This window comes from Culicoides brevitarsis, chromosome 1 (genome assembly GCF_036172545.1).
Source record: "Culicoides brevitarsis isolate CSIRO-B50_1 chromosome 1, AGI_CSIRO_Cbre_v1, whole genome shotgun sequence".
NCBI classification, from domain to species: domain Eukaryota; kingdom Metazoa; phylum Arthropoda; class Insecta; order Diptera; family Ceratopogonidae; genus Culicoides; species Culicoides brevitarsis.
Genome location: NC_087085.1, coordinates 42,453,987 through 42,526,075, shown reverse-complemented (window position 1 = coordinate 42,526,075; position 72,089 = coordinate 42,453,987). Strand labels below are relative to the sequence as shown.

General features: G+C 23.9%; 6 protein-coding genes across 6 annotated transcripts in view; 3 read left to right on the top strand and 3 right to left on the bottom strand.

The window, feature by feature from the left end:
• Positions 1-20,705: 20,705 nt before the first annotated feature.
• On the bottom strand, positions 20,706-22,807 carry LOC134836099 (protein artichoke-like). The gene has a single exon (XM_063851302.1). The coding sequence runs from the start codon at positions 22,795-22,797 to the stop codon at positions 20,755-20,757; it is 2,043 nt and encodes a 680-aa protein (XP_063707372.1). The 5' UTR covers positions 22,798-22,807; the 3' UTR covers positions 20,706-20,754.
• Positions 22,808-43,848: 21,041 nt separating this feature from the next.
• Positions 43,849-45,216, top strand: LOC134835392 (venom acid phosphatase Acph-1). The gene is made up of 2 exons (XM_063850272.1): positions 43,849-44,009; positions 44,070-45,216. Exons 1-2 carry the CDS (start codon positions 43,949-43,951, stop codon positions 45,188-45,190), a joined length of 1,182 nt encoding a protein of 393 aa, XP_063706342.1. The 5' UTR covers positions 43,849-43,948; the 3' UTR covers positions 45,191-45,216.
• Positions 45,203-46,722, bottom strand: LOC134835381 (juvenile hormone esterase-like). The gene has a single exon (XM_063850261.1). The coding sequence runs from the start codon at positions 46,568-46,570 to the stop codon at positions 45,263-45,265; it is 1,308 nt and encodes a 435-aa protein (XP_063706331.1). The 5' UTR covers positions 46,571-46,722; the 3' UTR covers positions 45,203-45,262.
• A 406-nt stretch (positions 46,723-47,128) lies between these two features.
• LOC134837867 (juvenile hormone esterase-like) lies at positions 47,129-48,917 on the bottom strand. Its single transcript, XM_063853258.1, has 2 exons — positions 48,743-48,917; positions 47,129-48,651 (listed from the first exon to the last, which is right to left on the bottom strand). Exons 1-2 carry the CDS (start codon positions 48,915-48,917, stop codon positions 47,129-47,131), a joined length of 1,698 nt encoding a protein of 565 aa, XP_063709328.1.
• Positions 48,918-49,116: 199 nt separating this feature from the next.
• On the top strand, positions 49,117-50,946 carry LOC134837045 (juvenile hormone esterase-like). The gene has a single exon (XM_063852357.1). The coding sequence runs from the start codon at positions 49,222-49,224 to the stop codon at positions 50,896-50,898; it is 1,677 nt and encodes a 558-aa protein (XP_063708427.1). The 5' UTR covers positions 49,117-49,221; the 3' UTR covers positions 50,899-50,946.
• Positions 50,947-71,227: 20,281 nt separating this feature from the next.
• LOC134838294 (pickpocket protein 28) overlaps positions 71,228-72,089 on the top strand; it is a 4,813-nt gene continuing 3,951 nt past the window's right edge. Inside the window, exons 1-2 of the mRNA XM_063853794.1 lie at positions 71,228-71,307; positions 71,639-71,972. Coding sequence (XP_063709864.1) covers positions 71,285-71,307; positions 71,639-71,972 — 357 coding nt within the window. The 5' untranslated portion in view covers positions 71,228-71,284. The remainder of the gene's footprint in view (positions 71,308-71,638; positions 71,973-72,089) is intronic.

The window sequence follows — 72,089 nt, the reverse complement described above, 5'->3', positions numbered from 1 at the left end:
AATTTATATATTCAATACTTGCTAATGTGCGTCTTTGTAAAAGTCTTACACAAAGTTGTTCATTTTTATTGCCGTTAGTTATTGCCCATCTTGCTTACATTTATTTATTTATTGACCACTTTTATGAGATTTCGAGTAACTTACGTCTCGAATATTTGTTCAAATTGTATCAACTTTCGATTTGCGAGAAAAATTCTTCAAAAATTCGAAACCAAAAAACGCAAACCACACGCATGTTCATTACATGATTTATCGTCGTAATAAAAAAATTTCAGAATTAATAAAGTATTCATCGTAATTACGGTTTCGCATAATAATGATACACACAAAATGATGCGAATAAATAAAAAAAAATGAAAATATTTCTGCTTGAAGCGCGAGATTTGCAGATTTATGTGATATGATAAGTATTTTTGTCATTACACTTACGACCGAATGGAGCATGTGAGGCATTTTTATTTATAAATGAGTAAAATGATGTAATGAAAACCGCAATTTAATAAAGATAAAAAGCGTGAAGAATTTTTTGATGAATGAATATTATCAAGTGGGTGGCAGCTTTTCGTTCCATTGTTTTGTGCATTCATGGAAATTTGTAATGTGAGTTCGTGGAGAAGATCGTTTTTCATGCAGCATTATTTTTTTCTCCGAAAACAATTTCGAATAAATATAATTGAAACACGTGTTTGTGATGTAATAATTTTCTTTGAATCGTAAAAATAAATTTTATTTTTATTTTTCGGATGAAATTATATTATTTTTAACTTTTGATAAAATTTATTTTTCAATTATAATAAAAAAATAATTTTAAAAATCAAAAATTATTTAAGATTTTTAATTTAATTCAAAATAAATTTTTATTTAATTAAATAAATTAAAAAAAAATAATAAAAAATTTTGAAAAAATTAAAAAATTTTAAAAATTTGCAACTTTTTTAAAATTTAATTTAAAAATTAATTTTAATTTTTTAAATTTATTATTAAAATTTAATTTTTTTTAATTTGAATTAGCATAATAATAATTTTTAATTTTGAACTAAAATATTTGGACTTTTTTAATTCGAAAATTTATTTAATAATATTTTTTTAAAAAATTTTTATAATAAAAAAAAAAAATATAAATAATTAATTTTAATTTAAATAAATTTTTTAAAAATTAAAAAAATAAAAAAAAAAAAAATAAATAAATTTAAATAAAAAAAATTAAAATTAAATAAAAAAAATTAAAATTAAAAAAAAAATTTAAAAAAAATTAAAAATAAAAATAAAAAAAAAATTAAAAAAAAAATTAAAAAAATAAAAAATAAATAAAAAAATAATTAAATTTAAATTATTTTTTAAAATAATTAAAATAAAAAATTTAATTAAATAAAATTTATAAAAAAATTTAAAAAAAATATTAAAATTATTAAAATTTTTTTTATTTAATTTTAATTTTATTTTTTATTTTATTTTATTTATTTATTTTTTGTTAAAAATAATCAAGAAAATAATAATTAAAATTTTGCTTCTTTTAAGAATTTTTTCAACAAAAATTTCTCCTCATCCCACTAAAATTATTACAAACGTATCAAACATAAAAATATTTTACGATTCGCTCCATTTCTTAAAACATCCATTAAATTATCTAGACAAAAATTTTACCTCCCAACCAACGTCGACGACGCGCCATGTGCAAATGTATTAAATTTGTAATCAGCTTTGCTTCAGAAGCAAACTTTTTAAGAAAAAAAATGCATGTTGGTTCCGACAATGAGGCTTTTGCGGCGTAGACAAGCCGCCTCCATCACACAGCAAAAATTAAATAAGGAACCTCAAGATAAAATTAAAACACTCATTCTTCAAAGTTTTTATGTCATTTTTATAACTTTTATGACTTTTCCTTGTAATTTCTCTCTTGTCTATTTATGAAAAATAAGTTTTATGATTTTTTGCGTGAGCGATTATCTTGTTGTACGAACGAAAAAAAAAATTAGATATTATCTCGTATTTTTGGGGTGATTTTTCAATGGAAGGTCATTCCTTTGAAGGTATTTAACGCACGAAAAAAAAAAGTTTTTAACTTTGACGTGCGTCTATCATCATTATCATCTTTTTTGAATAATAATAAGTGTAATGAACGCCCCCCACGCCCCCATTCACACTAATTATTATTACGCAACACGAAGCAATCTGGAATTTTCCTCAGACAAAAGTAAACAGTTGCGTGTTTTTGTTTAGTTTTCCCGTTTCCTTAGCACTGCTCCTTCTCTCTTTCGTCATCATCATTATTTTAATAAAATAACAAAATATGAATTAAGATTCTTATTTCAGATTAAAAAGTTGTTTAATTTTCATTAAAGATGCTCAACGTGCTCAATTCTGGCGTGAAATGAAGAAAAATGTTACGCAAACACACTTTATCTCCAAAGCAAAATGACCAAAGTTTGATTTAATCGACACCGAACAAAGCACAGAACAAACGAAAAAAAAAATTTTTTTACAAAAAAAAAACATCTGGTTTTATCTTCAACTATTTTGTGTTTAATGTCTGTCACAAGCTTTCATTGACGACGACGACGACGAAAAAAAGGGTTGTTTATTTCTTTAAACTTTACACCTTTTTACCCTTTTTTAGGGAATTACCAGCAAAACAACAACAACAACAACAAATGTGTCATGGCCCCGGGTAATTTCCTCAAACAGCTCAAAAATATTTTGTTTATTCTTTTTGTAAAGTGAAAAACTCATATCTTTGTCTCTCCATGGAGATGAGTTTTGACACTTGCAATTTTTTTTTCTCTAAAAGTGAGTAAAGTGTTTGCCGTAAAAACGTAACAAAACGACAAAATTGTGTAATAAAACGGGTGATAAAATTATGAGTGCGACACAATAGAATTTTTATTGTGCACGTAAACGGTAAATAGGCACATAATTTTAAATTTGAATTTTTCTTTGAGTAACGACAAGGCGTCTCCATTTGATTTTTTTTTTTCATTTCACTCTGAAGATTTTATTTTTTTTTATAAAATATTTTTATTAAATTAAAAATTAATTGAAAGTCAAAAATTTGAAAAATATTATTCTTTAAAAAATATATTTTTTATAAATTTTAAAGTTTTAAAATTATAAATCTTCAATAAAAAAATAATTCAAAGGTTTAAAAATATAATTTAAATTTAATTTTATTTTTTGTAAAAATTTTAATAATTTTAATATTTTTATTATAATTTTAGGAGTTTAATTAAATTTTTATTCAAATAAAATTTTACAAATTTTTTCAATGATTTCTAAAATTTTTAATTAATTAATAGTAAAATTTTAGATCTTTCAATAAATTAATTTAGAGTTAAAAATAAAATTTTTAAATAAGTTCTTAAGTTGTTATTTTTATTTTTTTTAAATTAATTTAAAAATATTTGCCAATATAAAAAATAGAAATATATCAAAAATTAAAAAAAAAAAATTAAAATAAATTAAATTTAACATTTTCTGACATACTTTTAATTTTTTGTTAATTTAAATAATTATTTAATTAAATTTTATTAAAAAAATAATTTAAAAAATATTTAAATTAAATTAAATTTACTAATTTTACTATTGGGTTACATTTTTTAGATCCTCTGAATTTTTGGTATTTTTTTTTCAATTAAAAAAATTATTTTTATTTATTATTTTATTTTTTTATTAATTAATTTAATTATTTTTTTTTTTTTTTTTATATTCTGAATTTTTATTTTTTTTTTTAATATTATAAAAATATTTTTATTTATTTTTTAAAATCATTTTAAATTATATTTTTTTTATTTTAACATAAAATTTTGTACTTTAAATTTTTAATAAAAAAAATTAAAAAATTGTATTAAAAAAAAAATCAACTCAATATATTAAAAAAATAATTTAAAATGATTTAAAAAAATAAATAAAAATATTTTTATAATATTAAAAAAATTACAAATAATCAAAAAATTTCTCCTTGAAAACATGAAAAAAAATAATGTTAAACTTTTCTCCTTTTAATTATATCACTTGATGGATTAAAAACATCTTAAACCTGAAATATTCGTTGATGTAGGTCAAACTCTCCTCTGATGAATAATTGATGCAATCAAACTTCGAACATTCAATTTGCCCGAGCAAAAACCAAATTTCCGCTTTTTCCCCTCAACCAAAGACCATCGGAAATTTATTGACGATCCCTTATCTTTGACCTCTGTTTTAAATTACATCAAGAAAAAAAAATGTGTATGAGCGATAAAAATATTTCATGATTTATTACAACTTGTCTCAGTTGCCGTCATAAAATGCCTTCCTCAGGACGATCTAATCTGCTCAAGCGAGAAATAGTGTGAGAATATGCAGAAAAATAAAAATTATCCGGGGCAAGGGGCATGTAAAATAATTTGACTAACCATTTGCGACACAACCTTTTGTATTATTTTATACGGAAAAGGCAAAAACAATTTACTTGTAAAGTAGCGAAATATATCACACGAGATTTTTTTTTCGTTTTTTTTTTCTATTATAAAGCCTACAATGTTATCATATAAAAATCATGTTTTGAGTCAAAAATTGCGTGTATAAGACTTGAACTTGCTCTCGCAACACAATAACAATAAAAAAATATGAAGTCTCTTTTTTCTGTGAGTAAATAAAAATGTAGATCAAATCTTACTTACGTTCCTTTTTGTGGTTTAGTCATCATCTAACGACAGACGAAGCATAGGAAAGACACGATTTTTCGAGGATTTTTTATGAGACGAGACAGTTTTGAGGCGAAAATGCTCATCCCAGCTCTTTTTTCATAAGCCAGAGTCAAGCACAACAACTTTAGCAATACACAATGGTGCTTCTCTTTTCACTTATAAAATATGACATTTTTTTCCTCGTGCCCATCTCAGGAAGTTGCGGTAAAATTTAAAAAAAAAATAAATAAAAAATAATTTTTTTTTTTTTTTTTATTTTCATAACTTTTTTAAAATATTATAAAATTTATTTATTACCAAATTAATTTTTAATTATTAATTTTTAATTATTTATTTATTAAAATTTTTATTTAATTAAATTTTTTTTTAGTTAAATAAAATAAAATTAAAATTTATTATTTTTTAATAAATTTTTTTTATTTTTATTATTTTTATTTTTAAGATATATTTTTATTATTTTAATTCACAAGTAATTAATTTAATTAATTTGATTCAAATTTTTAAAAATTAATTATAATTTAAAAAAAATATTTAAAAAATATATTTTTTTAAAAATACATTTTCAAAAAGTTTTCAACTTCTTGAAAAATTTTTATATTTAAAAAAAATAAAATAAAATAAAACTTGAAAAAAGTATAATTTGAGAAAAACGAAAATAATAAAGTATTATTTATTCTTATCATTAAAAAAAATAACAAAAATTTATTTAATATTTTTTAATAGTAAAAATAAAATACAATTTATTTTTAATTAATTTAAAATAAAATTTATTTAAAAAATTACTTTTTTTATTTTAATAAAAATTTGATAGAAAAAAAATTAAAATTGATAAAAATAATTAATTTTTAATTTCCCGCAACTTCCAGAGTATAATCACGCACACACACACGACATATTATTAATAAAATCTTATGAAAAGAGGCAAAGAAGCATCTGGATGAATGGCATATCTCGGATTTTTTTTTTTTTTTTTTTGAAAAAATAAAAAAAAAACACGCGACTCACACGACGACAAAAAAACGATTCACAGAGAAGGAGAGTGTTATGCCTCAGGGGAAATTAAGATTTTGTCATTCTTATCATATATCCGCCAGCAGAGTCAAAAAATTTCGCAGTGAGTCAATTTCGGATGATGATGGCGTTCAGCCACACAGAGAAGCGCAATCAGATTTACAGTCACACGAAAAAGAAGGAAGACGGGGAAAAATATGAAGTGAACGTGTTGTGAGTGAATATCGCACAAAAGAATATCAAATGAATATTTTTCATATTTTTTCCGCTTTTTCTCGCTCAAATCTCTTCCTCTCTTGTGCTGATGGCAGTCTATATTGAAAAAAGCGAAAAAAAAAATCATAAACACTCGAATATTTTTGTGTTTTCATGTTATGATGATTAGATATTTCGCGATATTACTTCCGACGAAAAAAAATAAAGGTGAAATTGTCAATTTGTATTCACTGGCGAACATTTTATTTTATTTCATGTTGTTTGTGAAAAAGTGAAATTTGATCCTTTTTGACAAATAATAACAGTGCAGCGTAAATAATGATAACAAAAATTTTACATCGAATCAATCTCTTTTTCATGGAATCAATTTAAATTGGGAGTAGAGATAAAAATATTTTATTTTTGATCTCTCTTGTTTTATTTTATTTATTTATTTATTTTTTAAAAAGGATTTTTTTTAATTTTTATTTTTTAGATTTATTAAATTAATTTTTTATTATTTTATTTTTTTTATTAAGAATTTTTTCGATCAATTATTTTAAAAATAATAAAAACATTTATCTTAAAATATTTAATTTTATCTTAAAATATTTAACCTGATTTCAAAAAGTACAAAAATTTAATTAATATTTTAATTCTTTAAAATTAATAATTTTTATTTTTTTTTTAATCCATAAAATATATTTTTTTTTAATTTTCATAAATTTTTTATTTTTTTTTTCGATTAATATTTTGAAAGTTAAAATAAATTATAAAAATTAAATTTTATAAAAATAATTTCTCAAGCTGTAATTTAATTTTAAATAATTATATTGACCTAATAATACTTAAAATAAATAATAAAAAAATTAAATAATTAAATTTAATTTTGAAAATTAATAGTTTTTAATTTTTTTTTTTGAGAATTTTTTAATTAAATTTAAATAAAAAATATTAAATTTAATGAATAAATTTTTATAAAGTTTTATAAAAATAATTAAAATTTTATTTTCAAACTAAATTTTATTAATTTTTAAAAATATTTATAATTTTTTTTTTCAAAAATCATATTAAACGAAAAATAATCAAAAATACAAAATAAATAAATATTTTTGAAATTTTCAAATAAATTTAAAATAATCTCTTTATATAGAATTTTATCTCGTTCCCTATCAACGATATTCAATCAAAATTTGATAGGGAGATGGAAACTTAATACAAATAATTATCTGTTGTCCCTTCTGATGGAATCGATATTAATTGCTTTCCTATTCGAACTAATTAGAAATGTGATACAGTGCAAATTGGAAATTGTTTAATTTATTTTAAATATGCAACATTATTAGCTGTTTATGATTCAATTGACACGGAATATTTAATGGAAAATTCGTTGCTATAGAATGCGAGTGCGTCATTGGCAACAAAAACATTTCTCGAAAATTAATTTTAAAGAGAAATTTGACTCTGTGATGAAAAAAATTTTAATTTTACACATCTTGTAATTGTGATTTTAAAAAAATATTTAAAAAAAAAAGTTAAATTTTTCGTAAGGACGAAAAAATATTTAAATTAAATAAAAATAAAATAAAATTATAAATAAAAATAAAAAAAATTAATTTCATATTAATGTTATTTATTTAAATATTTTTTTTTAATTTTTTTTTTATTTTTTTAAGATAAATTAATTTAAATAAAAATTTAATAAAATAATTTAATTAAAATTAAATTTAAAAAAAATAATTAAAATTAAATAAATTTTTAAATAAAATTAAATTAATTTAAATTAATATTTAATAAACTTAAAATTTAAATTATTTTTTTTATTAATTAAAATAATTATTAAATTAATAAAAAAATTGTAAAATTAACAATTTTTAAAATCACAGAGCAAAAATTTCTGTTCATTGAAACAGAAAAAGTCTCCGCCATTATATTTTCACTTCATTAACACGTGTATATTTGCCAGGATTTCCTACCGACTTTCTCTATGTTTCTATTTTTTTTGTGTTTTTCAGCTCTCCTCACGGAATGTTAAATAATTATGACACACACACACAGCAAACTGCCTACCTGAAGTTGTTTTATTTTACATCCTCTCTTGTTTCGCCTTCAACTCAGGAACTCCGTGTGTGTATCTCTCCTTCCCTGCCGACACCTAATGTGCGACCAACAAAGCATACAAACAACATTCATTATCATAACAATACCAGCGCGTAGGCAAGAAATTATATTTACAGCGAATGCGAATGAAGTGAAAGGCGGAAAATGTCTTCGAGGCACGTTGAAACGCACACACGACTGCCCATGAAACGCATATAAAGTTTGTTTTTATTGTAATTGTGATAATGGGATTCAACTATCACATCGTCTCACTTTTTCGCTCTTTTTTATCTCCGCTGTTCGCAAATTGTTAAGAAAAAGGTTTTAATCAAGATAAGACCTGTCTTTGTCTATTTTTTGCATAAATCCGCGAATGAACATGAAAAATCCTCGAAAAATGGCGAAATTTGAGCTTTTTTCATGTTCATTCGTGAAAAAAAGGCAAAAAATAGCGAAAACCCTGGATAACTATTACCCTTATTGTAATTCTTTCTTTTCATCTCATCATCGTCGTCGCTCGTCGTCGCCCGTATGATTATTATTTAAGCTAAAAAGTGGGCTAAAAGATCATTTGGTTACTTATCTTATCTGCAACACTTTAAATAACATTATTCCGATAAACTTTTTAATTTCCCCCGAGATGAGGAAAAGTGAATTAAAAGTTATTTTTATTGTTATTATTTGCAATTGTTTGTTTTTTTTTTTGTTCACATATTTTTTATTCCCGGTTGCTCGGTTTATGTATTAAATAAAATTTTTCCTCTCCGGGCGCCATACAATGTTTTGTGTTACTAAAAAAAAGGAAAGCTGAGTGATGATTAGCCAATAACCACAGTCTATCGGAAAAATCAAGTTATTATCCCTGTGTGAGTGTCCTGGCATTTCGCCCAAAGCGACAAATAACAATAAAAAAAATTTTAACGGATGTGTGTGAATGATGGAAAGTTAATCAAAAAATATCGTATAAAATTGTTTTAAATTTATTCAATTAATTTTTTTTATTTATTTATATTATTTTTATTTGTTTGTTTAAAAAATTATAATTAAATAAATTTATTATCATTTATTTTTCTTTTTTAAAAAAAATAAATTAAAAAATTTATTTAATTTATTTTTATTTTTTTTAATTTTTTTTTTTTGTTTGAAAAAATTAATTATTTAATTTTAATTTTTATTTATTTTTTTTTTAATTAATAAAATTTTTATTTAATTTTATTTTTTTATTTATTTTAATTAATTGAACAAGTTTATAAAATTTTATTTTTATTTTTAATAAATTTATTTTTATTTAATTTTTTTTATTTTTATTTTATTTTTTTTATTTTTTATTTTTTATTTTAATTAAATTGAATAAATTTAAAATTTATTTTTTTTTTTAATTTTTTTTATTTATTTAAATAATTTATTTAATATTTTTAACTGTTTATTTAATTTTTTTATATAAATTTTATTTTAATTTATTTTTTAATTTAATTAAATTTTTAAATAAATTTAATTTAATTTTTTTTTAATTTAATTTATTTATTTTTATTTTTAATTAATTTATTTTTTTTATTTTTTTTGATTTCGTGAAATAAATTTTGCCGTAAGCAAAAATATGCATTTATCACAAAATCAAAAATGAAAAAAAAATCGTAAAATTTATTAAAGAGTCGTGCGTCACAGATTGTGCAAAACTAATCAAAGAATCTTTAGTGAAGTTGTTTCGGTTATATATTTTATTTTTTTGGCTGCATAAAATAAAGAAGTTGTAAAAAAAGAGATGGAAATGCGTGAAGAATGAAAGATATGAACGACGTGATAAAAAGATTTATTTTGAAAGTTTGGCAAAAACTTTTTTTTTTCTTGTTTCCAGCTGCCAGTTGCGTATTTTTTTATGTTTAATAAATGAAGACAAGGGGTGTCTTAATAAAAATATTTCACATCCAAATGGCTTCAAAAAAGCACATCAGACACGTTCATAAAAAAAATAACATTCATCTTGCCATTAAAAAAATTCGAACACACACACGAGAAGAACATGCTTTGACACGGCATTTTGTCACACGGAAGATACGAAGAACACGAGGAAATTGGGAAAATCTGTTGCTCATTGATAAGCCATTATCATTACTCTTATCACATGTACGCGTTTCGTATGGAAGAAGAAGAGACACGTAATGTCCTCCCATCTTGTAAAATGTTAGTTTAGTGAAAAGATATAAAAATGTTTTTCGATAATAAAAAATTATTAAGCGCTTTTTTTGTTTTTTATAAAATAATATTGAGAATTTTTTTAAATTAAAAAAAAATAACAAAATAAAATTTAATAATAAAAATAATTTTAAATATTATTTTTAAATATAAAAATTTTATAACAATTCAAATTGATAAAAATTTTATTAAATTAATAATTACAAATTTATTTGCAAAATAATTTAATTAATTTAAATTTTAATAAATTAATTCTATTAAAATTTGAAATTATTATTATTATTTATTATTTATTTATTATTATTATTTTTTTTTTTTTTTTTTGTAAAAATTAAAAATAATTTTAAAAATATTTTAAATATTTTGAAATTTTCAAAATTTTTTATTAAAAAAAAATTCAAACAATATTTGTAAAATGAATTAATAAAAATATTGAAAAATAATAAAAAAAAAAAAATAAAAAAAAAGTTAATCAAAAATAAATTTAAATAATTAAATTTTTTAAATAAATAGTTTTAAAATTTAAATCCTTAAATTTTTGTTAAAATTTAAACGAAAATTGAAATAAAATAAAAAAAAAATAATTAAATTATTTTTTAAGTAAATATTAATTATAAACTTAATAAAATTAAATTAAAATTAAAAAAATAAAAATTTTCAATAAAAAATCGATTTAAAAAAAATTAAATTCACAAAAAGACAATTTATCAACCATTTTATCGCATTAACTAAAAATCATCGAAAATGTCAAATAAAATCTGAGAGGTGAACGAGAAATATATCATCTCAACGACTCTTCCTCCCTAAAAAAAACGAAAAAAAAATCAGAAAAGAACAAAAAATAAATCAATTTTAATGGTGTGAAAATATTATTACTCGTTCTTTCGTTTTCACACTTTTGCCTCTTTTATTTTTGCACCACTTTCTCCTAAATACCGCATGTTGTTATCGTTGTGCGGACAACCATGTGTTTGCTTCTTTGACATATCACTATCGCACACACAGGTCCTGTCATTTGCCACAAAAAGTTCAGCAAGTCATACGTCGCATCGTACGTGAAATGAGCACGAAAAAATGTAAGTTAATCCAGGATAATCAGTCGATGTCGTCTTCTTCCTCTTTTGTTTGGTTCACACCTGTGACTCCATAATTCACACGGGAAAGCTGATAAAGAGAAAGCAAAAAATGCTGATTTGTTTTCAATGAATATTGGCATTATCTCCCCCTCAGTTTTTTTTTCGGCTTGTCGCTATCAACTAATGTATTCTGTCTCTTACGAGGAACTTAACATGACACAAAACAACAATAAGTGTCAATTTATTAAATGTTTCCCATAAATGTCGTGAACTTGAATGACAATGATATATTTTTGGCAGGGCGAAAAAATTTATTACGTGAAAATTATTTGACTTAATCTTAAGTCCTTTAAGGTTATTTTTTAATTAATTTTTTTACCTAAATTCAAGAAATTTAAAAAAAAATATTTTAAAAAAATTCAAAAAATTAAATAAATTTAAAAAAAAAATAAATAAAATTAAAAAAAAAATTTTAAAAATTAAATAAATTAAAAAATAAAATTAATTAAATTGAAAAAATTTAATTAATTAAATTAAATAATTAATAAAATTAAATTAAATTAAATTAAATTAAATTAAATAAATTAAATTAAAAAATAAATTATTTTATTAAATTAATTTTTTAAATTTTAAATTAAATTTTTAAATTTAAAAAAAAATTTAAATTTTAAATTAAAAATTTAAATTTTAAAAAAATTAAATTATTAAAGAAAAAATTAAAAGATTTTTTTTAATTAATTTTTATTTTAAATTTAATTTTTTTTAACAAAATTTAATTTAAAATCCAAATAAAAATTATTTTTGATTTTTTTTGAATTTTTTTTTTCTTAAATTTAAGCTTAAGTCAAAATATTCTTTTAAATCATAATTTTTTGCACCCCTAATTTTTACACGAAAAAATAACCAGTCGCCTCCATTGAAGCAAGACAGATAAGAAATAAATCCCTTCTGTCATTCGTTTTGTTAACAAAAAAAAAATCGACCTACAATAAACATGGAGACATAAAAACTAGACAACTTGCTCCTATTAAATTTCATCCGCAAGATTTTTCCTCTCTCATTCTTCCCTTATTTTCTTTAATTATCTTTGATGTAGTAAACAATAAATGTTTTGTAATGAGGATATTAAGTCGGTCTGTGTAAAATAACAAAAGTGACTCTCCATTTCTGTGCAGGACATAAAATAATAACTACCCATACTCCGCTCGTATTTATAAGTTAAGTACGAGCTTGATGAAGATAATCTTATTTATTTTGTAATAACATCATCATTATACCGACACTGTTGTTGTTGCTGCTAGCCTGTAGGAGGAGCGCGCGCTGCACACGATATGTAATTAACTTTTGTCTAGTTTGGGATGGACGATGCTTTTCATCTCGGCTTAATATAAATAATCTTTTGTTCTCGGATTCTCTCTGCTCGAATAAATAGAACAGATTTCTTATAAATAACTAAAATAACGTAACAAGGAAAGATAATTAATTTGCTTTTAATTAATATAGAAATCAGAGGGCGCTTTTCTTTAGAAAATAACAAAAATAAAATAAAAATTTCAGAATGAGCGACACAAAAAATAAAAGATTATCACATTTCAAAAGATTTTTCATGTATTTATCGGAAAAATTGATAACCAGATACTGTTTATTGGATTTTTTTGATATTCTTATTTTCATCAAAAGGAGAGAAAAAAAGTAAGGCAGGAATCAATAAATTATTTTCTTTTCCTTTGGTTTCTTCTTTATGTGAGCTCTGTGGATAAAAATGGAATTTGTTACTTCATGAAGAGTTATTTTAAAAAATTTAAAGATTTTGTATTTTTTTTTAAATTAAAATTAAATTCATTAATAAATTTAAAATTTTCGATAATTTATTCTTTTCTAATTTTTATGAATTTAAAAAAAAAATCATGTTTAATAAATATTGAATGTTTAATGTCTAAAACGAAAATTTAAATTTTTTAACAATTTAAAAAAACGCTTAAAAATATACTTAAAATAATTATAAATTTTTTGAATATAGCCAACTTTCAACCTTACATCAAAAATAAATAAATTATTAAATAAAATAGACAAAATAATATAAAAAACAAAAAAATGTTTAATTTTGATCTTAAAATAAAATTTTTAGAATTAACTTAATTAATTAATTAACTTAAAAAATATAATTTAAATAAAAATTTTGTTATAAATATTTGTAAAAATAAGTTAAAGTTAGTTTTTTAGAAAAAAATAATTAAAAAAAAAAATTCAAAAAAATTATTAATTTAAAAAATTAATTATTAATTAATTACTTAATTAATTATTAATTAATTACTTTTTTTCAGGTCAATTTTAAATTAAAAATTTAAATTTTTTTTAATTAATTTTTAATTTATTAATTTTTTTTAATTAATTTTTTATAAAATTTCTTTTACTTGAGATTTTAATACTCAAGCTCTAAAAAGTCAAAAAATTAAATTTTAATTTTTTTTAATGAAAAATTAATATAATTAATAAATTAAAAAAAAATAACTTTTAATACTTTTTATTAAATTTTTTTCAATTAGGTAAATTAATTTTTTAAAATTATTTTTTAGAAGACAAAAAAATTTTCGACCCTCTTAAAAAATATCAAAAATTCTGCTTAATTGCATTAAATTTTTTTTATTATTTTTTGAACAAAAATTTTAATAAAAGTGAAACTCACTCTTTTTCCATCCATAGGTTAATGATAAGAAAATCTCGAGAAAAAAAACTCAAAGGAAAGTACGAACTACATGCACGAACGAGCGCTATAATTACATACTTGTTGCCGCTTCGATTTCATCATTTCTCGTTTTCGTCGGAAACATCTGCGAAATCGTTAGAAACTTACCTTTTGAAATCTGATCAGGCATGCGAATTCCGGGAAGTTAACAAGCAGAAGACATCTTACTCCAAAAAACAAAAAAAAAATCGTGTCTGTTGTTTCCTCCTCGCTGACGACGCACGACGACGACGACTGTCAAATGAAAATCCCTCAATGGATTGTTTCTGCGAACGAAAATTGGATTTGAATAAAATTCTTCCGATATTGATTTGATTTTAAGTCCCTATTTAATTTGATTTCAACTTGCCCCCTACCTACCTGATGCTTTTTTAATGTAATTTGTGTGTTCGTCTGTAAAACTTCCTCACATAATAATATTTGCTCAGTTCGTCTTTTTCCTATTGTGATTTACTAAAATCACTCGGAATGCCGGAAAAGGGATAAACTTTTGTTTGGGCACCCACAAAAAAAGGGGAAGAGAGAATCCTGAAGAAGGTTAAATGACACAAATGTGCCTTTTTGTGGACTTTTTGTTGCTCATGTGTTGTTCGTGTTCACAAAATGGAAAAGTAAAATGGATATTTACTCACTTTGTTGACCCAAAGACCTCTCACGTTGCTCCAAAGTCAATATTTTGTACCTGAAAATATAATGAAGAAAGTAAACGTTTAATAATTAATTTTAATTGCAGCGAAATTTCACATCAAAAGAAAGTAATTAGGAAATCCCTTCGGCAAGTCAATATCAAAAGAACGATAAATTACGTCATTTTTCCTCTTTCAATATTTTTCTTCAATATTTCTAAGGAAGCAAAAGAAATTTTAAAATCTAACAAGACAGAAGATATTTCAAGCAAGTCAAGGCAAATAAAAGTCACTGCACGGAAAATAGCGAAGGTATTTTGGATGTCAAATAAAATTTGTCGTGTCATGTAAGTGCTTTACTAAAAAAGAGACAAAAATATTTAAAAAAAAAATCTGTTGGAATTTTTTCATGTGTTACTTGAAATAAAATTCCAACAAAATAATTTTTTTATGTGAATTACTACCAAAATTTTCGGGATACATTTTTCAATCAATTTATTATTTTTTTGAGATAAAATGTTGCAAAAATATTTTTTTTAATAGGTAAGAATTTTTTTAGGCTAGACTGACTAAAGTATTACCGCAGAAAATATTTTTGTCGAAGAACTTTAAGATTATTGGATTTTTCTGCTTAAAAAATATTGTTTTTGAATCAAAGCCAAAAACGAAAAATTTTAAAATAATGTGAAAGTGTGTGAAAATATTTGAATAGGAATAATTTCAATGTTATATTTGCAGTTCTATAAATGAGTGCAGATTTCATACTCATTTAAATCAAATTATGATTTTTTCTGAAGTTGTCGATGAACTTTGCAACTAAAAAAAGAATTAAAAATAAAAATTTATAAATTAATAAAATAATTAATTATTAATTAATTAGTTATTTTTTATTAATTAAATCATTTATTAAAATAAGGCAAAAATTTTTGAATTTTTATAAAACTTAATTCTTACGATAAAAGTAAAATTTTAATTTTTGTTAAAAAAAAAATAAAATAAAATAAAATACATAAAGTTCTAAAAATTATATAACAAAAATTAAATATTCGCCAAGTTTGATTTTAATGAAATTTATATTAAAATTTAAGTTAATTTAAAAGAAAAATTAGATTTTTAATTTTTCAAAAAATATGAATTAAATTTTTTTAAAAAAAAATTAACTTCTTAAAAATTCGCTTTATATTCAAAAATTGATTACAAAAATTTAATTTACTAAAAATTTATTCATTCACTAATATTAAAATTTTTAACTTATTTTATTTTATTTTAATTTTAATTTTAATTTTAATTTTAATTTTATTTTTTTTATTTAATTTTTAATTTTTAATTTAATTTTTAATTTTATTTAATTTTTAATTTAATTTAATTTTTTTAATTTAATTTTTAATTTAATTTTTTTTTTTTAATTTTTTTTTAATTTATTTATTAAGTTAATTAATTTATTTTTATTTTTTTTAATTTTATTTATTTATTTTTTTTTTTTTTGAACAAAAATTAAAATTTTAGATTTAACGTAAAAAATTAGTTCCAAAAAAATTCAAATACTTTTGCCTTATTTTGAAACAAAATGTTTAATTAATTTGTATAAAAAAAATTTCGTTGCTAAGTTCGTTAAAATCTTCAATTTTTCTTTGATCAAACAATTGCAACAAAAACCCGGAAAAACAAACATAAAATAAAATCCTCTTGCATAATGCATGATACGCTTATTTATTGTTTTTAAACATACTCCGTTCCCTATAATAACAAAATAATAATCATAATTAATAAAATACATTAAGAGCACTATTTATTCAACTCGTACTTGAGTTATTTGATGACTCCTTCAATTATTATTCATCATGTTTATTTACGGCTCATTTAATCTCTCCCTCTTCGTTTTGTCTTCGTTTCGCTTAAAAGCTCCGTCGATCGACTTGCGTGACACGTGTTTGATGCAAAAACACTAATAAATTGGCTTTGTCTAAACAATCGCACAGATTTGACACATATTTGACGTAAAGTCATTCAACTGAAAGCTATTTTTGTGTAAAACATGCGGCGACATCGACATCAAACTATCTAAGCTTCATTTTGCGGATTTATTGAAAACACGCGCGAACATTTTTCATTTTTTTTTCTCGTCTTATTTTTTTTCTGTGACAAGATGAACCGCACGGAAAAAGAGAGACATTCTCAAGACATATATTTGTCAACTTGATTAAAATAATGGCATTTCGCTAACATGACATTGTCAGAAAAAGCAACACAAAAATAACGTTTCCGCGAAATTTCAAGACAAATATTGGATTGGAAAGACTGATAGCGGTAATTTGCCATGAAACACTGCGCCAATAATCTTGTTTTGTCACATTATTTAGTGTATCGGAGGCAGAGGCAGAAATTTATCTCATTACATAGTTTTTCGTTTGATTTAAGCCCTTTACAAAAGTTTCTCCTTTTCGAACGAGAAAAAACTGAAAAATTTAATATTCATCGGCAATCAGTGGCGTCTATCTCGACGTCTCGATTTGCATGACTTGTAAATATTTTTTTTTCTTCTCAGTTAAACTATGCCAAGAATTGCAAAAGGACGAAAAAAAAGTTTAGTTTCGCAATTGTGTCTGTAATGTTCCAAAATGACAACGGATAACCTTGAACATGAAAATTGTAAACGCGTGCCATCTTTCTCGTTCGTTTTTCGATCTCATCCCATTTTATGGCTTTGAAATCTTGCGAGGAAGAAGAACTTTTCGACAGTTTGTCGACAAATTAAGAGCTCCTTTGTTCATAATAATAATGATAATGTGGAAACAGTCAAAACCATGTTGTTAATTGCAAATGCGTGGAATTGTGAGAAGTTTGTGTTTTCTAATTTAAAAAAAAAATAATAATTTTTGCTAATTTAACAATTTTTTTTTTATATTTTCATTTTTAAATTAATTTTTTTTTTTTTTTTTTTAAATTTGAAATTTTTTTATTATTTTAAATATTTTTATATTTTTAATTTTTTTTATTTTTAAATTAAAATTTTATTTTTTTATATTTTTTTTTTATTTTTTTTAATTTTTTTAATTTATTTATTTATTTTTTTTTATTATTTTTTTTAAATTTTAAATTTTTTTTTTATTTTTTAATTTTTTTTTATTTTTTTTTTTTTAATTTTTTAATTTTTTTTTATTTTTTAATTTTATTTTTAAATTTATTTTTTTATATTTTTAATTTTTTTTTAATAATTTTTTAAATTTTTTAAATATTTTTCTTATTCAATTTTATTTTAATTTTTAGGAACACTTTCAGAAGACTACAATGTAAAAACAGGTATGATATTTTTTTTATTTTTCAATTTAATTTTTTATATATTTTTAAAATATTTTTTTAGTTTAAATATTAATATTTTTCAATAATTTCTAACTTTTTTTTTAATATGTTTAAATTTATTTTAATATTAATGAAAATATGTTTTATATTTTTACTATTTTATTTTATTTATTTTTTTATTTATTTTATTTTTTTTTTTTTTGAGAAAATGATAAAAATCAATTTTTGTTTAAAAATTTCAACTTTTTTTTAAAGCTCATAATTTTTTATAATTTTTATTTTTTTTTAATTTTTTTATATTTTATTTATTTATTTCAGAAAACTTAAAAAAGCAAAAGAAGTGAGAAAAAAATTTTTTTAAACTTTAGGGTAAGTTTTCAATTAACAGAATTCTATAAATTAATCCAAACCAAGCAATTTTAAAAAAAATCAACATCAACTCAAAATTTAACGAAAATTGTCAATTGAGAGACACAAAATTTTCACAAAGCTTAACAGAGTACCGTTTTATTGTAGTAGGCGGCTTTGATAGCTCCCTCAAGGAAATGAGATTTCATTAAGAGTGTTTTCTTTTTGGCATATGCGGCGAACGAAATAACAGAACCCCATAATGATGATTGTTTGTTCGACACTTAATCCGCTTTTAATTGCAGCATTTTTGTACAAAACTAAAATAAATGCGTAACGCGAAAGGGATACAATTACCACAAACGACGACGACGAAAAAAGGTTAAAAGAGCAGCTGCTCCGTTTCACATCTTTCACCTCAACCTTTGTCGTCTCGAACTTTGGCAATAGATAACGCCTGATCGAAATCGGGACCGAAGCAAATAAATCTCAAATTTTCGCGCGCGCACCGAAAGGAAGAGTAACGTTCAGGCATAATATCCATTAATTTTGTTTATATGTGATAAAACAAATTTTCGACAAAACAATAATGGATTGGCAGAACGAGCATCATTGCTGGTTACTGCGGCGATACAATAAATTTCATCATCCCCAATGTTCTGTAGAGAGAAAAAAACATAAAATGTCCATTTGTAATGCCAACAATGCCTTGCACAACGACAAAAGGATACAACGCGACATAGCATTAAACTAACATAAACGTCACATTTGATTAAATCGAGCAAATACCAATTAATTATAAATGTGTGTGCGTTTGGTAATCTTTTTTTAATGCTCACAAGTGGTTGAGATTTGTTCCGGGCGGAAAGCTTCAGAACGCACGCTAATTCAAAAAATCCCAAAGAGAAAGCGAGCGAAACACACAACGCGGCGGTATTATTTGTGTTTTGATATTACGCGCCACATATCATGAACTGCAGTATTTTCCACATCATTATTATCATCACACATTTATCATCAAGTTTCGACCACAAACGCGATGATACATAATCCCACTAACGTTCAGCGCGGCGCACTGCATTGTTTTAAATTTTGAAATAGGCTTTGCAAAATAGACAATGGAATTATTTATTGCGAGCACACACTCAGAGGCTCGAATTCGTCCTGTGAATTAATAAAGATAAATTTAAGTTCTTTGGAGACAAATTTAATTTTTTTACTCTATTTTTTTATTCTTTAAATTTTAACTTAAAGAAATTTTTAATTTTTAAATTTTGAAAAATTATTTTAATTTAAATTAATTTAATTAATTTAAAATTAATTTAAATAATTAAATTCATTAATTTATTAAAATAAAAATTTTAATTTTATTTTATTTTTATTTTTTTTTAATTTAATTTAAATTTAATTATTTGAATTTAAATTCATTAAAAAAATAATTTAAAATTAAAAAAGAAAATTAAAATTTTTAAATTAATTTATTTTTTTTACTTTTAATATTTAATTTTTTTTAAATTTAATTTAATAATTATTTAATTAATTTTTTTGCTTTATTTTATTTATTTCAATTAAAAAAAATAATTTGTTAAAAAATCAAAAAAATTATTTAATAAATAAAAAAATTAATTATATTTTTTTTTATTTTTAAATTTTTTATTATTTTTTTTAAATTTAATTTAAATAATTATTTAATTAAATTTTTGTTTTATTTTTTATTTATTTAAATTTAAAAAAATAATTTATTAAAAAATAAATTAATTAATTTTATTTAATTTAAATTAATTAATAAAAAAGATTAAAAAATCAATTAGCTTTTAAAAGCACAAAATTAAATTAAATAAAATTAATTATTTAATTTATTTTTAGTTTTTTTTTTAATTTTAATTTCTTCTATTCAAAATAATTAAAAATAAATATATTTATTTAAATTAATTTATTTTGTAAAATTATAAAAAATTAAAAAAAAATCTTCCTTTTAAAATTCTTTGAGTATTAAAAATATATTTTTATGATGTTAATTGAAATTTTAAATCCAAAGTCAGATTTTCAAATAAAGTTCTATAAATTTTCCATAAAAATTTATTCAAAAACTAAATTAATTCATTTATCTCTGATTTTTTTTTTTGCAATAAAAGTAGAAAATTTAAATTAAAAAAAAAAATAAATAAAAAAAAAATAATAAATTATTTTAAAATTAAAATCGAATAAATTTTAAATTTAATAGAAAATAATTAAAATATTTAAGAAAAAAAATTATAAATAACTAAAACTTACCCATTTTCATCCCCCAAGGACACTCATTTACCAACAGTAAAGTCAAAATAAATTAATTTCATGCATAAAAGAAAATTCCATATGCGAAAATTTCGCTAAAAAAATTTAATTTTAGAACAGACGTGAAACGCATAAAAGTTCATTTGCAATTTTATTGAATACTTGAGTGAATATATTGATAAGCTTTATTAAAATACAAATCAAATGGAGTGCTCTATCGTGCTATGTAACGTACTTTGCGTATTTGATCGCCCACGAAAATTGCCGCGGAAGTGTCGGCGTCCTCGAACATATTCAACTACTTTGATCATCGCAAACGTCGTTAAAATCATAAAAATCGCACAAATCATAAATTTCGTGGGCATATCGAAGACATGATCTTGTACTGAAGCAGCAACAACTGGCGACAAAGATTCCTTTTGAAGCGCGACAAAACGATTATTTGTCTCTATTTTATCGGAATTTTTACGAACATCGAACTCCAATTCGACAAGTTGTTGTTTGACCTTGTCCAAAGCGAGTTTTTGTCGATCCAGCGTCATATTGTTCATGATTTCAATCATATTTTTTACTTCTTTTTGATCTAAATTCGATCCGTTAGTTAAAGTCGATAATTGATGAGAGATCAAACTTGACTTTGTTTCATAGAAATTTGAGGTTAACTCAACTAAACGATCTTTAGTGGTTTTTAACTCGTCTTTAAGTTTCTCATTTTCTTGCGTTGAAGCATTTAAAGCTCTGACAATGTCAATTAAGTGATTAACTTTCTCACTTAGGGCTTTTGTATCGTCAGATGCGGAGCTGTTATGCACGTGATGAACAGGAACTTGCCAAAAATTCGGATCTTTTTCGTTTTTCATGCAACCGATCCCTTTGACATTTGATCTGTCAGTGACTTTTGCATCTTCAGTGACATCTACTCGAATATTTCGGCGCGAAAATTCACTGATGACCTTCGCAAGCATTGTACAGTTGAATTGATTGTCTTGCATCCCGATCGCCCCAAGCTTGGGAAAAGTCTCAAAAAGCTCCAAGTGATTAATTGAGGTTAAATTATTGCCATCAATGTACAAAGATTGCAATTCCGTGAGAGATGCAAACATGGGCCAATGGATTTCCTTGAGTTGATTGTAAGCGATATCCAAGGTTATGAGCCTCGTTTGATGCGAAAAGGTTCCGTAATCAATATTACTGATGCCCGTCGTCTCGAGATTCAGGTAAGTTAGCTGAGTGAAGTTTGACAATGAAGTGACCTCTAAGCGCCCGATTTTGTTGAAGGACAAATCAAGTTCAACCAAATGCGTTAATTTTGTGACAGGATCGAGACTTGTCAAATTATTTGAACCCAAATACAGGTGAGTGATGGAGAAATTTGAACTTATGTCTAATTCCGTGAGATAATTCGTTGACAAGTTCAGGTACAAGTTCTCCGGAGTCTCGTAAGAATAAGAAAAAGTTTGACACGAAATACTAAATTTTTTTAAAATATTGTACGAAACATCCACAAACTTCAAAATATTCGGCATGTTATCAAATAGCACCAAGTCGAAGACTGCTAATTTATTTCCATTCAAATCAATTTCACGAATCTGCTGATTCCCGAGGAAAATATTGCCGCTCAACTCGTGCAAATCGTTGTTATCCAACTTTATCTTCCGCAAATTCTTGATAACGTTGAAGGTCTTCTCGGCAATTTCCGTAAGTTTGTTCGACGATAACACCAGAGTCTTTAGATTTGCCAGTTCCGTGAACGCCTTCTCGTCAATTTGATCAATTTGATTCGCAGACAAGTCCAGGGAGTCTAATAAAGTTGCTCCATTAAAAGCTCCCTTCTCAAGTTTTGTAATATTATTCCGCGAAACATCCAAGCGCATTAATTTTTTGGCAAATTCGAAGGTAAAACGATGCAAATCTTCGATGCCGGCACTTTGTATCTTCAGTTGCTCCATATTTTTGTACGTTTGAAACATTTGGCGGGGAATTTCGGTCATTTGAGAATTTTTTACCTCGAAATTCGTTAAAAAATCAACACTTTTGCGATATCCATAATGACGATGGTCGTAAATGTCACGAATTTTGAAGTTATAATCGACTTCGGGGTCAGAGTAGTTCAAGCCAGATAAAGTACAAATCGGTCCTTGATAGTTTGAGGTTATTTTGGCTTCATCACAATCGATATCCACGGCGGAAGAAAAGGAAATTTTAATTAAAATTAAAATTATTATGGCAAAAAGGCGATTCATAATGACGAATGTTAAAAATGTAACCGCATTCGACGAAAGAAAAGAAGTAACTGAAACGATTAAATTGCAATCTAAGGGATTTTTGATAAATTTTTTACAAATAGAGAGGGACGGGAGAAGTAAAAATATGAAATTTCGTTAATTTTGTTAATTTGAAGAGCGAAAAAATGTTTCAGTCTATAAATTGCATAGTTCTGCATAATTGTATTGTTTGTTTATCTTTGTCGTAAAAGTAGCTCGAATTACATGAGACACACTTTGTATGTATAAAGAAGAGAAGCGATAAGAATATTCCATAAGAGAGTCGCAGAAAGTGAGTCATTAATTAATTTTTCGAAGAATTTCTTTGATTTAAATTTTTGTTTTGAAAAAAAAAATTGTTATTTTAAATTTTAATATCCTGCGATTTTTATCCAAATAGATCTTTTAATTTATTTCTTTTAAATTAAAAAATAAATTAATTTATTAAATTGTTTTTAATTAGGTATCTTAGCAATTTTTTAAAAATATATTTACCTGTAATTAATTTATTTTATTTTATTTTTTTAATTTCTTTTGTTATATTTTTTGATTAAAATATTTTAGTTTTCATTTCAATTTTTCATCAATTAATTAATTTTAAAAAATTCAAATTAATATGTACATATAATAATTATTATTCATTTTTTTATTATTATAAAATATTTTTTTAATAATTTTAATTAAAATTTTAATTTTTTATTTTAATTTAATTTAATTTATTAATTTTTTTCAATTATTATTTATTTTAAATTTATTTTTTTTTAAATTTGAAAAATAATTTTAAATATTTTAAGATATTTTTTTTTAAATTTTTTGTTATAATTATTTTTAGTGAGCCCTCATAATAAGAGGATTTTGACATAAATTTTTTTTTATCAATTTTTTTCGCTAACATCTTTAAATGGCTCCTGTACATCGAAAACGCAAAATTTAGAAAAAGTCCAAAACAAAAGTTGTTTCTAATGCCAAAACCTTCAATTTGAGACGGAGAACCGTGATCCAGCTTAATTTTGAAAAATCGGTATGTGAGCCCTCATAATAAGAGCATTTTGACTTAATTTTTTTTTCATCAATTTTTTTTGCTAACATCTTTAAATGGCTCCTGTACATCGAAAACGCAAAATTTAGAAAAAGTCCAAAACAAAAGTTGTTTCTAATGCCAAAACCTTCAATTTGAGACGGAGAACCGTGATCTAGCTTAATTTTGAAAAATCGGTATGTGAGCCCTCATAATAAGAGCATTTTGACTTAATTTTTTTTTCATCAATTTTTTTTTTGCTAACATCTTTAAATGGCTCCTGTACATCGAAAACGCAAAATTTAGAAAAAGTCCAAAACAAAAGTTGTTTCTAATGCCAAAACCTTCAATTTGAGACGGAGAACCGTGATCTAGCTTAATTTTGAAAAATCGGTATGTGAGCCCTCATAATAAGAGCATTTTGACTTGAATTTTTTTTTCATCAATTTTTTTTGCTAACATCTTTAAATGGCTCCTGTACATCGAAAACGCAAAATTTAGAAAAAGTCCAAAACAAAAGTTGTTTCTAATGCGAAAACCTTCTAATGCCAGAAGGGCAATGTAGCTCAATTTTCAAAAATAGGTACGTGATTTTTAGTTTTCATTTAATTTTTAATTAATTAAAATAGCTTTTTTTATCCTTCTTTTATTTTTTTAATTTTAGTTAGGGTCAGGGCATTACTTATCGGTAACTTTAGGATTTTTTGATTTTGATCATTAATTTTTTGAACCGATTTTTGTGATGAGTTAAGCATTCACATGTTTATTATTTTCAATTATTAACTTTAGTTTTTTATTCATATTTCGCGAAAAAAAATTGAATTTTCCAAAAATTGTCAGATTCTTGACTTACCGTGAAAAGGATGACTTATCGTGATATGATTCTTGACTTACCGTGATTTTTAAATTACATTAAAAATTGCTTAAAATCTTTGTTTTGCACGTTTTAGTGCATGTTTTTGCAAAATATAAGAAGTAAATTAACACCTCCATAAAGACTTTTTATTATTTATCAGGATTTTCTTAGAAAAAATTAGCCTCAAAAATATGGTTGGTTTTTAAATACTAAATCGAAAAAATCAAAATTTAAGATTTTTTAATTTTTATCGATTTGATGATCTTAGAAGCCTGTAACATTACAGTAAAGCTTATTTAGCATAGCTAAACGTGTGTGCAAAGTACAAGCTCAATATCATTGAAGAAAATAAGTTTTTTTCAAATTTCAATATTTTGTGGTTAATTAGACTCAAATCACAATCTTTTTAAACTAGTTTTTGATTATTCGATAAATTTATGCCATTTTGCATAAAAACTTCTGCCTTAAAACTTCTTCTATTCAACAAAAATTGAAAATCACGAACAAAAATGCTCATCACGGTAAGTCATCCTACCCAGAAATATGAGGATGACTTACCGTGATTTAGTTTGGCTTGAAAAAAATTATGTTTAAACAATAGTTTGATGGGTTTAACCCATTAAGTAACAAAATTTAAGGGCTTTTTTAGCCATCTGATACAAAGATTTGCACAAAAATCATTAAAATTTAGGATTTTTTGATCTTTGAAAATTTTAGGTCAAAATCTGCCTTCTTGAAAATTTTATTAAGAAAATTAAATTTTCTCGACTTTTCAAAATAAAATGTATCAAATTTTTATTATTGTTTAAAGAATTGCAAAACCAATAATTGTATCGTAATAAGAAAGGTTTAAAGTTCAATTTTTGATAAAAACATAATCAGGTTTGCAATAGAAAATTCGAGAAAATTTGAAAAAAAGTTAAAAAATCACGGTAAGTAGTGCATACCGAAAAGTAATGCCCTGACCCTAATTTAATTTTTTTTTTCAAATAGGAAATATCAAACAAAAATTGCTACAAAAACAAGGAAATATTAAACAAAATCTGATGACATCACATTTGTTACTTCATCAACTAACCACATCCTCTGATATGATTGAATATTATTAAATTTTATCAAGTTATCATCATTTACCCTTCAAAGTTTTCAACAAATTGAATTCCGTAACACGAGTTGTCGTCACCGACGAGTCACCATGAGGAAACATTAAACAAAATTTTCTGATAAGCTAATGTTTCGCATCCAACTGCATTCCATCTAAATTAAAGCGCCGGTCGTACATTCATTAGGAATTGTTTGTTAAATGAAGCAGAAATTGTACACTAAACTTAAGCTTTGTATCGTAGTTGTGTGGTTTTCGGTTCGTATCTACCCCCGAAAATAGTTGCACAGTTGTATAATTTTATTAAGAGAGTTTGTTGTTCTACGATGTTGCAAAAACCACAATGCGAGAAGAGCTCGGCAACTCAATGATATTATAAATGAATAGACAATTCATCATCATTTTCTTTATATTTATAAATTTCAATGAGAATAATAAAGTCTCTCTGTGTTTCCCGTCGTTGTAGATTCAACAAGCAAACCATCGGAGCATCCAAAAGAGAGTTTTCCGACAACAAGGCAATGGTAAATGAATAAAAAATTTCCTTGTCACCGTATTTTAAATGTATGAAGCTCTGTGGGTTGAAAAGAGATTGAATTAAAATTAAAATTAAAATTAAAATTAAAATTAAAATTAAAATTAAAATTAAAATTAAAATTAAAATTAAAATTAAAATTAAAATTAAAATTAAAATTAAAATTAAAATTAAAATTAAAATTAAAATTAAAATTAAAATTAAAATTAAAATTAAAATTAAAAATAAAATTAAAATTAAAATTAAAATTAAAATTATTAAAATTATTAAAATTATTAAAATTATTAAAATTATTAAAATTATTAAAATTATTAAAATTATTAAAATTATTAAAATTATTAAAATTATTAAAATTATTAAAATTATTAAAATTATTAAAATTATTAAAATTATTAAAATTATTAAAATTATTAAAATTATTAAAATTATTAAAATTATTAAAATTATTAAAATTATTAAAATTATTAAAATTATTAAAATTATTAAAATTATTAAAATTATTAAAATTATTAAAATTATTAAAATTATTAAAATTATTAAAATTATTAAAATTATTAAAATTATTAAAATTATTAAAATTATTAAAATTATTAAAATTATTAAAATTATTAAAATTATTAAAATTATTAAAATTATTAAAATTATTAAAATTATTAAAATTATTAAAATTATTAAAATTATTAAAATTATTAAAATTATTAAAATTATTAAAATTATTAAAATTATTAAAATTATTAAAATTATTAAAATTATTAAAATTATTAAAATTATTAAAATTATTAAAATTATTAAAATTATTAAAATTATTAAAATTATTAAAATTATTAAAATTATTAAAATTATTAAAATTATTAAAATTATTAAAATTATTAAAATTATTAAAATTATTAAAATTATTAAAATTATTAAAATTATTAAAATTATTAAAATTATTAAAATTATTAAAATTATTAAAATTATTAAAATTATTTTAATTATTAAATTATTAATTAAAATTATTAAATTATTATTATTAAAATTATTTAAATTAAAATTATTAAAATTATTAAAATTATTAAAATTATTAAAATTATTAAAATTAAAAGAGCTAATTTCCCTCTTTTTCTATTCGCAGATTTTGATGCACGGTAAAGAGCATTTCTAATGCACTCTTGTTGTTTGGTCTTGACAAGCAATTTAATGCAACTTTGAATATAATAGGTCTCTGCGACACACACACGACGCAGCAGCAACAACAAGACAAGAAAAGGAGTTGTAGTAAATTTTCGCTTGAACAATCAGGACAAGAGAATAATTGTAGCATGCAAGCAAGCACATACATCAAAAACACATTTAGATGACTAACTTTTATCATTTTTCATCATCATCATCATCATCGTCGTTGTTGCCTTTTCTTGGAGGAGAGTTTGTTTGTTCATTTGGAACAAACAAATGTCATGTACCGGAGAATAAACCGTAAAATGTGCAAGTGCATTCTCATCCGGACCAAAGTCTCTTCGTTCTGCCTGAATTACTCTTGCATTTTATTCATGGAAACGCTACGGCAAAAATTTATTTATTTTCTAATTGAATACTTGGGAGAATTTCCGCATGCATCGCACAGGGAAATGCTTTTAAAATTTTCGGTAAACAAAGAAAATCTCCTCGTTCGAGAAACGATCAAATTTCTTCAAAAGTGCCTTGAAACACATTCTTTATCGATTATAAAACAATTTATCATGATAGCAAATTTATTGGATGAAGTATTGCAAGACATATATATTTATAATAAAGTGCTTAACTTTGTCAGAGACGTTTTTCATAGAGACGGATTTTAATAATAATAATAATACAAATATCGTGAAATATGAAGAATATTGCATGACAAAGAAGATAGAATGGAAAGAAAACTGCTTCGTAATAGGATATCGTGCAAGATGCCTTCTGACGGATGATTTCAAGGCAAAACATGTTGCACATCTCACAAGAATGATTGAAGACGTTGTTTTATTAATATACTTTTTTCCATTTCTCATTTTTTTTCTTTTTCATTTTCTTTGAATGGAAGTTAGCAAAGAAATCAGTCAAGTATGGAAAACAATAAGGAAATTCAAGGAAAAGAGATGAAAGAAGCGACAAAAGATTCAATATGGAATTATTTTTTTAAAAATGTGTAAGTATTAAATATTTAAAATTAAGATATTTCAAAATTTTCCAAAAATTATTTTAAAAAATATTTATTTTTTTTATTAAAATATTTTTTTCATATAAGGTTAATGGGGTACAAAAAAAATTAAAGAAATTTTATTTTATTTTTTTTTTTTTTTTAATTTTTTTTTTTAATTATTATTTATTTTTTTCAGTTTTTCATTTTTTTGAATATGAAAAAATTTTTAGGTACTTTACGAATCGTCAAAAAAGTTTTACAAATTTATTAGTTAATTTTGTTTTTCTTTTCTTTTTTTTTTTTGAAAACGGATTTTTATTAAATTTATTTTAATTTAATTATTTTATTTATTTTATTTTTTTTTTAATTTAATTTAATTGAAATTAATTAAATTATATTTATTAAATTATTTTATAATGTGAATATGAAAAAAATTTTATTTAACAAATTTAAAAGTCTTACAAATTTATTAGTTAATTTTTTTTTCTTTTTTTAGAAAACAAATTTTTATTAAATTTTTTTTCATTTTTTTATTTATTTTTTTTTTTTTTTTAATTAATTTTTTTATTAAATAATTTAATATTATTTTAATTGTACGATTATTTTTTTATTTAATTTATTTATTAATTTTTTTGTTAATTTTTTTATTAATTATTTTTTTTAATTAAACTTAGTATTAATTAAGCTTAATAATAATTAAATTAATTTTCATCAAAAAATTTGTAAAATAATTCTTTGTAGGTATATAATTTTACATTAATTTTTGATAAATCTTCTTATTTTTAAATCTTTTGAATATTCAAGGTCACCGAAACACGATTACTATTCAAGACGTTGTTCTGTCTGTCTCTTAGTCAAGAACTCTCTTCAGTAATTTCATGAGATTATCTACTTGTCTCGTTGAAACACTCTTCAGTTATTCTCCCCTAAAGACACTTTGACACTTCTGAAGTACCTTTTCAAGCCGACAAAAACCCCACTTTAATGAAACCTTTCTTCTTCAAATTTCCTGATGAATTCCATGAAAAGCAAAAAAAAAATTGTCACCTCTTGTTTTTTTTTTATTTTTTGCTCCAACACCTAAATATAATAAAATTAATCCTAAAAGCATTTCATAATATTTTTTTTCTTTATCTTTTTACGTGTCTATCAAAGTTTTGTATAATTGGAACAACAACAAGTACTGTTCCGTAAAGCTATTATTATTTTTCAACTTATTTTTCCTTGCTTAACAATGTTTGTTTAAGTAATGCTTGAATTTATAATCATTAAAAAAATACATTTTGAATCATAAATAAACAACTGGGTTTGAATTTTTCTTTTTGGCTTGCTAACCGATTATCCGACGTTAAACCCTTTTATCCAGTAAACACTTCAGGTACTTTTTTCCCTTTCCAAAGAATTATCGAACTTTTTTTTATTTTTTGTTCGTTACTGAACTTCGTTAAAACCTAAAAGTGGTCAACAACAAAGATGAGGAAAAAAATTGTACGGAAAAACTTTTGTGCGTTATTGTAGAATTTTTTCATGTGCTACATTGTTTTTTAATGTCAAAAAAAAATAAAATAAAATAATTTATTTAAAAAAAAAATTAAAAATAAATAAATTAATTTATTAAAACTATTTTTCAAGAAAAAAAAATTTTAACGCATGTAAATTTATTTTTTTATTATTTTTAATTTTTTATTAATTAATTTTTAATTTTTTTTTCACTTTTTAAAATTTGTATTTTTAATTTTTAAAAATTTTCTTTAGGCTTAAAATATTTTGATTTTTATTCAATTTTAAATTTAAAATAATTTAATAATTAATAATTAAATTTTGCTTGCAATTATTTTATTATTTATTCCATTAAAAATTTTTAATTCCACAAAAAATTATTTTTTTCTTCTATAATTTTTTTTTCACTTTTTAAAATTTTTATTTTCAATATTAATTTTTAAAAAATTTCTTCACTTTATTTTTAATTTTTTTTTTCTTAATTTAATTTAAAATTTTTAATTTAAATAAATTTTATTTTTTTAATTAATTGAATTGAATTTTATTTAATTAAATAAAATTAATAATTTTTTTAAAGATAAAATAAAAAGTTTTATAATAAAAATAACTAAATAAAAAAAAATTAATATTAGTAAAAAAAAATGTTGACAGTTAACAAAAAAAAATATTAATAAATTAAATTGAAAAAAAAAATTAAATAATTTTATTTAAAAAAATTTTTTTCAAAAATATACCAAAATTAAATTTGTTTGCTAATTCAAACATTTTTTTCTTCTTTCAGTGAAAACGACTTGACTTGCCTCGACAATATCCATAATTTAACCAGAAATGTGTGGGTTTTTGATGGTAAAATATAAAAAAAAACTTTTTTTTGTACGTTCATGTTTTTCTTCCTCAGCGACATTTTGGTCCTAAATTATTATTGAGACAAAGCAGCAATGCAGAATTATTTCTGTCAACTGCGAACAATGACCTCATTTTTTATTCTTTAATTTTTTTTTTGTCAAATTTGCAGTTCAAAGGCCTTTGTTAACAGCGTGAAACTCTAAATAAAGGTTACCTGATGAATATTTCCGTGCTGCATGTAAATAACGGTAAATACCAAACAAAATTGAGCAAATATCAGAATTTACGGCAAAACACATTTAAATATCATCATGATCGCTCCTCTGCTCGGCACGGCACAAACGAGTTGATGATTCCATTGAAATTGAAATTAAATTCATTGCAACAGCAGCAGCAGCAACAAAACACGAACACGAGAGCAGCGTCAGCTCGAAACAATACACAAGACATTTGAGAGGCAAAAACCATGTTAACGTTCGTAATTTTTTAGGCCAGTATCTCATCTGGTATGTTATCCGCTCTATTGTGTGTGTGTGTGTGTGTTTGGCTTAGGAAATAAATTTCCCTTATGGAACAATAAATAAAATAATAATATTGTACTTACACATGTGAAATTTTATAAACACACACACACACTCACACACATAAATTTCAGCTCAGCGATATTACTTTTGAATACGGTTGTTGCTACGAGCGCAGTTTATTTTTTCAACGAAATTTTTCTCGCGTGAAGCAAAGTTCGTAAATCGCTTTCTGAGCTCTTTTTCTGTGAATTTTTGAAGGAAATGGATAAAAAAGCGCTTTTAAAGGCAACTGCTGAGACTCGATTTTAATAGAAAATTTTGCTATTACTTGTCGGCTTGCATAAAAAAAATAAGAAAATAGCGGAAATTTTTATAAAATTCAAGAAATGGCTGTCAAAGTTCTTTCGTAGTTGATTACTTTCAGATGATTACATTCAACAATTTTTTTGTAGCTTATAAAAAATGTAAAAAATTTCTTTAATTTTTTTTTTCTGAAGCAAAAGTTTAATTTTATTATTTTTTAATATATTTTTTTAATTTTTGCAATAATTTTTTACATTTTTCTATTTTTTGTTATTTAATTTAAAAAAAATATATTTATTTATTTTTTTTTTAATTTAATTGAATTAATTCTTATTTGAATTTTAAATTTTTAATATTTTTTTTTAATTTATAATTTTAAAATTTTTTTTTTTTTTTGTAAAAATTTTAATAAATTTTATTTATTTTTTTTAATTTAATTTTAATTACATATGAATATAATAATAAAATTAGGGAAATTTTTTTATTAAAAAAATAATTTTTTTTTTTCTTAAATTAAAAATTTTTAAATGAATGACGAATGATTTTCTGAATTTTAACAAAATTAAAATTTTTGCACATAATTATTAAATTCCACGATTTTTTTTATATAATTTTTAAATTTAAAAAATTGAACTTATGCATTTTGATTCATTGAAGATTAAAAAAATAAATTTTATAGATAATTAATTATTTAATTAAATATAAATAAAACAAAAAAAATGAAAATTATTTTAATTTTGTGGTATTGATAAAAAATTTTAAAATATTTTTAAAAAATTATTCAAAAGTAAAAAACTAATTAATTTTAAATAAAATAAAATTAAAATTAAAAAAAATATATTTTTAATTTTATTTTAAAATATTTTGAATTTATAAAAAAAAATATATTTAAAATTAATTTAAAATTTCAAGAAATACTTTAAATAAAAAATCAGAAAATATTTCATTTTATTAAAAAAAAAAAAGAAAAATCAATTCAAATTGATTTCACCCAATTTAATAAAAAGAAACAAAAAAATCACTTATTTAACGATGAAAATTGAATCCACCCCTCAATAGATTTCAATTTACTTGTCATTTGAGATAAAAATAAAAAACAAACAGTCCTCAATGTTTATTCAATGCAACAAAATTCTTCTTTGATGAAAAAAAAATTTAAATCATGTTGACCCAGACGTTCTACTTTTATAAAATGATGATCCAACTGACGCATGCCTTCGAATATCTCAAAAAAAAAAATAAAAATTTAATAAAAATCTCGATACATTTTTCGCAAGTCAGAAAAAGAAAAAGTTGAGCAAACATAATAAAAATTTGCTTTGATGGTCAAATATGTGAAAAAAATATTACTTGTCTCGCCGGGAGTGCATCGTTTCTCAGAATGCGACGCATATTTTGCTCATGCTGTACTTTTTTTTGTTGCTCGAAGCCACAGAAAAACCATTTTGAATTGAAATTCTTGCTCGTGTGTGTGACTTCATATCGATATATATTAAAATACAATAGATATTTATAGAAAATGAATAGAAAAGTCAAGTGTTTGCTATTCTTTCCGCCATCATGCCTTCGCACACACATTTCGAAGCTTGGGGAGCGTCGAGCAGCAAAAAAAAAGCAGTCATCGTTATCGTAAATCCAATAAGTATTAAATAAATTGCAAATAACTTTGCATCTACAATTGACTGGAACGGAAAAAGATCGGCACACAGAAATGAATGAGGAACAGAAAGGAGAGCGAACAAAAAAAAATAAGTAGGAATAAGTAGCATTTTTACATGAATGGAAACTTATTCATGACGTTTTTATTTTTTTTTTTTGTTCGCAAGCTGTTTTGTTCGTGTGTGTTGAGTTGTGCACAGATGCATCAAGAATTTGTATTTTTTTTTTATTTTAAAATTAATAATAAAACAGGAGAAAAAACTGAGAAGTGAAACACATGCAAAAACTTTTGTCTTGAGAAACGTTTTCTTTTTTTTAATAATGTTGAATATTAGAAAAATAATTTTAAAAATCTAAAAAGAGCGCATTTTGAATATAAAAAAATACAATACAAAAAAAATTAAAGGAAATTAAAAATATATTTATTTAAAAATTTAATTTTTTTTAAATCAAATTTATATGATTTTTTGAATTAATAAATTTTAAAAAAAAATTAATTATTTAATTATTTTTATAAAAAGTTAACATTTTAAATTTTTAAATAAAAATTTTGAAAATTAATTTAATAATTATTTTTTTAAAATAAATCAATTTTTAATTTTTAACAATGATATTTTTAAATAAAATATTTAATGAAAATAATTTAATAATATTTTTAAAAAAAAAATTCAATTATTATTTTTTTATGTAAAATTTTTAAAAGTTATTTTTTGTCAAATATTAAATTTTAATTTTTTTAAAAAACAATTTCAATTTTTTTAATTTTAATTAAATATTTTTAACTTTATCTAAAAGTTTAAAAAAATATTTAAAAATTTTTTAAAATTAAATTATAATTTAATTTTCAATTTTAAATTTGTTTTAATTAAATAAAATTTTTATTTTTTGCAAATAATAATTAAATCCATATTTTTTTTATTTTTTTTTTATTAATTTTTAAATAATTTTAAAATTATCAAAGTTAAAAAAAAAATTTTTAAATAATTTTTTATAATTTTAAATTTTTTTGATTTTTTTTTAAATTGCAAATTATTATGTAAATTAATTATAATTTTTATTCAATTATTTTAAATTAATTTTTAAATTTATTTTTTTTAAACATCAAAATTTTAAAAAAAAATTTTTTTATTTATTTTTTAAATTATACTTTCTGTATTTTTTTGCAAATATAATCAAATTTCACGATTTTTTTATTTATTTTTTTTTTGTAATTTTTTTAAATGAATTTTAAAAAAATTAAATTTTAAATTTTGAATCATTGAACATTTATTTTATTTTTATATTATTTATTTTTACAAAAAAAAATAAATTTTATTTTTCTTAACTTTTGCATTTTTTATGAATTTTTACTGTTCAGAAAGACAAACTTACTTTTGATATTTTTTTTTAATTTTCATGCAAAAAATGCTCTTCCAAAACGTGAAACAAAAGCAAAATCATTTAAAAATGCAGAAAAATCCCACTTTTTCTTCTACTTTTACTTCATCCGTATACATAAATATTTAATAAAAATGAAGAAAACGGGAGAAAAACTCACTTAACTAAATCAAAAACAGTCAACAAGAAACTTTTGCTCTATTTAGTGACAGATTTAGTTTAGTTTTGGTACATACCGTATATTTGTTTGTCTTTCATTTCCCTTTAGTCGTTCCATTTTCTCGTTTACTTAAACTCCCATAAAAATGCAGTGTGCACACAAAATACCGAGGCGCAGCAGAAAAACGACGAAAAAAACGTATAACTTGAAGATTTTGTTTGCTAATGCATTTAAGATACGCTCCTTTTACTTTTGTCTTTTCTCTTTTTGCCGACGAGCGACGACGAGGGATGTAAAAAAATCCTTGAAATGTGACTGGAAATGATGATGAAAATTAATTTAGTGTTGCAGAGAGAAGTTTTCCCGTGAGCATTCAATTAAAGCATTACCGCACTTTTTTTTTGCTTGCTGGCCCGTAATTCATGCATTGCCTCAAATTGCCCTACATACAAAACTGCAACTAAATGGCTTGAATATTTATTTTGTCGTTATCATGCTTTCTCTCTATTTTTTGCTCTCGAACGATGAAAAAAATTGCTAACTTTCATACAACACATTTATTTTATGGGGAAATGATATGCACTTCCACACACGCAAACACGATTTTTTTCCCAAATTTAATGATTTCGATGCAACGAAGAGGCAGCGCGCGCCACAAGAGATATAAGTTAAATGAAAATATCACGTTTATAATTTAACAAGATAATATAAAATGTTATTATCATTGTGCCGTTGTCGTATGACCACCAACGTGAACTTGCAATGGGACATAAAACGGTTTAAGGAAAACTTTTTAACACGGCAAAGTTTACGTTTTTTTTTCATCATCCTTCAACGAAACTTCTGGGCCCGAACCCGATATCATCGTGATTGCTCAGATTTTTTGCTTTTTTCGTAAGAAAATCTATTAAAAGGTGAGTTGTGGCACAGATTTAATGGAGTTACTCTTTTTTTACATTTTTTTTTAGAAAAGACGTAAAAAAGTAAGTGAGAAGAGGCTATGAAAAAAAAGTAAAAAAAAAAATATTTTAGAAACTTTACAAATTAGATTAAAATTGAAAAAGGAACAAAATGGAGACGAAAATTTTTCGGTACAGGAATTGCGGCACGTGTATCTGTTAATATTGGCAGCAAAGGAAAAAAAAGGAGGAAAAATATTGGAAGGACGGGAAATTATGGTTAATGATAAGACAAAGCACGGCAACGATAATGAGGTTATGGAAGTTTTTAACCACGTTGAGGCAAGATTTGAGGAAAAAAGAGGCAGAAAATTTATTTAAGATTAAGAAACTCGTGTAAGGTTCAGTTTTTTTTGGGTATGAAAGGTAATTTTAATGGGTTTGTTGGTCAAGTTCAAGTTGGAAAAAAAAATTAAAAAGTATTCGTTAAAATTTAATTTTGTTCATTTTTCGAAATTTTTAAAATTACCTAATTTTAGATTTTTTATAAATTTATTTTAAAATATTTTTTAATTTTTTTTCGTAATTTAAAATTTAAAAAAAAAATTAAATTTAAATTTTTAATTCAAATATTAAACATTAAAATATTCTAAAGATAAAAAATAAATCAAATTAAATTAAAAAGTATTCGTTCAAAAAATTCGTTAATTTTTCAAGTTAACTTTTTTTTTAATTTTTTTTAATTTTTTTTTTCCAAATTTATTTACGAATATTTTTTCGTAATTTGAAATTGAAAAAAAATTATTTTTTATTAAAATCTTAAATATTTAAAAAAATACTAGAAAATATATAAAAAAATAAATATCAAATTAAAATATATAAATCAATATGCAAATATATTTTCTTTTTTTGATTAAATCATAAACTATTTTTTTAATATTTTTTTTTTCATTATTTTAATTTTTTTTATTATTATTTATTTATTAATATTTCTTTAAAATATAAAAAAATTAAAATTTTAAGAAATATAAATTTTCCAGAAATATTTTCATTTAATTAAATATATTAATGTTTATAATTTTTTTTATTTTTTTTTTTTAATTATTTTTTTTAAATTTGAATAATATTAAACTAAAGAAATAATTTTAAAAATTAATTATAATTTAAAATAATTAAATAAAAAAAAATAATTAAAATAATTTTAAAAAAATCATTTTCAAGAAAAAAAATTTGTTTAAATTTTTTTAAGAAAAATTTTTTATATTAACATTTTAATATAAACTTTTGGTTAAAATCATTCATTTTTAAATTTTAATTTACCTAACTTTTTTTTAATACTTTTATTTTTTTATATTTTTCAGATGTTTTTTTGATTTAATAATTTTTTTAAAATTAATAGAAAATCTTAAAATTTTAAATATTGTTTTTTCATAATTTTTTTTTTTGCAAGCAGACAAAAACTTTTTAATTTTAAAAAAATATTATTTTTAAATATTTTTTTTAATATTTTTTTTTTATTTTTTTCAGAATGTAAAAAAATCCTCAAAATGGGCCGACTTACAAAATGTCTCAATGCCAAGGTCAAACATCCCAAAAGAACAATCAATCAAAAATACTTCATGAAAGTCTGTCGCCTTCCTTTCCAAAAAAATATAGCAACAAAACTCCAATTTGTATCAACATTAATTTAGCTAAAAGTAATCAAAAAGGTCTATTTTGTGGTATTTAATTAAATTTGTATGCCGACAACAGTATCTCTCTCTGCATGCTCGTTGACTTTTATAGCGCCATATACGTAACGGAACGCGCGCACAAAACCACAAACACAAAGCGAGACTCCATTCTGATCGCACACGTGATGACAACACAAGTCATGAAACAACAATGAAAACTAACACACACACACACCTTGCAACTCTATCCGAGGCGACGACAGCGCATCGACAATCATAACAGTAATTAAATGGTAACATTTGCTCATAATATGTTTTTCCATTAAGCAGCAACCGTGACCAAAAACGAGTTAGATGACAACTGCGACGATGATGATGAAAATGTGACAAATGCGATTCCGAATTACGACGCTCGTCGAATTTAGTCGAATTATGCTCACATGGCAACAGATTGACATCAATTTTGCTGGTTTATCAAATTTCGCCATAGATAGTCTCAAAGGTCATTTAATCGTCGACGAGGAAGAATAAAAAGGAATCTGTTGAAAATGATTTTTTCCTTTGCTCCTTGGCTTTTGACAAACACGGCAAAATTGAAATTCTGAATTCCCTCGGAGAGTATAAAACAGTAATGATGATAATCATTTTGCAATGCCTCTGGATATAATGTTGAATAGTTGTTTGAGTTATGCTGTCCAACTTGGCTTTTGGTAGCACAAAAGCACACAAAGCAAAAGACATCGACGAAGAAGACGACAGGAAAGTGAATGATTGAACAAATTGATTTTAATATAGCTCCCAATAACAGTATCATTACAGCATTTCATATTATCAGGAGACTATTTTGTCTTAAATGTAAACGATCAATTTTGTTCATAACACATTCAGAGAAAGTGTGAGGAATTCGTGTTTCGGATTTTTTTATTTTTTAAGAAATTTAACGTCAAATTGAAGAAATTGAAATGAAAATTTCAATAATTTATATTAAATTTAAAAAAATATTTTAATTCATTTAATTTTTTTGTTTAAATAAATCTAAATTTTCAAAAATTTATTAATTTTTTCAAGAATTTTAATTTTTAATTAGGTTATTAATTAATTTAATTAATTATTAATTAATTAAATATTATTTAATTACTTTTTTAAAATTTTATTTATTATTTTATTTATTTATTATTCATATATTTTTTTTTAATTAATTAAAAAATTTAAATTCATTCTCAATTTTTTTAAAATTTAATTTTTGAAAAAAAAAATTTTTCTCATTTTATAATATTTTCTTATAAATGTTATAATTAATTTATTTATTTTTTATTTTAAAATTTGAATAATATCGAAAAATTAATAAAAAATATGTTTTCAAGAAAAAAAATCAAGATTCTTTTTTCTTGAAAATAATTTTTTTTTTTTAATTTACTTAATTTTTTAATTTAATGAAAAATCTTTAATTTAATTAAGATTAAGATCTAAGATCTAAAAATTTAAAATATTATTTTTTCTTAAATAATTTCGTTCATTCATTTCCATTTTTTAAGAATTTTAATTATTTACTAATTTATTTATTTTATTTAAAATTTTAATTATTGATTTTCATGAAATTTAGTTTTTAATTAAATATTTAAAATATTTTTTTTTATTTAATTTTTAAAAAGTTTCTTAATTATTTTTTTAAATTAAAATAATACTTTAGGTCATTAAAAGGAAATAAATTAAAATCTAAAAATATTTTTTCTTTTGTAAAAAAAAATAAAATCTCAAATAAAAAAAATTAATAAATTTTCAAAAAAAAAAAAAAATTTTTAGTTAGAAAACCATATGTTAGTTTATTTTTTATTTATTTTATTTTATTTAGAAATAATATTTGGTATTTTTAATATAATTTCTTATAAAAATTCACATAACAAAAAATATTAATTTTTTTATATATTTGTTTCAGTTGCGAAACATCAATTTCCCACAGACACAAATTCATAATATTCTGGAATCATGTATACGAAAGATGAAAATGGAAGCAAGGCAAACTAAAAATAAAACGAAGATAAATTGAAATCAACTCAGAAACAGGAGAAAAGTGGGATATCCTTTACGTTTCTACCCTACCTGTCTTTTCTTGTTATAATATTAATTTTAATTGACTTTCCTTTGTTATACATACTCTTTTACACATGTATCCAGTTTCGTATCTTCTGGGTTAAAGAGAATCCTTTGCACAAAGTACTTTTACCAACTTGCCAAAGGAAATTGTTTTCCGCATTCTTTTTCATGCGTGAAACCCGATTTAAACCTTTCATTTATTATCCATCTATTTAAATGGCGCTAATACCCTAATTGATATGTCACGGCACTCGACACGCTGTCACGTACGCGTTAAATAGTTCTCGTGACCTGCATGTCAGTTGGCGCGTCATTAAAAATAAACATCAACAACATTGTTATTATTAATGTTAAAATATCGCAAAATCCAAAATTAATTTCATATTTTATGGTTCAGCATTTTTCACATTAATTTCTAACGATATTATGATAAGCCATCCCGGTTTTATTTTATTTGAAAACATTTTTGTGAGGAATTAGTTCAATTAATTTTCATGTCAAAACAAATTATAATAATAGAGAAAAAAAGTAATTTTCCAACTTGTTTCTCTCTGAATGGCTTTCATTCAATCTTCGTGCATGAAACGCATTTCATTAAAATATTAAATAAAATAAATTTTTAGTTGAAACTTGTTCAACTTTTTGTGCATTTGTTCATTCAACATTAATTCAACTCTCTCAGTCAAGCATTCAATTTCAATGTTTTAATTTAGTTTGACTCCAACTTTTATTTTTTTGTGCTCTTGTGGTTGATTAAAAAGTTATTTTTATTCGAAAATTTTGGAAAAAAAAACTAGTTGAACAAAAATTTAAAAAAAATTGATGACGAGACAGAAAAATTGGAAAGAGATTAAAATTATTCAAATACGTTCAAGTTATTTTAAGAATATTATTTTTGGGAATTTTCGCTTGCAATTTTTATCGTGAAAACCGTTTTTTGGTTAAATATTTAAATTTGTTGGAAACAACTTTTTATTTATTTTTTATGTTGACAGATTACTGAGAAAATTGTTTTTTCATGGAAACTGTTAAAGAAATATTTTCGCTCTAAAAAATTTCTAAAGAAACATGATGCGAATTATTAAATATTTTTTTTTTGTTAAAAATTTATTTTAAAAAATATTTAAATTAAATATTAATATTACATTTAATTTAATTTTTATAGAAAAATTTTTATTTTTTAAACTTTTTTGTAATTTTTATAATTAAATCAAATTTTTATTAATTTTTATTTAAAAATTTAATTTTGATTAATTTAACTGTATTAAAAAAAATTAATTTTATTTATTTTTTTTTTAATATTTTTATTTATAATTTATTTATTTTTTTTTTTAAGTTAAAAAAATATTTAAATTTAATATTTTTTTATTTTCACAAGAAAAATTTAATAAAAATAAAAATTTTTTCTATAAAAAAAATAATTTAAATAAAATAAATAATTAAAATATTTTTTTCAAAAAAATTTGCAACATTAAAAAATATTTAATAATATACTTAATGTTTACAATTTTACTTGTTTACAATTACACTTTTACAATTTCCATGAAAAAACAATTTTCAATAAATTTATTCTAATTTAAAAATTTAATTTAATTTTAAAATAATTTAAATTTTCAAACTAAAAAAATTTTCATTTAATTTTTTTATTTATTAATTTTATTTTTGAAAGTAAAATTTATCTTAAAAAAATTAAATTTTATATATTAATTAATTTTACTTAAAATTTTAATTTTGTTAAAAAAAATAATTTTAATTCATTTAATTTAATAAAAAAAAAAAATTAATTTTATTTTAAATTTAATTTAATTTATTTTAAATTAAATTATTTTTTTTTAAATTATTTTTGAAAATTAGATCATAAGAAAAATTTAAAAATAAAAATATTTTTACAAAACTCTCTTTTCAAAAAAAAAAAAAAATAATAAAATAAAATAAAAATCTCAAATGTAATAAAAATAAAATATTTTAACAAAAGTTCATTTACTCAGAAAAAAAAACATTTACAAATGTCTATGAAATTTTTCCCACATACAAAGAGGAAAATTTTTCCCCAAAAAATGATCATAGAAAATTCAAATAAAATTAACAAAGTGTATAATTAATAATTTATCAAAAATGTAAATTCGTTGCTCTTGTTCGTGTCTCCTCTCGAGATGATAAACTCCAGAAAAATTTTTCCCATACTCACAGTCATTATCCAACCTACAGTCAAAACGAATGCTCTGAAAGATAAATACAGCAAAAGAAACATTTTGAAACAATGACAATCAGAAAATAATAATGTCGAGCGAACGAACGTACCGAGATGCGAAGATGAGACTGTGAAAAGTGAATATTTTCTATTATTATTTGAGAAAATTAAAATCAGTGTTATTATTAAATTGTTCTTTTGTGAGCGTTTTGCGAGAGAAAGTAAAAATAAATTTTATAGAGACTTAAAAAGTAAACATAAAATGATAATTAAGGATTTACGTGGCTCGAACGAGTGTGTGCTTTTGACAGTAGGTTTGAGGATAAGTCGTAACATAATTGAAAAAGATTAAAAGAAATATCGTTTCGGAGGATTTTAATTACGGAGTTGAGTAAACACGCCTCGATGTCACACGCAAAATGGAGACGTCTTGTCATTTGTTAAATTAAAATCGAAAATTTTTTCCCACAAACGAGGCTCCGAGCGAAAAACACAACTTTTTACACATGTTTATTCATAACGAACGTTTGCTCACATAATTATTGAAATAATTACAACAGTCATTAACAACAATTACGACATGAGAATTTTATGTCGCCTCGCATGCTACGCCGCCATCATAATTGCCATGATTGCCTCTGTGATATTTGTTTTGATTTTGCCTACAGAAAAACGTGATTTGCCGAGTCAACATTAAAATTCATTGTTGTGTGTGTGTATTTAATGGTAAATCAACATTAATTGAAATTATCTTACTTTTTATTTTTTTTTCTTCAGGAGAAAATTCTCGTTTGAAACAAAACATTTTATTTCAGCCTTAAAAATTTTTCTCATTATCTCTCGGAAAAAAATTTTTTTAATGTCTGAATGATTTTCTTTTATCTCCTGTGCCAACCACTCATTAGTGCAGCAAACAGACATCGAGATAAAAACAGCAGCTGGAAGTCAAGTAGCATAAATTTATTTGGCAATCGATAGCTAAGTACATAGGAGCTTCTAAGCTAGCTGCAAGTACATTATCATTTTCGAGTGTAGCGACAGAAAGACATTAAATTTTAAAGTTTATGACAAACTTTGACCCTTTTTTCCTGTTTTTGAGCACACTGCTTACTTTTTGTTTGCACTGCGGAGTGAAAAGTTGTGAGTTTTACATTTTTTTTTTAATTTAATTTATTTTCTTTTTATTTACTTATTTATTTTATTTTATTTTATTTCTTTTTTTTTTTTGTTAAAATTAATTTTAGAAAAATTTCACCTATTAAATTAAATTATATTTTTTAAAATTAATTTTAATTTTTTAATTATTTTTTTTAATTAATTACACCGTTTCAATTAATTATTTTTAATTAAAAATATTCAATTTAAACATTATTTTTTTTTTAAATAATATTTTAAATTTTTAATTGATTTAATTATATTTTAATTTAATTCATTCTCATATCTCATTAATTTTATCTTTAATTAAAATATTTTTTTTTTCCAAATCAATTTTTTAATTTTTTTAATTAATTTTTTATTTAAATTATTAATTAAATAATATTAAAGAATAATTTTTTATTTTATTAAATAAATATTTAATATCATTAATTATATAATTTAATTTTTTTAAAATATATAAATAAAAAATAAGCTAAAAATAACCAATTTTCGATTCACAGAGCACGTATTGAGCAAAATAAACAGAAGTCTCTTGAACATTTTAATGATATTGCCAAAAAGTTTTAGTTTGTCCGTTTCCTTCTTTCTTGCGATTTTTTTTTATTAGAGGGACACTAATGAACGAAAATATTTTTGTCCTGCTTTTGTTCGATGTTTACGATTATTATTTTTTTTCTACTTTTTGCCTGAAATGAAAATGTTTGGCTTTTCTTTCTTTTATTAGTTAGTAATAAAAGTTTGGAAATAATATTTTCTTCTCCCTAATGATTTCTTTTTTTAATTTTTTATAGTTTTCAAGTTGTTTGCAAATTAAAAATTAGTTGAAAACATTTTCTTCTTGACCTAATTAAAAATATTTATTTATTTTTGTCAATAAAACCAACGTTCATTGAACTATGTATTTCAAATCATCCGCCGCCTCGATCACGTATAAAAGATTTGTAGCTCCCGGTACTCGATCATATGTTCGAACGTCACTCAGACAAAAAAGGTAAACATTGAACGTAAAAAAACAAGAATTAAAATAATTATATAATTTTTGCTGTTTAAACATTAATTTTTTTCCTGTTAAATGACGAGAATTGCACGATGAACAGTTATTTTTCAAAAGAAAAGCGCGGAGTGACAATGACTGTACTGATTCTCGGTAGTAAGTATAAAATTTTAAAAATTCCTTTGAACAAGTAAAAATATTTTTCTTATTTTTTAGCGGCGTTGTGTGCTTTTATGTTCGCTTATCTCGTGTTCGGAGACACAAATGACGAGGAAGCGATGCGAACGATTCGTATGGTTGGCGTTGTTTTTCGTCACGGAGCTCGAAATCCAACGGAAAGTTACCCGAATGATCCGTATTTGAATTATAATTGGCCCGGAGGTTTGGGTGCCTTGAACAAAAAGGGCATTAAGCAAATGTATAATCTCGGCAAAAACTTAAATGTTCGTTATTATCGACTTTTTGAGGAAAATGGCTTATATTCGCAGGAAAACATGAAAGTTCAAAGTAGTTCAGCTGAACGTGCCATAATGAGTGCCCAAAGTTTCCTCGCTGGATTTATGCCGCCTTTGGAGACAAATAACCCCTTGCCAATTCCATGGCAACCAGCAGCTGTTAGTGTTTTACCTCGCGATCAAGATACGTTGATTGCCATGAAAAAACCTTGCCCGAAATACGATGAGACTTTGAAGCAGTTGTATTTGAATCCGCCTTCAGATATTGTCGAAATGAATCAAAAAAATGAAAATTTGTATCGAATGTTGTCACGAAATACGGGACTTAATATCAGTAGAGTACTTGATGTTGAATTGCTTTATAACACGTTAGACGTTGAGAAGGAATCTGGATTAGAATTGCCCGATTGGACTGAACAAATTTTCCCCGATCGCATGTATCCGGCAACTTTACGAAGCTATACGCTCTTCACTGAAACACCGTACATGAAAAAAATCAAAGGAGGCGCCTTGTTTACGGACATTCTTGACAAAATGATTAAAAAACGTAATGGACTACTCTCGCCTAATCGCTCGATATTTATCTACTCGGGACATGATGTTACATTGGTAAACATCATGCATGCCATGGGCATACTCGAAGAGACATCACGTAAACCCGATTATGCGGCGACACTTGTGATTGAATTGCATCATAGTTACTTGTATCGTGACGATATGGAAGTACGTATCGTTTACTACTACAATAGTGAGGATAAATTCCCCAAAGAGATACAAATACCGGGCTGTGATCATCCGTGTTCGTTAACGAACTTTGGCAAAGCGATGAGTAATATTGTGTTGCGCGAAGATTACGACGAGGCATGTAAAATTGTCGAATAAATTCTTGAATTTTATTTTAATTTGAACCTTTTCAAATTTATTTGAATCTTTATGAAGATATATGAAACGAAATTAATTAAATCTTCGATCCATTTCATACCACACTTTCATGCGATCTCCAAAGGGATCTCTTTCAAGATGCATTTCAGTTGACATATTCATGAACGAGAAGAATCCATCTCGCATAGGCTCCCATTTGACATTTACTAATTCATCCAAAACGGGTGTTGGATCTCCATATTTTGCAAAATTAGTCCAAATTTTAACCGTTCGTGCTCGAACTTTGTACGATGGATTATCTTCAGTTACCTTTGGGAAGTATTCGGTCGTAAATATGTATGGCAAATCATCAGCATGTCCTGCTCCAATAAAATCTTTCAATCCTCCCGAAATTTTGAAATAACTCAAGTCACCTGAGAATGAAAATACAGCAAAATATACAGGCGATTTTTGACGCGTAACTTGTAGTCGTGCTGCTTTGTAAGATCCAAAATTCCATAAACTATCAGAAGCGAAGTGAAGATAATCGTAAATGTTTTTGATTGGTTCGTTATTGAAGTATAAAGCGTTAATCGTTCTTAGATACTCGTCAGCTTCAAGTGTATTGGGACGAATATTCCACGTTAAAGGTAACAATACTTCTTGATTTTGTTCGATGTGTTCAAATAATTCAGGGAATTCCTCAAGTTGACGGGCGCTCATTAAATGCTCTTCACTCATCAACATGATGATATGCGGAATATCCAAGAAATCTCCTTTCAAATACAAGTTCAATGGAGTATCGGGAAGCACACGTGGTTCGTCAGAATCTTCTGGTTCGACAGATGGAGCAAAAACTAATCCTGTCTTTCCCATTGGAATTTGAAAATCTCGAATCCATTCAGGAGAATATTTCACAAAGATACGAGCATCTTCGATTTCCATCAATTGTCGAACTAAATCTTCAGAATTTTCGAATGTAATGTTCATTTCCTTTGCAATTTGAAAAGCGTAAGTTCTTGGATACGATTGAAAACTAAGTGCTGATCCCATAATTGAACCAGATTCGGTTATAGCTCGATGAAAAAGTCCTTTTGACAAAGGAGATAATTTAAGGTAATTTATTATCATTCCTCCTGCTGATTCCCCGAAGACCGTAACTTTGTCTTTATCGCCGCCAAAAGCTTCAATGTTACTTTGAACCCATCTCAGTGCTTCCAAAGAGTCTTTTAATCCATAATTTCCCGGAGCACTTCGATCTGCTGTTGAGAAGAATCCCAAAAAGCTCAAACGATAATTGATTTGTACAACAATGACGTCTTCGCCAAGCAAGAATTCAGGATTTTGCTTATCTTCGTTGCCCGATCCTCCGTGAAAAGCACCTCCGTGAATGTAAATCATAACGGGAAGTTTTTCGTTGTTGAAATTGTTGTTTGGAACAAAAACATTCAAGAATAAACAATCTTCAGAACCAACTATTTCGTCACTATCATAGCCAGGTTGAAGACAAATAGCGCCGTGTTGAGTAGCATCACGAATTCCATCCCAACCATTATGCGGTACAGTAGCTTTAAATCTCAATTTTCCAGTTGGAGGTTCAGCATAAGGAATGCCTTTGAACGATAGATACTCCTTCCGTGTGTAGTTGGAAAAGGTTATTGAACCTCGTACTTTGCCTCCATGACTTAATGTAACGATTGGATCATCAACTGCTGGAAGAGCAGTCAAATAATTCAATAAATTCACGAGAATTAGAGCAATCAGAACGTATTTGGTCAATGCCATGGTCGTAACTGAGCAAAAAATACTCTGACTTGCTATTAAATAACTGATTTAATCTTATCGCATGTCGATTCACGGAAATTTATTGATACCAAATCTAACGTAAACCAAAAAAAAAAACAATAGATAAGCACATGTTTTTTGTAATTGTTTTTAAATCAAAACAACAGATTTAATCTAAATGTAGTTGAATTTGTGATCCATATCCCACCATTCAACTAATCTTTGCCCAAATGGATTCATTTTAATGTACATATCTTCATTGTGTTCCGCAAAATAGTAATAATTTTTCATCATTCTTGGCCAAGCAACTTTTACCAATTCATCGAATTTGGGCGTTGGATTTCCTGTTTTTGCAAAATTAGCCCAAAGACGAACTGTACGAGCTCTAACCTTGAACGCAAGATTATCGGGCGTAACTTCTGGAAATTTCGGGCTTGGAAAGAGATAAGGTAACTCATCCGCGTGACAAACTCCTTCATATTTATCCAAATTATTTTTCTTCTTGTATGAACTCAAATCGCCATAAAATCCAAAGACTGAGAAGTAAATTGGATTACTTTGACTTTCAACATGAATACGAGCTGTTTTGTATGCGGGATAGTTAAAACATAAATCAGAAGCGAAATGAATGTAGTCATAAACATCTTCAATTTGCTTTCCGTCAAAGTACAAATTTCGTATTCTCTCCATGAATTCTGTAGCTTCAGTTGAGTTTGGTTGCATTTTCCATCCAAGAGGAAAGAAGTTTTCCGGATGTTGTTCAAAAAGATCAGATAATCCGGGAAAATATTCATACTCGAGAGCTGAAGATAACACTTCCTCGCTCGTGATTGAAATTATTTGAGGAATATCCAAAGCTTTTCCATTTCTTATTATATTTTCCGGTTCATCAGTTAACACTTGAGGTTCTTTAGAATCTTTTGGCTCAATAACTGGCGCATAAAATACTTCACCTTTCATCTTCGGAAAATCCATAGGATCCATTGTGTCAGGAGTTGGTAACACAAAAATACTTGGATCTTCAATTTTTCGCAATTTAACAATAAGATCTTCCGTTGTATCAAAAGTAATATTCATTAAATTCATCATTTGGAAAGTACGATTTCGTGCATTACGTTGAATGCCTGAATAAGCAAAAGCAATTCCTGATTGCGGAATTGCTCTGTGAATAAGTCCTTTGGATAAGGAAGACAAAGTTAATATATGTACCATCATTCCGCCGCTGGAGTTTCCAAAGAGCGTAACTCTCGATGGATCTCCGCCAAATCGTTTTATATTTGCTTGAATCCATCTCAAAGCTTCCAAAACATCTTTCAAGCCATAGTTTCCGGGTATGTTTTTGTCATTTGTCGACAAAAATCCGAGGAAACCAACACGATAATTTATTTTTACAACAACTATTTCTTCTGCTACTAACAAATCTGGATTCAAATCTTCTTCATTTCCGTTTCCGTACAAAAAGCCTCCGCCATTAATGTAGACCATAACTGCATACTTTGGCTCATTAACGACTTTTGGAGTATAAACCGCAAGTGTTAAGCAATCTTCAGATCCTAAAACTGCATTCGATCCATCACGAGCGAGTTGCAAACAAACTTCTCCGTGTTTCGAAGCATCACGAATTCCATTCCAACCTTTGTGCGGAAGAGTTCCTCGAAGTCTCAAATCTCCAACAGGAGGTTCAGCATACGGAATACCTTTAAACGAATAAAAAAATTTTGCTTGATTTTTTCTTAACCTTCAAATCTCAATTTTGATAAGTTTTAATTGCAACAAAAAAATTCATACCTTTGAAGGAGTAATATGTAATGAAAGAAAGATTCGAATGACGAACACTTCCTTGAACAAGTCCTCCATGATTCAATTCAACAATGGGCTCATCGGAAAATGGAGCTCCAATTGACCATTGAAGCAAATTAATGAGCAAAAAAGTTAATAAAATTTGTTTAATGACTTGATCCATCTTTACCAACTACAGATTTTTTCTATTCTGTGCATTGCTTTTATAGCCAAAAATTATCTAATCTTCGATCCAACTGATTAAATTTGAATTTTGATTTGAATTAGAGTTATACATCACAGCTGCAATGAGTTCTGTTATACTCTCAAAATTCACTCAAATTTTTGTTTATACTGATAAGATGCCTATCATCAGCATAAATAAAAAATTACCTGTAATCATTTTTTACATTGTTGCGATGCGATAGTAATAAAGTCGAACAAATTTCGTACTTTACGACGAACCTTCGATCAGTGTAGACTGCAAAATGTCTCTCAGGCATTTACAAAAGTTCAAAAATGTGATATTTAGTGGCAAAGTGAGACACGCAAGTCATTTGAGTGTTACATTAAAGCACAATGGCAAAGTTGAAGGTGAAAAATTACGCGGAGAAATACTTGCCAATGAATATTTATCGTGGAAAGGCATTCCGTATGGCAAACCTCCCGTCGAAGAATTACGTTTCAAAGCTCCCGTGCCTCATAGCGGATGGATTGGAAGTCAAAAGGCAACAAAACACGGGAATGTTTGCATCCAAAAGTTACCGAGTAATCCCTCAAAAGTTGTCGGCGATGAAGATTGTCTCTTTTTAAACGTTTATACGCCGACAAAACGTGAAGGTCCATTGCCTGTGATGGTTTGGGTACATGGCGGTGCATTTAGTTTCGGATCTGGCGATGCGGATTACTTTAGTCCTGAATTGCTCGTGAACGAAGATGTCATAGTTGTAACTTTTAACTATCGTCTCGGCGTTTTAGGTTTTCTTGGAACAGAGGATAAACATTCGCAAGGCAATTATGGATTAAAAGACATTGCAATGGCTTGTGAATGGGTTAAAGATAACATTGGAGCTTTTGGAGGAGATTCTGAAAAAATTACACTTTTTGGAGAATCAGGCGGTGCAATGATGATCCATTCGTTGCTTTTGTCTCCAATGAATCGCGGGCTCTTTCAAAAGGCAATTTTACAATCAGGAACATCAGCTTTGAGTTCGTGTTTCTTGCAGCCAAAACCTTTAGAAAGAGCTTCTGAACTCGCGAGATACTTGAATATCAAATATAAGACAACGGAGCAACTTGTTCATGAGCTTAAACGAACTGACGCCGTAATTTTAGCACAAAATGTACCTTCATGGATCAATCGTGAAATCCCCAATGGAAAACTCCCGCTTGCATTTTCTCCTTGCATTGAACCTGAAGATTCTCTCGAACCTCGTATCTTACCTGAGTCTCCTACAAACCTTTTACGCAAAAACGTTCATCCAGATATCCCGATGATTGTTGGCGTGAACAGCGCTGAAGGCTTGTACGCTGTCTCTGAATGGCAAAATAACGCATGTCTCTTCGGGATTTTGAATGATGAGCCCGAACATTTACTCCCGAACAATTGGAATGTCGATCCAAACTCCGCAGTTGCCAAAGAAATCCTCAACGACATCTATCGTGTATATTTCAACAACGAACCAATTCGAAATGTCACGGATTACGTCAAATACGTTTCCGATTCCCAATGGAATTACGGGCCTTATAGCAGCGTTTGTCACCATCTCGAACATCAAAAGTCTCCAATTTACTTTTATGTCTTTTCTTTCTCAGGCGACTTGAGTATCAATAAGATCAAGAAGAAGCTCAAGGACTATGAGGGCGTTATTCATGGAGATGACGTCCCTTATCTCTTCCCGATGGCAAGATTTGCGCCAAAAATGACGCAAGATAATCCAGCATTTGTTACGAGAGCTCGAATGGTTAAAATGTGGGCAAATTTCGCAAAACATGAGAATCCAACGCCATCTACCGACAGTCTTTTGAACGTTAATTGGTCAAAAGTCGAAAAAAATTCCTTCAATTACTTGGATATTGGAGAAAAATTGGAAGTCAAGGTCGATCCATTTGAAGGTCGATTAAAAATTTGGCAAAAAATGGATGAAAAATTCCAAAAATCCTGAATCTGAAAGAAAATTAAATAAATTTTATAGCAAAATTTTTTTACATGGAAAAAATTGTTTGTCTCATTTTAGTTGAACAAAAAAAAAAGATAAAATCCCGGAAAACAACTCGATTCTGAAAAACAAATCAAAAATGCAAAATTTACTCTCACAAATTTACATAAAAAACGACTTTCTGGTCAGTTTAAAATGAATAATTCAAAGGAAACTTCTGGTTGTGATGTTTTTCGCCGGAATTTGTCCTAATGTTTTACTCTTGTTCACTTGTCAAAATTCAAAATACCTTCCTTTTATTCAAATTTATTAACATTTCAGCATCAAATATTTTTGCTTTGTTAACATGATGAATGATAATCGGTTTAATTTTTGCCCGTTATTCATTTTCATTCGCAGCTTTCGATTTTTTTGACGTCATCCAAAAATATTTGTTGATGATTTTTCTTTATTTCCGTTCACAATGAACGAGAAGCAAAAGGATGATTGACACTTCATTAACGATTTTTCTCGTTTCTCATGCAACATTGAAGGTAAAAAAGTAATTTTTGTCATCAATGAAAAAAGTGAATGACCTTAGCTAAATTTAATTAAAGGATCTCGTTGAATATTCAAAAAAAAGTTGATCTGTAAATGTTCTGTTATTGTTTTATTGCACATAATAATGAGGCATGACGTAATAAAATTTTGCCTATGTGTGTCTGTGTTTGCGTAAAATGTAATAAAATAATACGAAAAACACAATAAAAGCTGACAACAAAATTACTTTTAATTATTATTGTAACACATAAACCACAAGAGCCATTACGCTTACCTGAGTGTTTCTCTCTGCTGCCCCGTTGTTCCTCGGGCAACCTTTTTGTATTTATTTATTTGCACAGGGAATATCCAAAACACGCCACGTGGGATGAACAGAACAGTCAATGAACACAATTTGAATTAAAATAAACTTCGAGACTTGCTCGGTTTCAGCATTTTTTTCGTGTCACTGAACGATTTAAATGTAAAATTTGTATTTAAATGTGCGAGAAAAAAAAATGAGTTTATTCGTCCTTTCATCTGGCACGACAGCTTTGCACTAATTAAAATTTCACACAAAATTGCATTCATTTAATTTTTTATGGCTTCTCGTTGGATTTTATGGGCATTTAATGCTTTTTTGGGGTTTGTTGTATTGGAAAATTTTGTGGAAAAGGCATGGTTTTAACATTTTTTGAGGTAAAATATTTTGAAAATTTTCATTTTGTATTTTTTTTAATTTTACAAAACATTAATTTCTAACATTTTTTTTTAAATTTTTATCAAAATTAAATTAAAATTTAATTCTTAAATAAAAGAATAAATGAAATATTTAAAAAATAAAAAATAAAGAATTTTTTTAAATTAATTTTTTTTATAAAATTTTAAATTATTTTTATAACGAACGATGGTAAAATAATTTAAAATTTTATAAAAAAAAATAATTTAAAAAAATTCCTTATTTTTTATTTTTTTAAATATTTCATTTTTTTTTAATTATGAATTTTTTATTTATTTTTTTCATTTTATTTTTTTTTTATTTATTAAATTTTTATCATTCATTCAAACATTTAAAAAGTATAAAAAAATAAATTTAATTTTTTTTATTTATTTTATTTTTTTTTAATTTTAAAAATTAAAAAAAATTTTTTATTTTAATTTAATATTTTTTAAAAAAAATAATTAATTTAATAAATTAAAAAAAATTAATAAAAAAAATTAAATTAAAAATAAAATTTAAAAAAATAATTATTATTAATTTTCAAAAAAAATAAAATAATTATTTTTTTTAAATTTAAAAAAAGAAATAAATTTAACGAAAAGTATTTAAAAATTAAAAAAATTAAAAAAAAATTAAAAAAAAATAATTTTTAAATTAAAATTAAGTTTTTTAAAAAAATAAAATAAATTAAAAAAAATTTTAAACGTCAAAATTATTTATCTTTAATTTTTTTCTTGAATTTTCTTAAATCAATACTCGAAAAAATTATTCCGAAATTCAAACAAACCGGAAATTAAATAATTTTTCCAATTCACGCATTTACTCATCATCTCCAAAACAAAATTTCTCTACATTCCTACAAATCAATCTTCATAAAAATATTCCAGCTGAATCATCAATTTTTGACGCAAAACATGACAAGCAAGTTTATTATCCCGAAAACGGAGGCATTTCTCTGAATAGTAATAATCAAATCGACCTTTAACGTTATTGATGATTTTCTGGAAGATTTTAAATCCAATAAAAAAATGGAAATTTTTTTGAATGAAAAAAAAAAATATTCAAAAAAGAGATTTCTTTTTTCTTGCTCCGGTGAATGCTTTGTGGCAGCTAAAATACATAATTTTTCGGTCAATTTAATCCTGAGAGCATTATTTTTCATGATTATATTAAAAGTAACTTGATATCTTCTGTTTTTTCGTTTCATATGAGAATTTCTTGCGAAACAAGGCAGACAGGAATTTGTTTAAATAATGTCAGAGTAATTTTTCTTGTCGAGGTTTCCTGGTTGTTCCTGCCTCCCACGCACACTAAACGACAAAAAATCTCTCGTTTCTTCGTTGCGGCGCGAATTTCGCTGTGATAAGTGTAATTTATTATCTAATCAAAGACACAACATTTTGTCGTCAGACTTCCCCGAATGGATGCCCACAAGGCTTCGGTAATTTTCCTTCTTTGCCGCTGTGACAAATGTCTCGGTTATGATTTCGTTGTTATTTGTTTATTTTTCCTCTTTTCAATTTTATTTGATAATGTTTCGTAATTTATCTCGACGGAATCAAGATAAAAACAGACACAAACCTGAAAGTCGTTTCCACTCAATTTAAGGCATTAAATGAAGTTGTGTGGCTCGGTCTTATCGCATAATTACGCGACACGAGATGGAAAAAGTCTCGCCGATAAATTATTTCATTAGCAAAGAAAAAATTATATCACAAAGTTTCGCAATTATCCTAATGAAATATTTTTAAATGAATAATTTTTTCTTTTGCTCGTCAGTTGTCGAATTAGTTGGCGCGAAAAAAGTGAAGTTTTTGTTGAAGAACTTCATCCTTGTCATTTTGCGAGAAAAATAAAGGAAACTAATGACGTTGCACGCTATTTTACTCTAATTAAAAATTGTTTTTCAACTCAAATTATTTTGATAATCATTTTTTTTTTAAATTCAACTTAATTGCTGAGATAAAATTTTCTCTTAAAAAAAATCACGAAGAATTTTTTGACAAAATCCGTTTAAGGAAATATTTATTGAAATTCACACTTGACCGACTTTCAGTGAAATTTGAATAGGTCAAAGAACGTCATGTCAAAGCAACACTTAAGAATTGAATTCGATTTCCTTTGTCGAGTTCCGTCTCGACCATTTTCACCGAAGAGGAAACCAAACCAGAAAAAAGGTTCAGATTATCATTATTTCATAGTTTTGTCTCCGTGATTTATTTACCTCTCACCCTGTTTATCGGGTTTTGACCATATTTTGAGAAGTTTTCCGTCATCTTTCTTGGAAAAATGAATTAACGTAAAAGGAATTTTTTATTAAGCATTTTGGAGAAATTTGGGAAAAATTGTGTCTGTCTGTAAAGTTAAAAGTTAAAAATTAAAAAAAATAAAAAATTTAAAAATCAAAATAAACTAAATTAAAAAATTGAATTGAAAATTAAAATTAAAAAAAAAATTGAAAATTAAAAAAAAAATATTTAATAAAATAAAATAATAAATTTTGAAAATAATTTTAAAAAATTTCAAAATTTAAAAGATTTTAAAAATAAAAAAATTAATTTAATTTAAAATTAAAAAAAGTAAAAGCAAAACTTTTAACTTTTTTTTAAATTTTTAAATAATATGAAAATTTAAAAAAAAAATTTAAAATTTAATTTAATTAAATTAATTTTATTAATAAATTCGAAAAAAATTAAAAAATGCAAAAATAAAAAAAAAATAAAAATTTTAAAATTGAATTAAAAATTAAAGATTAATATAAAAATTAAATTAAAATAAGAAAAATTTAATAAATTATTTTTAAAAAAAATTAAAATTTAATAAATTATAAAGATTTTAAAAAAATTAAAAGTTAAAAAAATAAAATGAAAATAAAAAAATAAAATTAAAATTTAAAATTTTGATAATAATTTTAAAATATTTTAAAAATAAAAATAATATAATAAATGAATTAAAATTTTAATTAAAATTAAATATAAATATAAAGTATTTAAAATTCAAAGTTATAAAATTAAAAAGTTAAGGTAAGTAAAAATTAAAAATAATTAAAAATTTAAATCATATAAAAATTATAAAGTTTTCTAAAAAAATATTAAAAAAATTTTTTTAAAAAAATAATGTTTTTTTTATTTTAAAATTTTTATTTAATTTAATTAAATTAATTTAATTTTTTTATTGAATTTTATTATATTAATTTTATTAATTAATTCGAAAAAAAAATTTAAAAAATTAAATGCGCTTTAGTTTCACTTTATTACCTTAAAAACTTTTGTCAAATTTTTTTTTTCAGCAAAACTTTCTTAAATTACGAAGCAAATCATGTTGTTTGGATAGGTTGTTTGGTCGGCATAACGATTGATTCTCCGGGACTCGATGTACTCAATTTATATGCTGTTGACTCTTTGACTCGAGTCAATATTGTACATGACAAAGAACAATATTTGGAGTGTGTTTGTGTGTGGGTTCGCCCCATCACGAGAAAAGGTTACAACAAACGAGAGTTAATGGAATCGGCATAAATTATATTGTGTGTCTCTCGCACAGAGAATAATATAAAAAGCAAAGCTTAAATGGCATAATGTGATTTTACGTCCGTTAAAAGAGGATTATTTGATTTGTAGAAAGCATTTTCGAATTTATTTTCGATGTTTTTGATGTGTCACACATCTGTGACGAGAAGGGGTTGTGTTTGTTGAGTAACTCGACGAAAATCGATAAATTGCGTCGTCGAGCATCTTCAGAGAAAAACCACGTCAAATATTTGTCGGAGAATCAACACCTCCCCGTTTAAAATCTCACATATATCACGTTCCAACCGAATATTATCTCTGAATGCTGCTTCGGATAAATTGCTGATCGAAACATCTGTCACCGTTCAATATAGAGCGAATTATTATATCACGATCGTCGTCATGTTCTTACAACTGTCACACACGTTGCTGGCTGCTGTTGCATTTTAAGTTCCTTTTTTCCATGCCGCATAACCGAATGCGAAATATAGATATTGAATTTTCCTCACACTGTGTTAAAAGGGATTTACAAATTTCACTCATTTGCATTCACAAGAAGACTTGCAATTTTCAGATAAAAATCAGTCGACAACAGTTGGTTAACAAATAAAAGACGACGACGGAAAAAAATTCAGTTCACAAGTTCATGTCTCCTTTGTCTCGAATCATTGCTCGATCCATCATAATCTCTTTCTTACTTGTTTGTCCTTTTTCCGAAGCACTTGAAGTGTGAAAATCCATGCATGAGTGAAATTTAGAAAACATGATATTTTAAAGACAGGTGTTATGAACATGTTCTTGGAAATTCTCTTTATCTCGCATCAAATATTGAGAGAAATTTTCCATGTGAAAGAAGTTTAGCAAAGTTGATTGCTTGTTGAATAGATTTGTTAACGAACGAAAGTTTTAAGTTAATTTGAAAAGGAATAAACAAGAGCCTTATAGTAACAACGACTTTATTACCCCAAGGCTCTTGTTTATTCCTTTTTAGTTCGCTTTTTTCATATTTTTTGTAATTTGCTTTTTTTACTATTTTTTTTTTTTGCAATATATTTTATTTAATATATTTTTTTAAATATATTTTTTTAATATATTTTTTTATATATTTTTTTAAATATTTTTTTAAATATATTTTTTTTTTATATATATTTTTTTTATATATTTTTTTAATATATTTTTTTAAAAATTTTTTTTATATTTTTTTAATATTTATTTTTTAAATATATTTTTTTTTATTTATTTTTATATTTTTTTTTATATTTTTTTAATATATTTTTTTTTATATTTTTTTAATATATTTTTTTAATATATATTTTTTTTAATATATTTTTTTTAATATATTTTTTTAAATATATTTTTTTAATATATTTTTTTTAATATATTTTTTTAATATATTTTTTTATATTTTTTTAATATATTTTTTTAATATATTTTTTAATTGATTTTTTAAATATATTTTTTTAAATATATTTTTTTAATATATTTTTTAAAATTTTTTTTTTCTTATTTATTCTTATGTATCTCTTTTGGAAAAGACGTGAGAGAGGTTCCAATAAACTAACAAACTCCTCATTGACTGAATATAATGGATCTATAAAAAACCAGTCGTCTCCATTATTGGCCATCCAAACTTTGTAACGCAATAAGTTTTGTTTATTGAATCACTTTGAGGTTAGTTTTAAAGTATTCTTCTAAGCTCTTAGATGGTTTCTGTAAAAAAAAAATTTAAAAATCTTTTTAGGAAACAAGTAAAAATTGAAAATATGAAATGTAAGCTTTATTGCATACTTTCATCGTATTTTCATGAAAGTAGAATTCATTGCATAACTTGTTTGATATGAAAGAATTTTTACTTCGAAATCCATATGAAAAAACGTAACGAGTTTTTTTTTGTGTACAAAAGTTCAAGGACTCTATCTTCCGAGAATGTACAACGATTTTCATTTTATTTTACAAATTTCTCCAAGAATTCACAATAAAAATGTGCTTTATAAATTTTTTCGATAACGGATTATTATGACAACACAAATTCAGTTAAATGAGGAAAATTCACAAAAACCGACGACGACGATGATCCCTAATTAAAAATCACGTCACGTCTCGCAAATTAATACAAGCGTGCGACATTTAATGATAAAAAGCGCCTAATATTCCGTTTAATATCTCTTAATACAACGAAGGAAAAAAATTGAAACAGGAACACGTAAACTTGAAAAAAAAAATATTTATTAAAGGATTACACGGAAAATGAAAATGACTTTCTTGTCGCTTGATAATTAGCTTTTCCACGTGCCAGTCAGGTCAAGAAAAACAAACAATTTTTTTTTCAGCTGAAAATGGAATCATAATTAGGGAACGAAGCGAAAAAATGCTAAAATTGTAATCCGATACAGAGATAAGGGACGAAAATGCTGATGCCGGGTGTCTGTGTTCACTCACGAGGAATAAACGAGTTCATGGGCACTTTTCATGGAAACTTTTGTTGATGAAAATGTAAAACTTGATGCCATGCATGAAGTTGTAATGACACAATAAATTTTGCAGTACATTTGTCACACATACGTCTTGTTGTTCGAAGCACTTCCTGCTGCACATTCTCGAAACTTTCTAATGACATACTTGAGCGCCAAACTAAAATTTGAACAAAATTCTTCAATTAATTGTGTGTGTGTTTGGAGTTGAGTTGCAGCAATCAATTAAATTGACAATAAATTATTTTAAGTGCTTTTGAAACTTGACATTTAAAGTTTTCCAAAATTAATGAGTTTTACTCGAAGAGATTCTGCCTTTGTTCCGAGCAGCACGTCGATTGTTTCCGTGACGAACAATGTTTGTCGTTACATTAGAAATCATTAATAATGTTCTGTTGAATGAAACAATTTGTTCGGCGAAAATTTTTCAATACACGTGCCAAAGTTTTGCTCTCGTTATCGGTTGAAATAATTAATGAAATTCACCAATTAACTTTGGAAAATTCATCGCGCTGACGGGAGATCCGATTAGAATCTGCTGACATTTTAATGTGTTTTTTTTTATTATTTTTTGACAATCGTGATGATACAAAATATCAATTTTTAGAAATTTTCAGTAGATTTTTTTGAGTTGAAACATAAGTGCATTTAATTTTATTTTTTAACAAATATTTACTAAATAAATTATTTTATTTTTTTTCATTTTAGATATTTTTAAATTAAATTTAGATGACAATAATTTTTATTTTTTAACTAAAATTTTAATTTAGTCTTTAATTAAGAAAAATAAATAAAATTAAAATTAACGTTAAAAAATTAATTTAATTAAAATAAAAATAAAATTAAAAAATATTTAAATTTTAAAAAAAAATCTTACTCAAAAAAATTTATTGAATTAATTCGAGAATTATTTTATTTTATTTTTATATATTTTTTAAATTTTTAATTTTATTATTATTTTTTTTTTTTGAAAAAATTTAAAAATAAATGCAAAATAAAATCATAAAAATTAATGTTATTTTCTAATTTAATTGCAAAATTATTATTTTTTAAAATAAAATTATTTTTTAATATTATTATAAATATAAATATTTTTAAATTTATAAATATAAATAAAAATAAATATAAATATAAATAATTAAAAACTTTTCATATAAATATAAATATAAATAAAATAAATATTTTAAATATAAATATTATAAATATAAATAAAAATATAAATATAAATATAAATATAAATATAAATATAAATATAAATATAAATATAAATATAAATATAAATATAAATATAAATATAAATATAAATATAAATATAAATATAAATATAAATATAAATATAAATATAAATATAAATATAAATATAAATATAAATATAAATATAAATATAAATATAAATATAAATATAAATATAAATATAAATATAAATATAAATATAAATATAAATATAAATATAAATATAAATATAAATATAAATATAAATATAAATATAAATATAAATATAAATATAAATATAAATATAAATATAAATATAAATATAAATATAAATATAAATATAAATATAAATATAAATATAAATATAAATATAAATATAAATATAAATATAAATATAAATATAAATATAAATATAAATATAAATATAAATATAAATATAAATATAAATATAAATATAAATATAAATATAAATATAAATATAATATAAATATAAATATAAATATAAATATAAATATAAATATAAATATAAATATAAATATAAATATAAATATAAATATAAATCATCAGACAGACCATTAAACCTCTAAAAAATCAAAATTTTCCCAAATTCAACAAAAATCACAAATAAATTATCACATTTTAACGCTCTGCGAGATACGTGGCCAAAATAAACAGATACTCGATGAAACAATAATATAATAATTTAAGTATCTGATACCGATGATTATTAACATTATCAACAGTTTCATTTATTTTAAATACATTTTTCCCTTTTTTGTATGTCGTCGACAACTCGTACCTTTTTAAATCGAGCGGGCGCCAATAAATATGATAAATTTTCCGAAAAAAGGTAGAAATGAGGTTTTTCGGTTTTCGTACGACGACGACGAAAAAAAAAGAGAGGCAATTTATCACAATTTATAGAGTAATCCCGTAGAAACAAAATTTATGAAGTTAATATCGGGTATAAATATTGTGAAGTGGCACGATGACAGAAATGAGCAAACAAAACGACGAATTGGCAATAATGGCCTATTAATGATTGCGAAATGTATTTTTTTTTGTGTGTATTTTAAATAGCTGTTTTTCCCTCAAGAGTATATTTTGATCTATAATGCCAAAACCAATCTCCGAGTCGTATCTGCGAAAATTTATAAGCGAAAAACGCGCTCCATTTGTTAGTCTAAACAATAAAATTAATTCGGCGTACCATAAATTGCCTTACAGTATATTTGCTTAACTATGATAAGTTAGTGTTTTGTGCTTGCTATCTCGCCCTCTGTCGAGTCAGTATCATTATCTGTCGCAGTCTGTGTTTGGGCCCCGAGAACAATTTTACGTGTTTTATTTAATATTGTTTGCTTAGGAGCCAGCGCAAAATTATTATGGCAAACAATATTTAACATAAACATCAAGTTGTAGGTACACGAAAGTTTCGGGAGTCTAAAGTACACAATTAAAATGCGATTAGCACACCACGATAAATTATTTGGAAAATTTGTTATTTACTGCAGAAATGCATTTGTTTCGAACAACGAACACGAAAAGTTAAACATTTTATATCGATAGCGGCAATAATAATGAATCTCTTTCGTGATTTCTAAACTTTTGCCGCAAACTCCGAGAATATAAATGATAATAAAAACCACTTTGCACACACAATAATAACATCTCTCTCTCTCTCGTCTTAACATTTAATGGATTTTAGTTTGTCTGTTCTTTAGCCTGATTTCATATTTATGATGATTAATTTAATAACAAACTATGGAGAAAATGTATGCCAAAAACTTAAATATTTAAAATTTAGAGTACAAACATTATTGCTTGTGTATTCTATTCATTTTGCTATGCAACGAAGATTTTAGATAATGGAAAGGAAAACAGCACTTGTTATGACATTCCTTCGTTCGAAAGAGGATTGTGGAAAAATTAAGGTCATTATCATGGAATTTTGTAATTTGTCATTTAAAGAAAATTTTTGGACAAAAATTAAAATTTTAAACATTCTTTGAATTAAAATGAAAAAAAAATTTAAAAACAATAAATTTTTGCATATTTTAATTTTTTTCGTAAAATTTTAATTTAATTTAATTTGATTTATTTATATACAATTTAATTAATTAAAAAATTTTTCTTTAATTAACAAAATTTCAATTTAAAATTTAAGAAAAATTAAATATTTTTCTTTAATTAATTTAATTATTTTCATACAATAGAAGGTTACCTTCAAATTTTTTTTAAAAGATTTTTTAAATAAAAAAAAATATTAAATTTAAATATTTTTCTGAATCTAAAATTTTTTAAATTTATCATTTTTTTATTTATTTTTTTTAAATTCTACGAATTATTTTTACTAATTTTTTTTTCTTTAAAAAAATTAAAAAACTTGCTTTAAAAAAATAAATAAAAAAAAATTAAAATTAAAAAGTTAATTAATTAAGTATTAAATAATATTTTAAAATATATTTAAAGATATAATTAGTAAAAAAATATTTAAAAAAACAAAAAGGGATTAAATTTAATTTCAATTATTTTTTTTAAAATTTATTCTATTTTTTTTCGTAAAATTTCGTAAATATTCAATTTAGTTTAATGAACAATATTTCTACAGTTATGAATTAAAAAAAATATATGTATGTACATTAAAAAAAAATGTTTAAGTCGATAAAAATAAATTAATAATTTTTAATTTATAAATTAAAATAAAATCAATAAATTAAAAAATAAATAAAATAATAAATAATTAAAAAAAATAAAATAAAATAAAATAATAGGAAAAAAATTTTAAAATATTTTATTTTATTTTTTTTTAAATTTATTTAAAAATTTTTTAAAAATTTCTTAAAATTTATTTTAAATTTTAATTTGACATTAGTTATTAATAAAATCGCTAAAATGACTTTTTTGACAGCTATCAAATGTAATTTTCAAAAATTTTCTCAAACATTTCTCTCCAATTTTGCTATTTTCGTTAATTAGTTTCTTTCTTCGACACCTGAGGCATAAACGATAATTTCTTCGAAACAAAAAAAAATAAAACAAAACAGAAAATACATCAGATAAATGTTTCTGTAAGCAGCATCAGCAGCACACAAACAAGTAAGATTTGTCTGTTTATTCCCAATTTCTCCTAAATTTTCATTCTATTTTGCCGTATTTCTAATGTTTGTACATCAGTTAGCTGGAAATGTAGAAAGCAAATATAATAATAACATAATATGGAAATTATACAAATTTTAAAGTAGCAGAAAGAAGAGAGAATGGAAGCGAAAGAGAGACGGAATTATATGTTGGATTAAACGATGTTCATTTCGACAACGGAGGCGGAACAAATGAGTTAATTCTGAAATTTATGAGACTTCTATCTGTGTAAATACATCGAACGATTTTCCAACAACAGCGGCAGCATACGAAGATTGTTTTAGTTTAATCAGTTTATTTTATTGTATTTGTGTTCTTTATTATCATAATTTGCATTTTGTGCAAAATTTTCTCTCCATTTCGTCGGAGACGGAGATTTTTAGCATGTTATGATGTCTCCCGCGGGATGAAAATTGTGAGTTTTGGTGCAATTGTTGCGTTTTTCTCTTGTTTTGTTTCTATTTTCGTGAAAAAAATTTAAAAAAAATTTAAATTATACAAAAAATTTGTTAATTTAGGGAAAATTTTGTAAAAATTCGAATATTTACTGCTTCAAATCGCTCCGTTGACTCGTTAAAAGGCATCAAAAAGTTCATTCTGTCAATAATGACGTTCGAAATAGAACTCAAACTAACATTTTTCTCATCCGAAATTTTCCCATCCGCCGTTTCGAGATCCTAAATGTCATCGATGCTACATGTTGATTGATTAATTTTACACTTTGACACTTGGCTATCGTGTAATATGTCAAACACTCGATCTCGCAATTGGATTTTATGTAGATTATAAAGAGCTGTAGGAATCATTCGTCGCTGAAGAAACAGCTTTGACTTAGTTCATAAATTTTTTCGCCCGTATGAGTGATGAATTTGACACTTTTTTCGCTTCTTAATTGGATTTTTTGTGAGCTTCATAGAACGATCTACACAGATTTTTTTCGTGATTCAGAAAAAAAAGTTTTGTAATTATTTTTAAATTAAAAAAAAAATAAAAATTTAAAAATAAAAAATTCAAAATAATAATAAAACCAAAATGGAAAAAAAAATTTAAAATTTATTTTATGCATGAAAAAAATAAATTTTCGAAAAAAAATAAAACATTAGAAAAATTATTAAACTAAACTTCAAAAATTGTCGGTTCAAAACTCAAAACTGCTAAAAAATTGAAACTGAAAAAAATTTTTTTCTTTGACACAGTTTTGTTTTAAAAACTAAATCAAGAGCAAAAAAAACTGTGTCAAAAACTGTGTCAAAGCTATTTTTGTCAAATCTTGCTCCAAATGGATGAAATTTGTCAGAGGGCTCTAATTTATCATTTTTAATCATTTTATAACTCAAAACTGCCAAAAAATTGAAACTGAAAAAAAATTTTTTCTTTGACATAGTTTTGTTTTAAAAACTAAATCAAGAGCAAAAAAACTGTGTCAAAAACTGTGTCAAAGCAATTTTTGTCAAATCTTGCTCCAAATGGATAAAAATTTATCAGAGGGGCTCTAATTTATCATTTTTAATCATTTTATAACTCAAAACTGCCAAAAAATTGAAACTGAAAAAAAATTTTTTCTTTGACATAGTTTTGTTTTAAAAACTAAATCAAGAGCAAAAAAACTGTGTCAAAAACTGTGTCAAAGCAATTTTTGTCAAATCTTGCTCCAAATGGATAAAAATTTGTCAGAGGGCTCTAATTTATCATTTTTAATCATTTTATAACTCAAAACTGCCAAAAAATTGAAAAAAAAAAAGTTTTGAACTAAATCAAGAGAATTTTTGTCAAATCTTGCTCCAAATGGATAAAAATTTGTCAGAGGGGCTCTAATTTATCATTTTTAATCACTTTGAAAAAAAATTTTTTCTTTGACATAGTTTTGTTTTAAAAACTAAATTGTGAAACTGAAAAAAATTTTTTTCTTTGACATAGTTTTGTTTTAAAAACTAAATCAAGAGCAAAAAAACTGTGTCAAAAACTGTGTCAAAGCTATTTTTGTCAAATCTTGCTCCAAATGGATAAAAATTTGTCAGAGGGCTCTAATTTATCATTTTTAATCATTTTATAACTCAAAACTGCCAAAAAATTGAAACTGAAAAAAAAATTTTTCTTTGACATAGTTTTGTTTTAAAAACTAAATCAAGAGCAAAAAAACTGTGTAAAAAACTGTGTCAAAAACTGTGTCAAAGCAATTTTTGTCAAATCTTGCTCCAAATGAATAGAAATTTGTCAGGGGCTCTAATTTATCATTTTTAATCATTTTATAACTCAAAACTGCCAAAAAATTGAAACTGAAAAAAAAATTTTTCTTTGACATAGTTTTGTTTTAAAAACTAAATCAAGAGCAAAAAAACTGTGTCAAAAACTGTGTCAAAGCAATTTTTGTCAAATCTTGCTCCAAATGGATAAAAATTTGTCAGAGGGCTCTAATTTATCATTTTTAATCATTTTATAACTCAAAACTGCCAAAAAATTGAAACTGAAAAAAATTTTTTTCTTTGACATAGTTTTGTTTTAAAAACTAAATCAAGAGCAAAAAAACTTTGTCAAAGCAATTTTTGTCAAATCTTGCTCCAAATGGATAAAAATTTGTCAGAGGGCTCTAATTTATCATTTTCAAACATTTTATAACTCAAAACTGCCAAAAAATTGAAACTGAAAAAAATTTTTTTCTTTGACATAGTTTTGTTTTAAAAACTAAATCAAGATAAAAAAAAACTGTGTCAAAAACTGTGTCAAAGCAATTTTTGTCAAATCTTGCTCCAAATGGATTGAAATTTGTCAGAGGGCTCTAATTTATCATTTTTAATCATTTTATAACTCAAAACTGCCAAAAAATTGAAACTGAAAAAAAATTTTTTCTTTGACATAGTTTTGTTTTAAAAACTAAATCAAGAGCAAAAAAACTGTGTCAAAAACTGTGTCAAAGCAATTTTTGTCAAATCTTGCTCCAAATGGATAAAAATTTGTCAGAGGGCTCTAATTTATCATTTTTAATCATTTTATAACTCAAAACTGCCAAAAAATTGAAACTGAAAAAAATTTTTTTCTTTGACATAGTTTTGTTTTAAAAACTAAATCAAGAGCAAAAAAACTGTGTCAAAAACTGTGTCAAAGAAATTTTTGTCAAATCTTGCTCCAAATGGATAAAAATTTGTCAGAGGGCTCTAATTTATCATATTTAATCATTTTATAACTCAAAACTGCCAAAAAATTGAAACTGAAAAAAAATTTTTTCTTTGACACAGTTTTGTTTTAAAAACTAAATCAAGAGCAAAAAAACTGTGTCAAAAACTGTGTCAAAGCTATTTTTGTCAAATCTTGCTCCAAATGGATTGAAATTTGTCAGAGGGCTCTAATTTATCATTTTTAATCATTTTATAACTCAAAACTGCCAAAAAATTGAAACTGAAAAAAAATTTTTTCCTTTGACATAGTTTTGTTTTAAAAACTAAATCAAGAGCAAAAAAACTGTGTCAAAAACTGTGTCAAAGCAATTTTTGTCAAATCTTGCTCCAAATGGATAGAAATTTGTCAGAGGGCTCTAATTTATCATTTTTAATCATTTTATAACTCAAAACTGCCAAAAAATTGAAACTGAAAAAAATTTTTTTCTTTGACACAGTTTTGTTTTAAAAACTAAATCAAGAGCAAAAAAACTGTGTCAAAAACTGTGTCAAAGCTAATTTTGTCAAATCTTGCTCCAAATGGATTGAAATTTGTCAGAGGGCTCTAATTTATCATTTTAAATCATTTTATAACTCAAAACTGCCAAAAAATTGAAACTGAAAAAAAATTTTTTCTTTGACACAGTTTTGTTTTAAAAACTAAATCAAGAGCAAAAAAACTGTGTCAAAGCTAATTTTGTCAAATCTTGCTCCAAATGGATAGAAATTTGTCAGAGGGCTCTAATTTATCATTTTTAATCATTTTATAACTCAAAACTGCCAAAAAATTGAAACTGAAAAAAAAATTTTTTCTTTGACACAGTTTTGTTTTAAAAACTAAATCAAGAGCAAAAAAACTGTGTCAAAAACTGTGTCAAAGCTATTTTTGTCAAATCTTGCTCCAAATGGATAGAAATTTGTCAGAGGGCTCTAATTTATCATTTTTAATCATTTTATAACTCAAAACTGCCAAAAAATTGAAACTGAAAAATTTTCAGATTCATTTTTCTTTCAGATTGTCAAAAATACAAAACGTGACAGCCCAAAAAAAATGTCCATCAACGTTTTTGCCTTTTTTTAAACATATTTTACGTCCTGCATCGAACGAATTTTCACACAATAGTCAAACTTATGAGTAATTTTCCTTGTTACTTCACTGCTAAAAAAAACTAAAATATCGACGAAAAAAAATTTAATCAATTAAAATAATGCAAGCACGATTGACATCTCTTTAATAGCCGAGTAGTTCGTTGCATTAGCACACTGCTGATTCAATCAGTAACGAAATTATATGTATGACAAAAGCGGCAAGCCATTTATTACTGCTCGAAATGAAATAGCCTCAGGTCACAAAACATCACACAGAACGCCATTGAAGCAAAAAATTAAATATCCGAGTGCATCTCGTTACACGTTCGTTCCATATACAGATGACACTGAAATTTTTTTTTTTTTATATAAATTTTAAAATGAAAAATAACAGAACAAATATTTATTTTAATTTTCATACCAAAGGAAAGCCACAGCTTGTGTTTCTAATCGAGTATAGAACTTTTTCTCTCCCTCTCTCGATTTTTTTTTTCGTTTTTTTTTCATGAAAAATCCAATTTTGCATGCTCCAAATGTTTTGGACACATTGTCTAATTGCATGTTTTATAAAATTTGTTGTTACATTTTGTGTGTGTCTCAGGTAGTTACGAGTCAGTTGGGCACGAATGACATTTGATATGCAACATATTGCGAGCAAACTGGAAGATTTCACACAGAGCGGCTCACATTTTAGGATGACATGATTTTAAGGAGGTAAGTCTGAAATAAAAAAAAATTTTTAATTAAATTTAAAAAAAAATAAATTAAATTATAAAAAAATTAAAATAAACTAAATTAAATTTTAAATCTTATTTAATTATTTTTTTTAAATTTTTTAATATATTTTATTTATTTATTTTTTTATTTAATTTTTTTAAATTTAAATTTTATTTTTAATTAAATTTATTTTAATTTTATTTTTTTTTTTTTATTTTTTTGCAATTTAAAAAAAATCGTGGAATATTTTAAAAAATTCGATGAATAAAATTATAAAATATAAAAAAATTAAGTAAATTCAAATTTAACTAAAAATTTCAATAATTTTTGTTTTAAATTTATAGATAAATAAAAATTATAAAAATTTAATTAAAAAATATAAATAATAAATTCAAAATGTTTAAAAATATTTAAAAATAATTTTTTTTAAAATTATATTTTTTTAAATTAATTTAATTAAATTTTAAATAATTTTTTTTAATTTTATTATTTTTATAAATTTATTTTTTTATAAAAATTTTAAAAGAAAAAAATTTTTTAAAATTAAATAAAAATAATAATTTTAACTGAAATTCTCCAAAAAAAATTTTTTTTGTTATTTAAAATTAAAATTCCAAGACACCCTATTTTACCTTTTGTAACCTCCGAAACCCACAGAATGCAAATAAAATACTGAGTAGTCACTCTTTTGTACCTCCGCACATTTACATTTCGCATGTATATCGTAGGTATTCGCAAATGGACATTAAATGAATTTTCATTTTCTCATTTTGTTGTTCTTTTTTTTTTTGCAGCTCATGCATGTATTCGAGTTATGTTTCATTTGTGGTCTCATGCAGTTATTTGTGCAAGTTACAATATTTTGTCGGAAAAAACGAGACTTTTCCATTCGAAACCGAAAAACCCACACAAATGTGCTTAAAATATATTAAGTTAAAAAACAATTAGATCCATTTATTTCAGTTTTACGGTTTTGCCGTTTCCTAATCCAATCGCATTTAACATTTTTCCGCCCTTTTCTCGTTTTTTTTTGTATTTTATTTGATAATCCCATGAATGACCGACATTCAAATGAATGTCATTTCCCAAAATGAATGACATGACATTTATTAACTTCATTATAATAATAATTCGAAATATTGCTAAAAGAGAATTCAATGGACAGTTGCGAGTGTGAGGCGTTCAATTCGTCGAAAAAAGTGGGAGGCATGTAATTATGGCACATGCAGGTTCGCTTAATTTTAATAAAATGTGGCTAATTTGCACTTAATGCGAAATGGCTGACATGATTTTTCAACAAGTAGGAAATTTAATGAATAGTGATTAAAATTTCTATCAAAGGGAAAATGGAAAATTTTATATCGAATAAATGAAAGAGGTAAATTTCCATTTGAGAGTTGTTATTTTGTAAAGTAGACTATTGCTATAAATTTTGAAGAAAAAAATAGAAAAAATTAAAAAAAAAATTCTAAAAATTAAAATTTGAAAAAAAAATAATCAATAAAAATTGTCAAAATTAATTATAATAAATTTTTAATTAAAAAAATAATTTATTTTATTTTTCTTACTTTTAATTTAATTAATAAAATTATTTTTTTAAATTAATTTTTAATTATTTATTAAATAAATTAAATTTAAATTTTACTCAATTGAGCTGGAATTAATTTTAAATATTTTTTTATTCTTTTATGAATTTAATTTATTTTTATAAAATTTTAATTAAATTTATTTTAATTTAAACAATAAAATTTTTAAATTCGAAATAAAAAATAATAAAAAAATTTTTAAATTCAAAATATTTTTTTTTAAATATAATTGACTAAATGTTAATAAAAATTTAATTTGATTTAAATTAAATTTTTTTTTACTATTTTTTATTTTATTTTTAATTTATTTATTTATTTCATTTTTTTATTTAAAACTAAAATTCAATTCAAACGAAAAACTATAAAAATTTTACTTACGAATTCCTCGAATTTTTCAATTTAGCGCAATATTGTGAAAAATTATAAGTAACTGTCAGCAGGTTCATGACATGTCATAACTCGAAGGGATGTAAGTCAATGTCATGCGTTTCCATGAATTAAATTGATTCGCCCACTGACATATTTTTCCTTTGAGTTTTCCATCCATGGGCGTTTTTATACAAACTAAAAAATAATTGAAAAAGGGAAAATTTATTTTTTTTTGCTGAAAAAAGTTTTAAAATTGCATTTGTCGACCTGTCCTTTATAAAAATTCATAAAAAAATATTTTCACAAAATTTAAAAAAAAAACTTTTTTTGACTTCATTAAAAGAAACTTTTCAAAAATAATTCGCAGTAAACCCAAATGATTAATAATTCAATTCGAGACATAAATTCTATCAGTCGGAACATTCAACAAGTCGAAAGAAGTGACAACATTCGATAATTCTCATGAGAGGACAAGCCTTGCTGCTTGATGATGAAGCCATCATAACGGTTCGTCGCCCGTCCTTAGCATTGCGCACTCTGATGACGTGAAATAATTTCATTATTCTAATGAAAATTATTTGTCGCTTATGCTGTTTAATTCAGTTGTCATGAAAGGAGTGTGTTTCAAAAAGGTGTAAATTTATTGCTCTATCGAGTGAGGGGATCGCACACGTGTCTTTAGGGAAGAGTGACAAAAAGGAGGACTCTCGTTCAATGGTCAATGAGGAATTTGTTGTGTTTTTTAAATGTTTTTTCTTTACGTTTATTTACGTAACTTAAGCGTATTTTAGTAAAAAAAGTTCCTAAAAATAAAAAAATACTTGAATGAAAAATTTTCATTTTTAAGAAGAATTCATAAATATTTCAAAAAAAAATCTAAAATAAATGAATTAATTAAAATTAAAAAAATTAATAATTTTTAAAGAAAATAATAAAAATTAAAAAAAAATAATTAGTTAAAATATTATAAAAAAATTAATTTATAAAATATTAAAAAAAAAAATAATAAAAATAAATAATTTAAATAAAATATAAATTTTGAGAATTATTTGAATAAAAATAATTAAAAAAATAAAATTAAAAAGTTTACAAAAATATTTTTTTAAGAAAAAATATTAAAAAGTATATTAAAATTAAAAAAAATAAATAAATAAATAATAAAACAATAAAAAAAATAAATTTAAAAAAAAACTGAGAAAATGATTAAAATTAATAAAAAAAATAATTAAAAAATGAATAAGATTTAAAAAGTAAATTATTAAAAATAAGAATTATAAATATATGAAAATTTTTTAAATAAATAAATTAAAAATACAAAAATTTAAATTTAAAAAAAATACTAAAAGTAAAAAAAAATATTTATGAAAATAAAAAAAAAATTTCAAAAATACTTTTTTTTAAATAATAAATGAATAAAATAATTAAAAATTTAAAAAAAATAGATAAAAAAATAATTATTTTGAGAAAAAATTTAAATTAATCAAAATTTAATCAAAAATTAATTTTGGCATGACAAAAAAATAATTTTTAAAAATAAAATTTTAATTTGAAAAATTAATTAAAAAAAAAATTAAAACTTACCTGACAACAAAAAAAATTATTATGGTGAAAAAAAAACATGAAAAAAACTAATGACGTCAATTTATGTCTCCAATTTTAGCCTGAGTCTCTTGCTCCCATCAGAACAAAGCACCGAAAAAAATGTTTATTTATCCATTCATCCATATCTCGTGCCTACGTGATGCGTTAGTTAATAAAAGCATGTAGCACAGCAGTTTTTCAGTCAGTAGCTGATGATTGTTCACGACGATAAAACACTTCGCGCGAAATAATTACACGATATAATTCTGTTAAAATAGAAAAAAACAAACAAAATTATTGAAAATTAAAGTGTTTGCACAAAATTATGGATCAACATGAGAAATTCTGGTGAGCAAAGTGCAATTTCGTGATTTTTAATGAACGTCTAGACGACAATCAGCGATAATTAACCAAAATTGTGGAAAATGTGCATTTCATGAAGCAAATTAAATTTATCTCCATAAAGAAATTTTAACCTTGAACATGAAATTAATGTCTGGTTTTTCGGAAAATTCCATCAAAAGTCTGTTTTTTGTCGTTTTCTATAAATAACTGACCTTGCAAAAGTGCCTCGCAACCTTGACCAACGATCATTTGTCTGCGTATTGGCGCGTGACTAATTTCTAATTTGGTTGATTTTTCGAGGAAAATTAAATAAACATTTTTTTCTTCGTTTCAGGGGCAAACCTTTGGCTTCACGTAAGATCAGCGATGCAGTATCTATGGGACCAAGTGAGGCGCCAACCGAGCAAGAAACCCGTAAACGTATAAAGCATGGCGGTTGTTGTACTGCGGCGCACGGGCTTTTTATGGAATATTGCAACAACAGCACGGTGCATGGCATGCAATACTTGGGGGAGCGACGACGTTCGATTGTCGAAAGAATTTTCTGGATTGTCGTGTTTTTTGTGTCAATTTACTTTTGTGGAATACTCATTTGGAATATTTACGTGAAATGGGACACGAGTCCTGTTATTGTGAGTTTTTCGGAAAAATCGACGCCTGTATGGCAAGTAAGTATATTTAACTTTGTTTAGTTAATTTTTTTTAAAAATTATCTGAAATTTTTTTTTATTTCGTGAAAATTTTATGAATTTTTCTGAAAATTATAATTTTTTATTTTTTCTTAA

Coding starts and splice junctions, on each gene's coding strand:
- LOC134835392 (XM_063850272.1), top strand. CDS start 43,949: ATGAACAGTTATTTTTCAAAAGAAAAGCGCGGAGTGACAATGACTGTA. Junction 44,010..44,069: donor GACTGTACTGATTCTCGGTA/GTAAGTATAAAA, acceptor CTTATTTTTTAG/CGGCGTTGTGTGCTTTTATG.
- LOC134837867 (XM_063853258.1), bottom strand. CDS start 48,917: ATGGATCAAGTCATTAAACAAATTTTATTAACTTTTTTGCTCATTAAT. Junction 48,652..48,742: donor TACATATTACTCCTTCAAAG/GTATGAATTTTT, acceptor ATTCGTTTAAAG/GTATTCCGTATGCTGAACCT.
- LOC134835381 (XM_063850261.1), bottom strand. CDS start 46,570: ATGATTTACATTCACGGAGGTGCTTTTCACGGAGGATCGGGCAACGAA.
- LOC134836099 (XM_063851302.1), bottom strand. CDS start 22,797: ATGAATCGCCTTTTTGCCATAATAATTTTAATTTTAATTAAAATTTCC.
- LOC134837045 (XM_063852357.1), top strand. CDS start 49,222: ATGTCTCTCAGGCATTTACAAAAGTTCAAAAATGTGATATTTAGTGGC.